Source organism: Mirounga angustirostris, unplaced genomic scaffold (genome assembly GCF_029215605.1).
Source record: "Mirounga angustirostris isolate CCGP_5_RB_7025 unplaced genomic scaffold, mMirAng1.0.hap1 SCAF_2, whole genome shotgun sequence".
Classification (NCBI taxonomy): Eukaryota; Metazoa; Chordata; class Mammalia; order Carnivora; family Phocidae; genus Mirounga; species Mirounga angustirostris.
The window spans coordinates 161,367,122-161,439,210 of NW_026991710.1; the positions used below are offsets into that span (position 1 = coordinate 161,367,122).

General features: G+C 37.4%; 1 protein-coding gene and 1 long non-coding RNA gene across 2 annotated transcripts; one reads left to right on the forward strand and one right to left on the reverse strand.

The window, feature by feature from the left end:
- Window positions 1-13,694: 13,694 nt before the first annotated feature.
- On the reverse strand, window positions 13,695-37,949 carry LPL (lipoprotein lipase). Its single transcript, XM_045879967.2, has 10 exons — window positions 37,656-37,949; window positions 30,428-30,597; window positions 25,856-26,035; window positions 24,405-24,516; window positions 23,039-23,272; window positions 21,396-21,638; window positions 19,388-19,508; window positions 18,475-18,657; window positions 17,345-17,449; window positions 13,695-15,253 (listed from the first exon to the last, which is right to left on the reverse strand). Coding segments are annotated over exons 1-10 (1,437 nt in total). The 5' UTR covers window positions 37,744-37,949; the 3' UTR covers window positions 13,695-15,252.
- LOC135363686 (uncharacterized) lies at window positions 36,753-44,015 on the forward strand. Its single transcript, XR_010409668.1, has 3 exons — window positions 36,753-37,548; window positions 39,826-39,963; window positions 41,255-44,015. It is a non-coding gene; the product is annotated as an uncharacterized LOC135363686 (long non-coding RNA).
- The last annotated feature ends 28,074 nt before the right edge of the window (window positions 44,016-72,089 follow it).

Here is a 72,089-nt window from a genome sequence, read left to right on the forward strand (position 1 = left end):
CTCAGGTCATGATCTCAGGGTCCTGGGATAGAACCCTGGGTTGGCCTCCATGCTCTGTGGGAGTCTGCTTCAGGATTCTCTCTCTGTCTGTCCCTCCCCCCTTCCACTCACTCTTTCTTTCTAAAATAAATAAATAAATCTTTAAAAAAATCAAATGTAAACAAAGTGACTTGCACAGTGTCTAGCACATAGTTGATGCAGAGAAAATGGTATCTGTTATTCTTATTAAAGCAATATCATGACGTGATGAGCACTGGGTGTTATACACAACTAATGAATCATTGAACACTACATCAAAAACTAATGATGTACTACTATATGTTGGCTAAGTGAACTTAATAATAAAAAAGTAGTATCTGAATACATGCTACACTCATGCTGATAGATCCTAGTGGTCATGTAGCAATGGAAGAAAGGAGATTGAGGGAAGGAGTTCAGAACACTGAATACAGTCATTAAAGATATAGAGAAGATACAGTTGTTATTCTTGGCAGAGAGGGCCATAGGAGCCAAAATGTATAAGTCAGAGTAAGAAATCTTGTTTGGGGAAAGAGTAAGAGGGATGCTGTCTGGGGCAGAGCTTCCATATTAGATTAATGAAGAATTGATTGAATTAGAAAAGTATAGGGAATACAATGATTTATTGTCTCTCTATTTATCCACTTCCCTTGACCTGCATTTGGGCCATTATGTCACCATTAAGGCTTAGAGTACCTCTAATTTTGATTTAGCTCAGCCTAATTCAGGAGATGATCTTGGGATTATATCTCCTGGCAGCCATATGCTGGTAGTGTGAGTTTGGACTTTGCACATAACATTTCCTCAGCTATAATGGGGCAATGATGCTAACCTCATGGATTATTACAAGGATTAGAAAAGAAGATGCATGTGAGGACCTAGAACCATAGCCTCTGGATCTCAGGTGCAGATCATGTGCCAATCTTCAGCATCTCATCCATGACATGATTTCTGCTACCATACTAGCCCCTTATAGGAACACTAAGACTGGAAGGAAAATTTCACCATCCTTGGCTTATGCTCTCAATTTTGTTAATTATTGATCTTATCCCCGTAAGCAATTTCTTCTATTGTGTCCTAAGAATGAGTTTCATTTGGATTGTGAAATCTTTGTGTTTTACCTTTCGCTAAAGAAAAATTGTCTTAACTTGGAAATTAAGAGATATCTACATCCAAAAAAGACTCTAGAGATATTGGAACCATGTCAAAGGAATGGGAGAGGTCAGAGAAATAACTCAGGTCTAGACCTGAGGTACTTCCCTTCATCTCACATCTTAGGCAGATTTCCATTTTAGGTCCAGAAGCCTGGGATGAGAAGGTAAACAAACAAGCAAAAAACTTAAACCATGATAAAATAGGAAAATCCCCACACTAGAACTTTTGTGCCGGCTTTCTGAGTTAAACCTGTTCAGAGCCCAAATATGCCAAAAAAAATCAATCATTATGAGTAAATGATCTGTGAGGATCAGAGAACAGAGTTGCCGATGTGATTCAATGGAGAAAGGCCAGTCTTTTCAACAAATACTGCTGAAACAATTTGACTATATTAGATAAAAAAGCAAACGATTACTGCCATTTCCACCATAACAATAAAAACCCCTCTATCTTGCACCATATATAAAATTTAACTAGAAGTGGGCTAAATGTAAAATAAAGTTAACAGTGCACACACATATATACACTCACACATACACATGCATGCACATACCTGCACACACATTTGCTCATGTATGCAAATAATAATTTACAGTTTTGTTGTTAGCAGAGAAATTAAGTTTGGAGTAGAGGAATGGGATTGTTATGTGGCATTCTAGAAAGTTCATGTGTCTGTTATATTATTACAAGACTAATGGGTAGCCAAGGCAATTGCAGAGAGATTAAAGGAAGACTGTTGTAATAATCCAGGTAAGATTTGATAGTGATAGCATTAACAAGGTAAAAGTGGTCAGATTCAGGATATATTTTGAAGCAGAGTTGATAGGATTTCTTGACTGATTGACTATCCTTGTGGAAAGAAAACAAAAGGATTTAAGTATAAATTCTAAAGTTTTCTTCCTGAGCAACAGGTAGGCAGAAGGAACTTGCCATTAACTGGGTGGGAAAAAATGGGGAATTAGAAGGTTTATAATCAATAGTTATGTTTTTTACATGTTAGATTTGAGATATATATCAGAAAGCCAAGTGGGGATATTTATTTATTAACTTTATTGAGGAATCATTGAGAAATACAATTGTATATATTTAAAATCTACAATGTAATAACTTGATATACATATGCATTATAGAATAATTACAAAGATCAAAATAATTAACATAGCATCACCTCAAATAGTTAACACAGTTAACTCCTGTGTATGTGTGTGTGTATGATGAGAATGCTTAAGATTTGCTCTCAGCAACTTTCAAGTACACAATACCATATTCTTTTTTTTTTTAAGAGGGAGCAAGGGAGGGGCAGAGAGAGGGAAGAGGAAGAAGGAGAATCTTAAGCAGTTTCCATGCCCAGCACGGAGCCCCACTGAGATCATGACCTGAGCTGAAATTAAGAGATGGACGCTTAACTGACTGAGCCACCTAGGTGCCCCCACAATACTATATTCTTTTTTTTTTTTTTGGCGCGAAATGGGACCACAGGGACAGGACCTGTGGGCAGAAAGAGCTGCTACCCTGTGAGGTTGTGAGGGGTGGCTGCTTATAAACTTGAGGGAGGTAAGGAAAAGGGAGGTTTTCCAAAGAACTTTCATATGCTAAAGAGGACCTACAAGATACCAGAGGCCTTGCCACTGTCAAGTTAAAGTTGTTTTTCCCTCTAGCAAAGCATTAACATTAAGACAGTTGGGAGCTTCTGGAAGAATATCACACATATCCCACCCCCCAGGGGTTTAGCATCATGGTAATCTTAACAAGAGTAAGTTTGGTAGAATAAAAGTGACAGCTTGATTAGACTTTGAAAATGGAGAAGGGGAGTAGAAAAAGTGAGTGGAGAAAAATCAGGCAGTTTTGCCTTAAAAGGAAAACATAGTAATAGAATGGTAGTTGGAGTTGGATTGGGATCAAAGAAATGTTTTGTTTTTAAGTAGAAACTGTTATAGCTCACTTAAATGTTGACAGAATGATTTAGTAGGGAAGCAAAAACTGAGGGGCAGAAAAGAACAGGGACAACTTTAGAGCAATGTCTGAGTAGGAGAGAAGAAATTCCTTCTCCTGCACAATTGATATATAAAGGAATTGGCCTTAGATAGGAATAGGGAACATGTCATATCAAGAAGGAAAGCAGAGTATATGGACATAGTAGCAGGGAGATTGGTAGATTGAGGAGCAGAAGACATAGAAGTTCTCCTTATGACTGCATCTGTATCTTCAGTAAAATAAGAAGCTAAGTCATCAGCTGTGAGTGAAGAGAGGTAAGAAATTATTGCAGGTTTGAGATGAAATAATCACCTGGGAGAGTAAAAGAATATTTGGAAATGTAGTAGAATTACTGAGCAGCTATAAGGGACAATTTGAATGAGGTGGTGACAAAGTTAAAGTGAGATAGTCACCAAAGTTGTGTGTGTGTGCATGTGCTTATGTGTGTATGCACACATGCACTTATGTGCATGAATTTGTGTGTTTCCAGTCACATTCTGCAGTTCAGATGCAGTCATTGAGAAAGTGATGATTTGGATTTATTCAGGGTTTGCACTTTGCCCTGGGAAGTTCAATTCAGGGAGAGAGGGGCAAGAACTTTGAGAGTCTGGGCAGTAGAATAATAATGACCTTAGGCCTTAAAATCTAAGCTGAGTAAGGATCAAAGTGAGGATATGTAAGGAAGCAAGAAATAGATAAATCAATGAATTGGAGGTTCCAAGGCATTTGAAGAATTTTTGCAGTGGGAACATTAGATTGATTAAATAGAAAGACAGAAATTAGTGGCCAAACTTGAAATGGAATTTATGAGTGATGTAATAATGGAATAATGGTATGCTGTGGTATACGACTCAGGAAGTCTATGTAAAAGTAGATTGGAAGACAAGACCATGGAAGGAGAGGAGATAAAGTAATTGTGAGGCCACAATATTGGAAGCATCATCTGTATACATTCCAGCTATCTATTGTTGCATAGTGAATCTCCCCAAAACGTAGTTAAAGGAAGAATTAATTATTATCTCTCATAGTACTGTAGGTTGACTAGGCTTAGCTGGATAGTTCTTTATGGGGATCTCTCATGTGGTTGCATCCAAGTGCCAGCTGGAATTATAGTTTCCTGAACACTCAATGGCTGGAAATCCAAAATGCCTCACTCACATGGCTGACAGTTAATGTTAGCTGCTGGCTGGACGCGCAGCTAGTTGCTTTTTGTTCTTTGTTTTTTGTTCTGTTCTGTTTTGTTTGTTTTTACCAGAGTGCCAACATATGGTCTCTCCATGTAGCTTGGACTTCTAATATAACAAGTCCTGGGTCCCAAAGAGAAGTGTCCCAAGAGTGAGCACTCCAAAAGGTAGAAATCAGAAGCCAGAAAGCCAGTAAAGGGTTATACCCAAACTGGTGCCATGTCATATCTACCATATTCCATTAGTAGAAGCAATCTCAGTGCCCACACAGATTCAAAAGGGTGGGGAGAACAGATAGCAACTCTTTTTTTTTTTTTTAAGATTTTATTTATTTATTTGACAGAGAAAGACATAGCGAGAGAGGGAACACAAACGGGGAGTGGGAGAGGGAGAAGCAGACTCCCTGCCGAGCAGGGAGCCCGATGCGGGACTCAATCCAGGGACTCCAGGATCATGACCTGAGCTGAAGGCAGTCGCTTAACCAACTGAGCCACCCAGGCGCCCCCAGATAGCAACTCTTGATGGGAATATAAAATATTGTAGAAGAACATGTGGAATGGGAAATATTGTTGTGGCCATTTTTGGAAAATAAAATCTGCTACAATGTGGGTATCCAATCAATAAGAATAATGACAAGATTAGTATTAGAGAGTGTAAGCCAGGTGCTAAAATAATGGTTAGAAAAAATAACTCAGAGGTCTATATATAGTTATCTGCAAGGAGAGATAGAAGATAATGAGTTTGTTGACATGAGCTTTAGCAAACTTGGAGTTTGAGGGAAGAGAAAGGGGCAATGGTCTAAAAGTGGAAAGGACAAGCAGGGATATCTACACCCTCAGACCAAGTGACAAAAGAGGAAAGAAAATATCTACCATTACAGAAGGCTGCAGGCAAGAGGTATTCTCAAGGGACAACCAAGTCTCAGAGAAAGAAGGTAAAGATTATGTTCAGAAGAGAAGTTGAGCATACAATGGATTTTTTTTATTACGTTCAATTAGCCAACATATTAGTTTTTGATGTAGTGTTCAGTGATTCATTAGTTGCATATAACACCCAGTGCTCATCACAACATGATGAGGACTCCTCCTTAATACCAATCATCCAGTTACCCCATCCCCCCACCCCCTCCCTTCTGTAACCCTCAGTTTGTTTCCCAGAGTCCAGAGTCTCTCATGGTTTCTCTCTCTCTGATTTCTTCCCATTCAGTTTTCCCTCCCTTCCCCTATGATCCTCTGTGCTATTCCTTATATTCCACATATGAGTGAAACCATATGATAATTGTCTTTCTCTGATTGACTTATTTCACTTAGCATAATACCCTCCAGTTCATCCAAGTCAATGTAAATGGTAGGGATTCATCCTTTCTGATGGCTGAGTAATATTCCATAGTATATATGAACCACATCTTTGTTATCCATTCATCTATTGAAGGACATCTTGGCTCCTTCCACAGTTTGGCTATTGTGGACATTGCTGCTATGAATATTGGGGTGCATGTGCCCCTTCTTTTCACTACGTCTGTATCTTTGGGGTAAATACCTAGTAGCATACAATGGCTTTTACTGATGACAAATCAAGAATCCCAGAGGAAAATGTGGAAGGATGTGTAGGGTTGGGGGAGGTGGGAGACAGAGTCAAATTAGGGAATATACAGAGTCATAAAGGGAGGAGAGTTAGATGATGAATGACATAGGAATCTTGAGCTTCTTTGGTCAACAATAAGAACAATTTACTGAGCATGATGGAATTAAGACAGGTTGTTACATTAAAGCTGCACATATTGGGGAAGGTATTTCCAAGGTTTTGCTGGAGCAGATAGAGCTCTTCAATTATTTGGCCCCAGGAATGGTTTCTGTAAAAGAAAAATTGATTTTTAATATATCCATGGGTAAATATTATATATGTATTTCTCTATCTTGTTTTGTTTTGATCAGCTTATTGAAGTATAATTCACATACAATAAGCTACATTTCTAGTATACAATTTAATGTGTTGTGACAGTGTAACCATCACCACAGTCAAGATAATGAACATATCCACAACCCCAAATACTTACTCATGTTGCTTTACAACCCTTCTCTTCTGTGTTCCCTCCCTTCAGTCTTTAGGCAATCACTAATCAGCATTCTGTCATTATAGATTAATTTGAAATTAGTAGAATTTTAGATAAATGAAATAATACAGTCTGTACTCTTCTTTTGTCTGGCTTCTTCACACAGCCATAATTATTTTGAGATTAATTCACATTGTTGAGTGTATCAATAGTCCACAATTTGTTCACACATTCACATGTTGATAGTTATGTGGGTTGTTTCCAGTTTATAACTATTACAAATGTATCTGCTATAAACATTCCTATACAAGTCTGTGTAGGACTTTCTCTTCTCTTTGGTAAGTTTCTAAGAGTAGATAGTCTGAATTATATGGTAGATGTTTGTTTAGCTTTTTAAGAATTTGTCAAACTGTTCTCCAAAATGAATATATGTTAATACTCCCACTAGTCATGTATGAGAGTTTTAGTTTCTCATTATTATTCTCTGATGATCTCTTCAGATATATATATATATGACATATATAAAATCTCTTTTTCTTTAAGTAGGCTTAAAGAAGGGACTACTTAAGTAGCCCCAACATGGGGCTTAAACTCACAACCCTGAGATCAAGACCTGAGCTGAAATCAAGAGTCAGATGCCTAATCAACTGAGCCACTCGGGCCCCCTAAAATCCCCTTTTATTTGGGAGTGTGTATAACATTTATAATTAATGTTATTATTGATATGATTAGAATTAAGGATATTATTTTCTAATTGTTTTCTATTTCTCCATCCTGTTCTGTGTTTCTTTTTCTTTTTTTTTCTCTTTTTCTGTATTATTTTGGATTAAATAATTTTACTACATCATTGTATCTCTCTTTCCTTGGTTTTTTAACTCAAACTGTTTTGTTATTTTATTCACAGTTTAACCATTTATGATGTAAACTTTTAATTTATCACAGTCTTTATTCTAATGCTATTATATAATACAACTTCACTTACAGCATAAGAACCTTACAATAGTATACTTTCATTTATTCCTTCCCAGCCTCTGGTTCATTTTTATCTTTTTCCTTCTACATAAGTTATAAGCCCCACAATTCTTTGTCATTACTTTTGCTTTGAACAGGTGATTGTTTAAGCATATTTAAATAATAAGAAAAAATTTATATATAGATTTAATTATAATTTCCTGTGATCTTCATTATGTTTTGTGGATTCATATTTTCACCTGGAACTATTTTCTTTTCTTTTTTTTTTTTTAAAGATTTTTATTTATTTATTTGAGAGAGAGAGAATGAGGGAGCACATGAGACGGGGGAGGGTCAGAGGGAGAAGCAGGCTCCCCGCTGAGCAGGGAGCCCGACATGGGACTCGATCCCGGGACTCCAGGATCATGACCTGAGCCGAAGGCAGTCGCTTAACCAACTGAGCCACCCAGGCGCCCCACCTGGAACTATTTTCTTTCCACTTTAAGGAGCAGTTAACATTTCTTCTAACATTGTCTTCCTCAGTTTCTTTCATAAGTATTCTGTAGTTTCTAGAGCACAGATCCTTTACCTATTTGGTTAGGTTCATTCCTAATATCTTATGGTTTTTGGTGCAATTGTAAATGGGATCAATTCCTTAATTCTCTTTCTTCAGTCACATTGTTCGTGTATAGAAATACCACTGATTTATGTGCATTGATTTTGTATCCTGTCATGTTGCTGAATTGCAATATGAGTTCTAGCAATTTTGCAGTCTAGTCTTTTGGGTCTTCCACATTAAGTATCATGTCATCTGCAAAAAGTGAGAGTTTGACTACGTCTTTGCCAATTTGAATGCCTTTTATTTCTTTTTGTTGTCTGATTGCTGAGGCTAGGACTTCTAGTACTATGTTGAACAATAATGGTAAGATTAGGCATCCCTGTCATGTTCCTGACCTTAAGGGAAAAGCTCTAGTTTCTCCCCATTGAGAATGATATTTGCCGTTGGCTTTTCATGGATGGCTTTTATGGTATGGAGGTATGTTCCCTCTATCCCTATATTTGAAGAGTTTTAATCAAGAGAGAATGCTGTATTTTGTCAAATGCTTTTTCTGCATCTATTGAGAGGATCATATGGTTCTTGTCTTTTCTTTTATTAATGTGATCTCTCATGTTGATTGATTTGCAAATGTTGAACCACCCTTGCATCCCAGGAATAAATCCCACTTGGTGTTGGTGAATAATGCTTTTAATGTACTGTTGGATCCTATTGGCTAGAATCTTGGTGAGTATTTTGGCATTCTTATTCATCAGGGATATTGGTCTGTAATTTCCCATTTAGATGGGAGTTTTTGTCTGGTTTGGGGGTAATGCTGGCCTCATAGAATGAGATTGGGAGTTTTCCTTCCATTTCTATTTTTTGAAACAGCTTCAGTAGAATAGGTAATATTTCTTCTTTAAATGTTTGATAGAATTCTCATGGGAAGCCATCTCGCCCTGGACTCTTGTTTTTGGGGAGGATTTTGATTATGGCTTCAATTCCCTGCTGGTTATGGTTCTGTTCAGGTTGTCTATTTCTTCCTGTCTCAGTTTTGGTAGTTTATAAGTTTCCACGAATGCATCCATTTCTTCCAGTTCGCCTAATTTGTTGGCATATAGTTGCTCATAATATGTTCTTGGAATTGTTTGTATTTCCCTGGTGTTGTTCGTGATCTCTCCCCTTTCATTCATCATTTTATTAATTTGGGTCCTTTCTCTTTTCTTTTGGATAAGTCTAGCTAGAGGTTTATCGATCTTATTAATTCTTTCAAAGAACCGGTTTCTAGTTTCATTGATCTGTTCTACTGTTCTTCTGGTTTCTATTTCATTGATTTCTACTCTACTCTTTATTGTTTCTCTTCTGCTTGGTTTAGGCTTTATTTGCTGTTCTTTCTCCAGCTCCTTTAGGTGTAAGGTTAGTTTTTATATTTCAGATTTTTCTAATTTTTTGAGAGAGGCTTGTATTGCAATGTACTTCCCTCTAAGGACTGCCTTTGCTATATATCCCAATGGTTTTGAACTGATGTGTTTTCATTCTCATTAGTTTCCATGAATTTGGAAATTCCAGGCTACATGTAAACATGGAACACAGAAGACATTCATTCAACAAGCATGGTCAGCAACTCTGAGGCAAATGCTGACTGAGTTTTTTGTCCCTCAGTTGATTAACTTGGCATGTCTCATCAGGAAGCTCCCAGCCCCTGAATTGAAGAGTATAGTGACACAACTGTCTATAAACCCATAATAATAAAAGGGAGACAAGCTACTAACTTGTAATAGTGCTAGTCGGTAAAGACTGATGTGGCCAGGGTAAGATAGCTAACTCAAGTATAAAGAATTTCTAAATGACAGAAATCTTATGGGATATTTCTGTGTGAAATTAGTTTTCTGGATGGCAGTGCTATGGGAAGGAAGGAATTTAGTTTGAAAGTTATCTGACTGCAAATTTCACTAGATATAAGTATGACTCTATAGATAATCTTTTTATATGGAAGAAGTATATTATTTTATAAAAACAAAAATGAAACACTAAGAATAGAAACCAAATAGCTGATTATCTATTATCCTTTGCCTTACTAAAGTTAAGAAGGGGAGAAAGAAGGTTCCTTCAAAATGTAACCTTCCCTGGTTCTTTTGAAATATGGTTTTATAAATGTTTAATTTATAAATAAAACAAAACTATTAAAGTCTTGTCTGTAGGTAAAGTATATTTCTTAGTTATCTATTACTGCATAACAAATTATCTCAAAATTTAGCGGCTTAGATCAATAAGCATTATTTCACAGTTTCTGTGGGTCAAGGATTTGGAATATATTGCTGAATCTCTCATGAAATTACATTCACAATATTGGCCAGGGCTGCTGTCTCAGAGGCTTGACTGAGTTTGATGGATCCACTTCCAAACTCGTCCTTGTGGCTGTTGAGAGATGTTAGTCCTTCACTACCTAGGCCTCTCCATATGGACATTCACAACATGGTTTCCTCCAGAGTTAATAACCCAAGAGGAGAGACAGATGAGAGAACAACCAAAATAGAAGCTGGTACTTTTAAAATCTAATTTTGGAAATGATGTACCATCACCTTTTCCATATCTACTAGTCACAAAAGCCAATGTGGGAGGTGGTTATTCAAGGATGTGAATAACAAGAGGTGAGAATCTTTGGGGCCAACTTAATGGCTGATTGCTACACTATTCCAGTTGTTCTACATATATGTTTGAGCTGCAGATACATAGTTCTCTGTGTACAATACTATGATAACAAAATGAAGAATTGAGATGTAATGAACCAGTCAGGAGCCATGGAAGGGAGTGTACTTAGTGGGAAACTTCATCACTACATGCATGCTGTGTCAATAGTCACAAAGAGTGTGATGGGATTAATGCAAATCCCTTTTCCACTATTAGAAGTCCCAGCATGTATCTTCTAATGGTAAATGCATTGTGCTGTTTGTATATGAAATTAATTTATACTTAAGCACATATTTTTAATATATTTGGGAGGCAGAATGATGTAAATGTGGGAGGATATACTGTTATTAATCAGTAAGAATCAGTCCTAGTTTCATGTGTTACTAACTAGTAGTATATTAGGCAAGTTATTTAACCTCTCTGAGCTTATTATATCAACTAAAAAAATGACAGTGCTGTATTAAGTGATTTCTAAAAATCTGCTACTTCTAAAAATGGTTGATATTTTAAATATTTAAAATCCCCAATAAGACTCATTTAGAGGATAATTATCTTTATAATAACATTTTTTTGTCTTCTATTTTTTTTATTATTATGTTATGTTAATCACCATACATTACATCATTAGTTTTTGATGTAGTGTTCCATGATTCATTGTTTGCATATTAGCACCCAGTGCTCCATGCAGAACGGGCCCTCTTTAATACCCATCACCAGGCTAACCCATCCTCCCACTGCCCCCCCTCTAGAACGATCAGTTTGTTTTTCAGAGTCCATCGTCTCTCATGGTTCATCTCTATAATAACATTTCTACAGTATGATAAGTGCATCAAAAATGGGCCTGCAGTCTAACTGAATCAGGCTAAAATAAGACATTCTTTAAATTTTTTATTAGTTTCAGAGGTAGAATTTAGTGATTTATCAGTTGCATATATAAAATAAAACATTTTTAATAGAACAAGGTTGTGGCTGTATTCACTTATGACAAACTGCCATGTGTTGGGCCCTGGGATAGACAAGGCTGGTGTTAGAGGATAGTAGATAAACACTGCAGATTTCTCCTATGGGGCAAGATGGGAGTGTCTCCAAATTATAGTTTTCATAGGTTATAAATGTAACGTGATTGTGTCTATCCCCACAGGTCTATGCATATACATTTTTAAGACCTTTATTGAGTCATGCCATAAAAGTCACCCATATTATTAAGTGTACAATATAATTTAAGTAAAGTACAGAGTTGTACAATCAACACCACAATCCCCCAAAATATCCCTTATATTCATTTGTAGTTAATTTTTCTTCTAACTCTCATCCCCAGGCAACAACTAAATCTACTTTTTTTCTCTATAAATTTGCCTTTTCTGAAAATTTCATACAAATGGAATTATACAATATGTAGTTTTTTGCATCTGGTCCTTTCATATAACAAGAGTTTGAGGTACATTCATGTTGTAGCAGATACCAGCAGTTCATTCTTTTAATTTTCAATAATATTCCTTTGTATGAACATACCACATTTTCTTTTTTTGTGTGTGTGTGTGTATGTTGAACATTTATTACAACTAATTGGTGATGTTATAAACACAGCACTAACACGGCCTGAATATGTATTGGTCACAATCACAACAAAGCTTAATCCAGCCCAGCAGATACAAATGAAAGTGTAAACCATGAAGACATGTTTACATATATAGAACTATGTATAAAAGTGACACTGAAACAACTGTATAGCTTTAAAATTGGGGTTGCTTCCACTTTGGTGCTCTTAGGAATAATGCTGTTATGAACATTTTGTCAAATCTTTGTGGACATATGTTTCAGGCTTCTTGGGTATATACCTAGTAGTGGAATCACGGGGTCAAATGGGTTAAACTCTGTAACTAATTTTTAAAATGGAACACTTCATCTAAAACTAATGATGTAATGTATGGGGATTAACATAAGAATAAAAAAAAAAAAAAAAAACACTGCCAAACTGTTTTCCAGAGTGGCCACACCATTTTACATTCCCATTAGCAATATATACAGGTTCACATTTCTCTACAGCTTTGCCAACTCCTGTTATTATTTGTCTTTTTGATTATATCAACAGGCAATAATGGACAGTGAGCAAAGTTTAAATTGGGGAGTCTTTTCCTGTCAAGGGGACCCCAGTCCAGAAGACCCTATACCTAACTAACAATGAAGTTTTGGATCAGTGGCCACTGAAACAATTGTTTTCTGTATGAAATTCTTTCTGACTGTACTAAGAAGCAATCTTTACTTAGTTGCATATATGGCTATGTTGTTCTTTTCGCAAAGAAAAGTTCTAAAAAATGCACCTTCCCACACCAAATAGTTAATTTTATTGCACAAACTCACTTCATAGGTAACAATTAGACCTCAGAAATAAAGATAATGTATTCTAGAAAGTGGTCAGAATTTTTTATATTAATTTAACATTTTACTAGTGAAAAAGTAGGTGCAGGCAAGGAAAATTCTGTGCATTTTATTTAGGAAAAAAAATCTGTATTATTTTCCTTTATAGTTTAAAGGATTTCTAAGGCTTTGTACAAATGTAAATATAAAAATAAAATATAATGAGTATTATAATTTTTAGAAGCTAAATTTTTTACCAAGTATACTAATTTTACTCAGTAAAAATATGCTGAATGAATCTGCCCTAAGAATAAATATCTTTTTAGGGAACTAAAACAATACAAAATAATGACTTAGTGTCATAATAAAATCTTGTCAATTTTATTAAAAGCAGATTCCATTTCTTAACATAGTTAATTAAGTTTCCTTTTTAAAAAAGTCTACTTTATGGTATTATTTCATCAGAGTAAGTTGGCTCAGTGAGACCGTCACTGACAAAGACATGTACAAAGTTAGCACCACATGTCTATAAATGCAGTTAGCCACAACCCTTTCTGATATACAATTTCCCTTTACTCATATACACATATATTTACAGTTAATAAATAACATTTAAAGCCAAAGCATTGTTTATATATATATAGTGAAGTCTGTAGAAGCCAGAGTTCCTAGGGCCATACACTGATTGGATCCATATTTTCTCAAGTTTACGCACCCTTTTTCAAAACCCAAATCCAGAAAATTAACAAATTAGTAATGAAGGGGGATGACAACAACAAATCTCACAATATTTTATTTTTAGAGAAAATTCATTCCAAGTTGGCTGATATCAATCACAGCATTCATCCTACTTTGTATAGGTATAACCATATTTCTCAAATGAAGGGCTTAAGTTCTGGCACCTCTGGAATAATTTCTACTTCAATACATCCTAATACTATATCTCTTGATTGTTTACTTTCCAAGCTATGCTGAATAATAAATGTACATGAGGGGCTTCGTATGTGAGTCATATGTTCAGATACCCACACATGTTCATAGTTTGGATTCCCAGCAATAGTCTTTGAGACATTTTACTTCTTTATCAATTTATATTAACATATAGAAGATCATTCTGAAAATATGATATCTAGTTTATAAATTACTGTTCACTCACTCTTGACTCGTTGTTAAAAATAACACCTCTCATGGCATTTCATGTGGCTATGGCAATTGAGGATTCTTTTAATTGCCCACAGTGGTGTTAAGCACTGTTCACGGATATATAATTTTTCACCTCCTAACTTAGTAACAATGGCCCTTGTCTAAAATTTATAGAAGTTTGCGTGATGTAAAATTTGACCTTGAGTACATATTTTCTTACTAAAACCAGAAAAGAGACATGCTCAAAGTATGATTGAAGCATGACTGAGATAAACCTAAAATTGAACAGTGCCTATCAGATATTAAATGACCTCAAATTGATGAATATAACTTCAGATATCTGATTAACGAAATTGTGGTATCATTTTCTTTCCCCATAGTTAAAATTATGTGTCAGTTGACAATAACAGGCTCATTTAAAACACCAACCTAGAAAGCACTGTTAAAATATAATCTTGAGACAAACGGCAGGTAGAGATTAAACAATAAACTGTAAGCCTATTAAGACTGAATTGGTCTAAATTTTATATCTCTTTTAATTTGTAACTTAGCAATGATGCAACCAGCTGCAGGGAGAGTTTAAAGTTTCAGTGATTTATCAATTTCATTTTCTATTCCTCTCTCCGAGTCACTAGTCCCTGGTTAATTCCTGGGCAACACAGAACCCAATGGCAAGAGAAAAACCATTCCAAAAAAGTCAGGTGTTTTGACTAGTAAGTAAATGGGTCCAACTCATGTCACCAAAAAAAAAAATCATTTTCTATATTCAGACTTGGAGAAAACACTGAGAAGGTATCAGTTCAGAAAATGCAGACTTCTGATTAAAAAATGAGATTCTACTTAATTTTAGGCTATGGTTTAACTCACTAGATAAAGAAGGTGTATTATGTTACCATGAGCCAAAATGGTTCTTACTTCTTTCTCGAAGGACAAAACAGTGATTTTCAAATCTGCGATCTTTTAATGTTGGAAGATGTGCTATTTGGCCACTATATTCCTCAAACTGAATTAGCCACTTTTTTGGGTATTTAAGACTGTATCCTAAAATAACTAATTAATTATTAATTAGGGATTAATACTCAGGAAATTTCTCTTTGAAACACCCAAAGCACTGGGCATCTTTTGTAAAAGTTATTTCATTCTTCATAGAATTCATGTGCTGCTCTTCCTTCTGTAGATTTGCCCAAGGTTCTGAGAAAAAGCAGAGGAAGGACAATTTATTATTTGCTTAGTGTTTTACAACCCACCCCCTCCCACCTTCATGATGAAAAGGTTATCCAACTGGAAGTTCAGAACAAAGGTTGTGAGTATATACCCAGGGCACATGAGGATAATGGATCAGATGTAGATAACGGCAGGCTTGTGGGAAAGAAAGACACTCTAAGATCTACTTAGCCATGTCCCAATAAGGACTATCATTTTCAGAGGACTGAATCAAATGATTTCAAAGATGATATGATTTAAGAAGATTTCTTAATTCTAAAACTTGTCAAATGAAATGCCTGGTTCTTTCTTTTCTTGTGATAGGAGTCTTCTAAAGAGTTATATCAGAAGATAAGAGACAGAGAATTTTGATTAATTTAGTGACAGAAGAGAGAAACTGCAGAAGTAGTTATTAGTCTGAATCATAATTCCTAGATAAAGTTCAGATGTATAAAGAAAAACCACCTAAATATCTGTGGTCTCAGTAATCCTGTAATCAGACAAGGAATATATCAATAGACTTTCTCAGATAAATGATTGTGACTTATATAAGTAATATGACCAGAAATACTTTTAAAACAGCTGGAGGTATTTCCTAATTTTTCAGGTTTTGTTTCTACATTCACATATAGTCAAAGTTATGGATGATTTGGGGAGAATGTATATGCACAAGTGTTTGTGTGTGTTTGTATGTGACATAAATGCATGTATAAAACTTCACAGAGGAGTTGCTTCTAAAAGTTAAAGCAAATGTGAAATTGTCTCAGATTTGTGATGAGGGAAAACAAAGCAATGAACCTCTAAGTAGAACAGTCCACTTAGATAAAAATTCAGTTATTCTGCCCGGCTCAGTACCATCAACTATTTTCCATTTTAAGTTTATCTTGAGTACTCTTACATTAATGTTTTTAATCAAGTGGCTTCATCTTATTGTTCAAAGTGTATGTCATAATTCAATTTTTGTAAAAAATGAAAAAATATAAAAATTATATATGCATTGAAAAGGTCTGAAAGAATATAAATTTAAATGTTAATTGGGAGTTATTCCAGGGGGATAGAGTCACAGTGATTTTGTTTTGCCTATTTTTCCTGATTTATCCATAATCCATAATTATCCATGGATAAATTATAACATAAAATAGAAATTTAAAGTAATAATAGAAATTCCACATAGGGTCTTTAATATGCTTTTCTGATTAGGCAATTCTTATTCTGTACTTTTGTCTATCAATGTAACTGAGAGAAGACAAACCAGAAGTAATTGTTTTTTCTATTTCTGGATGATGTTGTGACCAACCTTTCCCATTGTTTCTTGTTTCCCTGGCTTGTATGACGTGATCTAAGCTTTTCCCTCTTATACTTGTAACCCATTAGTACTTGGTATCCGGCAGGGAAATGAGTAGACAAATGAAAGTGAGATAATGTGAGAATCCAGGAGGGCATGGAGAAGGTCACATGCTTAATCTCCACTTAGTATTGACACTCTGGAAAGATTTAGCTGACAGCTGCCATATGGATTAGTCTTAAAGGTCAGTAGGAAAGAGCCAGGGGATTGTTTTCAGATGGAAAAGAAAACCACCTCCTAAATTCTAACTCCATTAGCTCCCCATCGTTGGGGATTTTGAGATGGATGCTTGGTGGCTGCCCCTTTTTGGCTCTCTGTCCTGGAGTCTGCTGCCACTTGGAGCACCAAGAAGTCCTATGTGCTGCAGCTGATGTTTTGCTTCCCTGGAGGGGCTAGGCCCACAGTCACAATGATGACTATTGTGTTGTATGCTCTGCACACAGGCTCTGTAAAGGTAGCAGGGATGCAGTACAGAAAAAAGCAGCCAGTAACGATTCTGTGGTAGTGCAAAAGGAAAATAAAAGAACAGAAAGAGAAAGAAAAAAGAGGAAGTACTGCCAAAAACAAATGGGCCAGGCCAATGCGTACATGGAAGGGCTAAGAAAGACCACCTGAAGATTCTAGCCACAAGAACCAGTGCAAGTCTTTAGTTATGGGACGAAGAGCAATGTATGAAGCAGTGTCCCTGAGTGCAAGCTCAGGATACCCGAGGATCTTTAGCCCATGATGCTCACCAGCCAGACTTTTTATTCAGAGACTTGTCATGGCATTTCACAAATACCACAGATGCCTTTCCTTTCTGCAGATGAGACACTTTCTCCCTGGAACAGAAGATTACCCTGTAGAAGAAAATGGATGTGAACATGTCATATGGGAAAAGAGAAACAACCGAAAATATATGGTTTGGTCAGGGCTGTTTAAATCCTACCTGATCATTATGATTAATTATTTTGATATTTCCAATAACTGTTTAAAGTCAGGCCATTCTGGTCAGCAACACATCTGAACCAGACAGTTATTTGAGGGCCTAACCCACTGTTCAACAATAGAGTTAATCAGTCTAGGCAGGATATAGACAGCTTGGAGCAGCCTCAAAATCACAAAGCTTTCACCACGAGGTGATACAAGATCAACTTTACCACTTCCTTGTATCTGCATTAGGGAATTCACAAACCATTCTTCAACTGCCCTGTTAGAGAAACAAATACTCTGCATAGCCTCTCCATCCACAACCTGTTTTTTGTTTGTTTTTTGTTGTTGTTGTTGTTTCTTTTGTTTGTTATCAAAGAAAATGACCAGAGAGAAAAAATTTATCAGTCCTAATTTAAAGAGTCATTTTTATTAACAATAATGGCACACTATAGTTTGCAAAATACCTATACATTTAGTAAAAAAGTTTTAAATCCTATGGGGCTCTCTATGCAATTAATTTATAGATATACGTGAGGTGGGGGTGGGGAGACAGGATGAGATTACCTTGGAATCTTTCTTCTTGAAGAGGTTGATTTTAATCTTTGAGTGTCAAAATAACATCTCTGAGATTCTTTCCATAACTGTTTCGTGCTTGCAAGAAACAGTGCTAAATGAGAAGCTGAGATCCTCAACTTAAAATCTCAGCTCTCACTCAATAATTGTGATCAATTCAGGGCTTATATTTTCTTTCCATGAAATTCAGAAATACTATTACTTCCCTGGTACGATAATAAAAGAATACTCCTCCCCAAAATTATAGGTGTAATTATCTAGTTGATATAGTTTTAAAGAAAAAGCTTACTAAAGTTCCACCTGAATGTTGAAGGCTCCACGATCCCTAGGTAAGGACACAGTGAGTCTAACGTAAATGGAGAAAAATACATTTAATTACTTTTTTTGGGTCTCTCCTGCTTTTACTCTGATCTTCTCAAGAGCGAAGCCAGAGCTGCTCCACCAGTCTGACCAGCTGAAGTATGAATCACTCTTCCATTTGAGTTTCAACATTAGCAGTTCCCCAATATCCACCTCCGTGTAAATCAGAAAGGAGTAGGTCTTATTTGCAGAAACTTCAGGCCTGAAGAAAAAAATCAGCGTATTTGGTTAGTTGTGGAAACAAGTTTTTTGTTTTTTGGTCTTTTTTTTTTCATTCTTCTTCCTCCCGAGACATAAATAGCTTTATTGTTTGGGAGATATTTTTAAAAACGCAAAAAATGTCCAGCAAGATACTCAAGATGAAGATCAATGTCATTTAGGGTATTTTAAAAGATATTTACACCCTTTTAATCTATTTTAACTTTTACACAAACAGTATGAACTATTTAATACAATTCTTAAGAAAAAAATCCATAAATCAATCATTCAGAGGCATTTATATTCATCTTCATATATCCCCTTTCAATCTATATTGCTATGTGAACATGTTTACTTTGTTAAAGTCATAGGATACCTAAAATTCTCTATTCTTTCTTTGTTTACTTCATATTTTACTTTCCATTTTTTGCCATGTTTTACCTGGTTTTCTATAATTATAGTTTTTAGAAACTAGATTGATTTTATTGACTTTAAACCACAATTCATTTAACCATTGCCTCAATGTTGGGTACTTATTTTGTTTCTAATCCATGCTATTATATGTACTAATGTAATGAGTATCTTTTGCCATAAAGCTTTTTTTTAAAAAATATGATGACTATTTCTTTTCCAAGTGTCCTACTCTTCTTCTGCTCTAAGGACCAATGGTTAGAGCAGGTAGCAGTGCCGGTGATAAGCCCACGTGCTGGAGGAAATGTCATGTGGCTACTCACAGAGTAAAAGGGATGTTCTCACTCTCGGCCACAGTGCCATACAGAGAGATCTCGAAGGCCTGGTTGGTCTGTGTATCACTCTCAGTCCCAGAAAAATGTATCTTTACTTGGTAATGGAAGACTGTAGAGAGAAAATTGGAACAAATGCTGATCAGTTTTTATGGAAACACCACCGCCCCCAAATAAACAGGTAATTCAGAACCACAGAATTCTGAACCATTAAATAGGAAGTGTTCACACATGACTATCAGTGTGAAGGATTTCTTCATATCTGCACAGTGTTTGTTACTAGAAAATTCAGACCTTGAATTCCACTCCCTTTCAGGAAAGTGTGGTTGTAGTGGATAGGAGGAATCCAGGTGTGTATGAATTGTTAAGCAGTCCTGGAAAGTAGTCATCTTTGATGGGGCACAAGGGAGATCAAATCAAGAAGCCAAAATACCCATGATTCTTTCTCCAAGAACTCTACCCTTTCTTGGCCATCTTGTCCCCGAATATCTATATGGAACATATTTGGCATTTGTTAATGGGACACTGTATGTAACTGTTTCTTCACGTTTTATGGGTACATCTGACTCCCTACCTATGTGTAAATTCCCTCATGTCAGAAGATCACGTTTATCCTCTTTATCCCCCCACCATCTAGCACAGAGCAGGTATTGTAGCAAGCTCACAATCAAACTTATTCATTGAATCATCGTCAGTGAGGCCATAAAGACTGCTAGTTCCTAATGTGTTCTGTATTAGGGAGAACCTCTGGAAGCAGATACTTGAAATTCTACATTTCCTCCCTGCTCTCCCCATCACCCTGAGTAGGTGGGATGGGGGAGATTAAGGAGATAGGAAAGGCAGCAGGCTTAACACACAGCTACTAGAGGTGAAGAGAAACAGAGTTTGGGGTTGAATGGAGCCCTTGCAGGCATCACCACAGACCAGAGCAGGGGAAGTTGAGACTGCCGAGGTACCCCCAAGAATAGTGATGGAACACTGCATAGCACTGAGCAGGACGCCTGGGGATGAGTCTTCAGAAGATTCCAGTCTCCTCTATACCTCGCACCCACTTTCTCATTCTGAAGAGTCAGGGAAACTAACTCATTGCTTAAAAGGTTTCCTTGAATCATTGTTGCTCCAAACCTTTGGGCCACCAAACACACCACTATAGAGGTTCTAACAAACCACCTGACAGATAGTTGCCTCCATCAGATACATTTTACCTTGGAAAACTATACTTCAATATCATCCCTTCCCTCGGACTTCCATGTGGACTCCACATAAGTTAGCTTTTCTGGTCTTAGTTCCTCTTGCCAGATTTCCTTGGTATCTCCTCTCTTGTTTCCCTTCAGTCCTTGTAAATTTTGCTCTAAACAAGTTTGAAATTCAACTAGGTACAAATTCATGACAAAATGGAAATATCTTGAGGTTTGGTATATTCTTCCCTCCCAGGAATAGCTGAATGTTAAAATACAGGTAATTTTTGCCTTCACTTAAAGCAAACTTTAGGAGTTGGCCAACTTTTTTGTATGAAGGGCGAGATAGCAAATAATTTAGGCTTCGTGGGCCATACAGTCTCTGTCCCAACTACTTAACTCTGCTGCAGTAGTGCAAAGGCACTCGTAGTCAACAAAAAAATGAACGTGTGTGGCTGTATTCTAATAACACTTTCTTTACAGAAGCAGGTGGTGGGCCAAATTTGGCCCAGGAGCCATAGTTTGCTTGCTGACCCTGGATAGATGGATGGATTCAAATTAGCTGGTGCTAATGAGCCTGGTACTAATGGGCTGGCGCATGCTAGGGGTCACAGCTACAGAGGAGGGTGGCAAACAAGGCTGCTGCATAGGGTAGTGCAGGCTGTGCACTGGGCCTTACTGGCAGTGGGAAGTGAGGGTTCAGGGTCTAGTAACATCATTCCGCTACCTCTGTTGGTGAAGGACAGACTCAGTACCTGTGATGCAATGAGCATGATAAAAATCAAATTGATTTTCCTTATTCACAACATTCTCCAGCCTACCTTTGTACGGCATCTGAGAGCGCGTCTTCAGGTACATTTTGCTGCTTCTTTTGGCTCTGACCTTATTGATCTCATAGCCCAAGTTGTTGCAACGGTTCTTTCTGCAACTCAGGCAGAGCCCTTTTTCAAAGGCTTCCTTTGAGTTGCACCGGTAGGCCTTACTTGGATTTTCTTCATTCAGCAGAGAGTCAATAAAGAGATGAATGGAACGCTCATGGGAACACTTTACTAGCTGGTCCACATCTGGGGAAAAAGAGGCACAAAGAAAATTCAACTCCATGAGTGTCCACAATGAGTGTTTCATCGTGTATGGCTAAACCAGTTTAGGTGTGGTGTCAGAACAAAATTACCTAAGGATCTAGTCCTATGACTGACTGAGTGTAAGCCCTATTTAAGGAAGTATTTTTGGTGGCAGTTTTTCATCTCTTCCTGAGTGTCAAAACTGCAAATTTTCAGAGAACTTTTGCCTTTTCTGCTGTCATATATTTGTATGTTTATGAAAATACAGTAAGAGACATTCAAGGTAGAAGTTGATTTCCCCCAGTTTATCATATCCTTCTCTTATATTGAAAACATAAAATATTTCTACATGTTACTAGAAACAACATCATAAAAGGCAGAATTGTTAAGTGAATAGTATTTCATCATAGATACTATGTATAATTGGAGGTTGTCTCACTACTAATAATTTTTACTTCAAATTAATCGCAGAAATAATTAGCAATGTAATAAAAGTGTATCTCTTACCATAAGATTTTATAACTATTGAAAATAGTAACATTAAGCTATAATTTCTATAACATGTGTACAAAAGACCTGAGCATATTGACTACAGGTAGGTTCCATTGCTCACAAAGGATGAAAAGATCGCTTAAAACAAATTATAAATTTAACACAAACAAGATTACTGAAGTAAACATTAAGATAATATTAAATTATATTTTCTTCTTTAAATTTTGGAATATTCATTATTAGAGAATGGTGATTTATTTTTTCTTTTAAGATTTATTTATTTATTTTAGAGAGAGAAGAAGAGAGAGAATGCATGTGCATAAGTGAGGGGAGGGGCAGAGTGAAAGAATCTTCTGGCAGACTCCCCACTGAGGGCAGAGTACCACTCAGGGCTGGATTTCATGACCCATGAGATCACGACCTGAGCCGAAACCAAGAGTCAGACGCTTAACAGACTGAGCTCCCCAGGTGCCCCTGATTTGTTTCTAATTTGTACATCTCTTTAAAAGGCTGACAAAAGAAATTTGGACTAATTAACAATAACTCTTATGGTTTCACAACCATATTCAAAGTATAACAACATGTGGCCCGATATCACTTTACGCTGTTATTATCAAATGCAGTGGAGTTTTCTTGTGTAGGTCTCACCTTTCTCTTCTTTTATTTCTGGAAGCTCAGTACTCAGTGTAGTCTACAATATAATACATAAAAGAAAAAATGTCTGTCTGTCTGACCAAAGGAAGTACTAAGGCTGTAATGGTGATTGTGCTGAATATGATAGCTTCTTCAGAAACATTTCTTGGCTAAATGTGTATATTAAAACTACATACTTGTGGGGAATGGGTAGGAGACAGGATCAATAAAAATTAAGTGTGAAAATTACATTTAATTAACTTCTAAATCATATTTACCTCCAAGGCCTCTCTCTGCAATCACACGGATAGCTTCCCCAATGTTACATCCTGGTTGAAAAGTGCCTCCATTAGGATAAATGTCAACATGTCCTACTGGTTTCTGGATTCCAATACTTCGGCCAGGCGACCCTCTGGTGAATGTGTGTAAGACGTCTACAAAATCTGCATCATCGGGAGAAAGGCGACTTGGAGCTTCTGCATATTCAAAGTTAGGTCCAGCTGGATCTAGGCCTTAATGCAAAAAAAATAAAGGCCTCACAGATTTTTAAATTCCCATTCATTCTGGCCTCCATTAGTGTCACCTTAGCATTCAATTGTTCATCATTTGAATGTAACTGGCAGCCACATAGGTTCTTATTAGCTCCTTATTCTGTAGTGATTGGATTCTTTTTTTTTTTTTTTTAATTAACATCTAATGTATTATTTGTTTCAGAGGTACAGGTCTGTGATTCAACAGTCTTACACAATTCACAGCGCTCACCATAGCACATATCCTCCCCAGTGTCCATCACCCAGCCACCCCTTCCCTCCCACCCTCCTCCACTCCAGCAAACTCCAGTTTGTTTCCTGAGATTAAGAGTCTCTTATGTTTTGTCTCCCTATCTGGTTTCGTCTTGTTTCATTTTTCCCTCCCTTCCCCTATGATCCTCTGCCTTGTTTCTCAAATTCCACGTATCAGTGAGATCATATGATAATTGTCTTTCTCCAATGGACTTATTTTGCTTAGCATAATACCCTCTAGTTCCAGTAGTGATTGAATTCTGAAATTACTGAGAGTATTAAAAGTAGGCCTAGCTCCTCTGAAAGGTATCTGAGTTTCTTGAACTAGCCATTAAATACCAATTTTCATTCAGGACAAGTAGATCTCCTTTTGTAAATTATTTTTGAACCTGGTGAGAAGGCCTTTAAACAATGGTGGGTTCTTTCTTTTTCTCTAGGCATGCCAAATCATCCATTGCCTTTGCCCTGGTTGACTGTCTTCCTTTTTACAACTAGCCTCTGGTGTTGGTCCTTTTTCATTTTTCCCAGCACTGATGTGAGAGGCGACATACATGCAATATACCACCAAAGCACAGAGCACAGGGAGGAGGGGAATGAGCTTCCCAGAGACTCCATTTGGCTCTCTGTGCTTAACGCTGCTCTATTTCTCTTCTGACAGTAGGTGGTAAGCCCTGGAGAGCAAGGGCCTGTATTCTATCCTACTCCAGGGAAAAAAAAGCCCTCCCATGACATAATCAAATGGCTGGGCGAACACAGAGGAACACCACACACATATGGGTATTTGACAAACATTCTGATTCTCTTTCAGAATGACAGGCATCTCAACTCTTCTGTGATAAGATTCCTGGCACTGCTTTCTTACCAGTAATTCTATTGACCTTCTTATTGGTCAGACTTCCTGCAATGCCAGCAGCATGGGCTCCAAGACTGTATCCCAAGAGATGGACATTGTCCAGAGGATAGTGAAATTCCTCCTTTGGAAGAGAAAAAGAAAAAGGGCTTCTTAGAGTTCTGTACAAAAGATCAAAGCTAAAAGGAAAAAAAGTGAATATAAGTATTGTTTTTGAAATGCAGGCATTGCTGAAAATTAACTCTACTTATTTTAATTTTGTGCTCTAGATCAAACACTCTAGTGTTGAGATTTTTCTCTTTCTTTAAAAACATATTTAATTAGAAAGTTTTCCCATCTATCTGAAACTGAAGTGTATGGAAATCTGAATTTCCATATATCTGAAAACATATGTATGCATGTACATGCACATGTGTAGCTATATATTTATATGTAGATATATGTATATATGTGTGCATCTATATGTGGATAAACTATATGTAAATACACACACATATATTAAATATATATTTAACCTTAACCCATTATTCCCTACTCTAAATACCCTACATCACTTTATTCTTTAAGGTTAGCCAGAAAAATGACTTAAAACCAGAAAGTATTACAGGGAGAATGAACCACATACACATATGATCCAGTCTTTTTATTCAACAGATGAGAAGCCTGAGGCCCAGGCAGGCGATCTGATTTGCCCAGGTTCACTTTGCTGATGAGCAAAAGAGTCAAGAAAAGAACTTTTATCTTTTAATGATCAGTCCAATAAACAGATTATTTTTCTACCTCTAAGTATCTGGCTTAAATAATTTGGCCCTGTCAGAGTATTAACTTTCTTTCAGCCAACCCCAAGATATTTTCAAAGGTAATTTTCAGAGGATGACATCAGAGAATAAAGTAGATAAAAGTGGAAGCTAAATCAGAACTCCTGACCCATAGCCACCTCACAGTCTACAGACCTTGCCTGCCATTTTCTTCCTAGCTCAAATCTATCAGTCCCCTAACCCTCAATAAAAATCTGGATCTTTAATCTACACTAAGGAATGGGTATTATTAATCTTTTCATGAAAAAGATTGGTATTCTAATGGGTCAAAGACAGGATAACATTTCCATGTGCCAGCCAAGTGGTAGAGAAGGATTTGGCTGAACATGACATCTTCCCTCTGCCCTGAAATAACAAGCTTTTGTCTGCTCGCCCTACTTAGTTCTTGGTCTCACCAGATCTATTCACTATGAGAATATCAAAGGATAGGGCAGGGCAGGATTATGCCTTTGACTTTACAGTTTTATCATTCTTATCATAATGCTGCTTTCTGGCTAAAAAAAAAATGCCTGTGCTTATTCTGAAGATTTGAATTGCCCCAGAAAATATTTATATTTATGTGAAAAGGAACAAAGACCAGCCTTTTGTTCAGCACTAGCGAAGGGATCAGTTTTGGACATATAAGCCTTCTTCCCCCAGTCTTACCGCCATCCAGTTGATGAACTTGGCCACATCTTTTCCCACCAGCTTGGTGTACCCGGCAGACACTGGATAATGCTGCTGGGCCCGTGACAGCCAGTCCACCACAATGACATTGGAGTCCGGTTCCCTCTTGTACAGGGCAGCCACAAGTTTTGGCACCCAACTCTCATACATTCCTGTCACCTGAAGAGGATGATACAAGCTTTCCTAAAATACCCACCTGCAACTTGTTATAGATATGTCAGCCTAATACACCTACATTAAATGGAAAGAAAACAAACAAACCTGAAAGGAAGCCCATTGGCTCAGAAAAAATCAAACCATGCAAAAGAATATTCAGAGACTTGTGCCTGCTTCTCCTGAGGAAAATTTGAGTATGCCAAAGAAGGAATGTGTTGAGCTGAGGAATGGCAGATTAGGTTTACACCACCAATTTTTAAAAACTTGTTTTATAAATTTTGTAAAACCAATAATTTATATAAAAGATCAATCTGAATAAGTTAAAATTCTGCAGCAGAATTATATACTATTTCAAAATAAATTTAATTACTTCCAATTAGGCTAATAAATTTTTCCCAACCGTATTATCTATTTATTTATTTTAAAGATTTTATTTATTTATTTGAGAGAGAGAGAGAGAGAGAAAGCACATGAGAGTGGGGAGGGTCAGAGGGAGAAGCAGACTCCCTGCCGAGCAGGGAGCCGGATGCGGGACTCGATCCCGGGACTCCGGGATCATGACCTGAGCCGAAGGCAGTCGCTTAACCAACTGAGCCACCCAGGTGCCCCAACCGTATTATTTTGGAGGATGTGAATGCACTTTTTTCTTCTTATAGAGAGTCATTTATATAAAACATTTGAAGTGCTAATGAAAAAGTAGTTTCAAACATACTAATCCTAACAGAAGGTAAATTCATTTAGCAATCTCTTTGTTAATACATAAGCAAATGATCAGCTTCAGCTTAGATTTTTTTATAATTCTCTCAAATTCTTAATTATCAGAGTGGAAATTAATGAGGCTTACCAGCCACAATTACCAATTATTAGATTGGCCCTGTTTGGAGATAAGGAGACTTCCAAATCTAAGTCTTTGCTTCTTATTTTAAAAAGGCTCCCAAATTCAAAGTCAAAAGAACTGTAAGAGTTCTCGGGTTAACTCTATTTATGTAAAATTTTAATTTAAGTTTTCAGAGAGGACATTGGACACCTTTGCAAAGATGCAGACTTTAAAATAATGGAAACACACTTAAAAACTGCAGACTATAAAACTGTGCACCATCTTGCCATGAACTTGAACAGAGCAGTAACCTGATTCAAATTCCCAAATCTCCCCACCCCTATCATGACCTGAGAGAAAATCATGTTGTAGCCACAGTAAAGGTTACTTAAATATGTACTCAACGAAGAAGGTTCTGAAATACATGTTTAAAGTAGCTTTTCAGGGGAGACCTATAAAACCTATATTCTTCTTAGATTAATTCCGGTAACAAAAATAGGAGTCATGAATTCTTAAACCAAGGGACTTCATTTGGAACTTTGATCTTATATAGTGGATTCTTTCAGATTTATGCTTCCATTTTATTTAGTTTATTTTCTAGACTAAAACTATCAAAACATGAGATCTCACTTCACTCCTGACACTAACAACTGTACAATTTTTCACCTCATTGCTGTACTCTGTGGTAGGAAAAAGCAAGCCTGAAACTCGGGAGATTTTGGTTTCAGTCCCAGCTCTTCCAATAATTACTTCTATGAATGTAGGCACTGTTTTAACCTTTTAAGCCACCTATAAAACAAAGGGGTTGGGTTCAGATGATCTTGAAGTTACCTGCCACCTCATAAATGTCTTCTTGTAACCATTCTGACTCCCAATCTACTTGCAGTAATTTAATCTCAGCTCTAAAGCTATTGCCATTTCAAGTATGAAGAGAAAAAAAGAAAAGGTATAAAGGTGATGTTAGTCCATCAGAAACTCATTTAAATCTTCTTTGAACCTGTGTCAGCAAGAGGCTGCTTTAAAAAGTCTAAGTGCAGCCTGGGTCATTGAGGGAACAAGTCAGAACACCTACCTAGCCCAAAACCCCGATGAATTGGTCCTGTCTCCCCTTCTCCTCTCATAGATGTTGGGGTTTGCCACACTTTGCAACTGCCTTTCAAGAGAGGATGATGTCAATTCTTCAGAATGCAATGTTACCCACTCCTTTTAGCCAGGCATGAGGACCTCCTACTACAATGAGAACTCTGTACTTAACACTTTGGTCTATGAAACCTAACCAGGTGGCAAAGCTCCAGGACAGCTGTGTCTCAACTGCCTTCTGGAATGTGCTCTATGCATACTACACGCTAAGCATTCTTTTGAATTTTCCATGGCAAAGCTGCAGAACTTCTACATTTCTCTTTGTCCTATGACCTTGAGTTGTTAAAGAGTTTACCTCAGATAAGGCAAAAAATCTTGTTTGCTCTAAACCCCTATTACAAGTTTTTCTGCACTATCAATGTTTCCAAGTTAGGCAATCTGTCAAAGAGTAAGTAACCCAACTTACTCCTACAGTGACTGATACTTTTATTAACTGCCTAAAAACTATTCCAATCCTTTCTTTTTTAATTCAACTTAAAATACTGCTATAAGTAGCCCTAAAAAATAAAGGAGTGGAAAATCCAAGTACTCACCTTCTTTAACTCTAAAAAGGTATTATTTACTAGGGTTTTTTTCTGAGGTTCCTAAAATCAGCACAAATTTTTAAAATCTTTGATTCCCAGACACACAGCTGAACTGAAGCCCTTCTGGCCACTCATTCCAGGTGGTCCAACTGAACCAGCCAGGCATTCCACTGAGATAAGCTGAGATCAGTTACCCAGTATGGCTGGATTGGTTACTGCATAGACCAACCAGCTCTTTATGTTGAAATTCAGTTCCACAGCCAGTGGCCTAGCCTCTGAGCTCGGGCTCTCAAAATGTCAGGACACACAATGTGAAGAATATGGTGGGCTTAGTGGGCAGGAGGACCAATGATAGAAATTGGCACTATCTGCTGATACTGGGTTTGTCATGTCATCTTTGCATGAGAAGGAACTATGCTTTTGCAAAATTCTTAAAGTATCAAGTTCTCTTAGGGATAAGATTGAGATGTCTGAGATATTCAACTTATTCTATCATAAAAAATGTTTATTAAGCTTACTATACTTTTTTGAAAAGTATTTGAAGTTCTATATACAACCAAAATGTCTCTAAAACTACCAATGATTGCTTCTTCTTATTTAAATCTCTTAAAATGTAAAAACATCTGTTAAGAATTTGAATATGTATTTTTATCATAAGATATGTAATTTATTATGTTAATTCTAGTAAATAGATTTTTTAAAAATAAACATCCACGTAAATTCTGTTAGTAGTTGCCTTCACCTCTGTAAAAGTTATAGCAATTGTCCAGGACTGTTAATAAGAAAGGCACTTAAGTTACACAGAAAAAGAAATCGAGACGAGAAGTCTATCAATCATTCTCTAATTCATCTTGTTAGAATTTATTTAGTATCTATTACTTTATTCACAAGCTCTGACATAATGGCAGGACTATTTCTCTCTAACCTCCCACTTTATAGAAGTCCTTTTTACATAACAAAATGAAATCTGCTCACTAGGGTTTGAAAATATTAACAACCAACTGAATTAGCTAAGAACTGCACCATGGAAAGTGACTGGCATATTTAGAAGCAACTACTTTAATCATATTCTTTATTTTTGTATTTTTTTTCTTTTTTAAACGTTTTTATTTAACTTTCGGTTAGTTAACACACAGTTTCACATGTAAAATTTAGTGATTCAACACTTCCATACAACATCTGGTGCTTATCACAACAAGTGCACTCTTTAATCCTCATCACCTATTCGTATTCTTTAAAAGTAAAAGTAAATGTAACCACAGTTTTCACCTTTTCTAATCATTTTGCATGACACTTCCCTGGCTACCCCTCTTTCATCTCTAGGAAAGTTCCCTAAAGTTTACAACTGGAGAATTTGGGAAGTAGAGTCTAACCTCTTTGTCTTACACATCAGTCAACTGAGGCCTGGAGATGAGAAGTAGCATCAATCACATCACAGAGCTGGAGAATGGCAAAGCCAGAACCAGAATCAATATCTCCTCACTCCACTCCAACCCTCTCCTCTCTCTGACAGCTTCTCCCTTAGGAAAGGACATTGTGCTGCATGAATCAGGATCATGCCAGGTTTCCACTGGTTTCCTAAAATGATAACCTACATTCTGCTCTGTAGTTGAGCAAAGCCTTATTTTCTCACCTCACAAGAATGGCTGGTTTGAGGGTATCAACTAGGCACCATGGTAAAATGGAAGATGGCACTACCTGGGGGAAGTACTCATGAACACGTGATTTTAGATTCCACAATCCCCACCCCAAGCCAGAATTGCCTGTACTCAAGTTCAAAGTAAAGCCATTGGAAAACAAGCAGATGTACAGGATAGGGAGACTCATCACAGGCTTCCCAACAATGGGAGCAAGCCAGTCAGGCAGGATGCCTGGTCGACCCCAATTTGTTCCTTCCCAAAGAGACTATCTTACCGTCCAGCCATGGATCACCACAAAGGTTTTGCTGCTGTGGTTGAAGTGGCAGTTAGCCACAGATTCTGTTACTCCAGGAATGAGGTGGCAAGTATCCTCAGCTGTGTCTTCAGGGGTCCTTAGAGCAAATTTACTTTCAATATCTATAAAATCTCTTCCTCCCGTAATTCCTGAAAAGGAAAAATTGGATAGGTGGCTAATTGGAGGGTTGTTTTATTTGCTGGAATGGTATGTTTTAGGTTTATAAGCAGCTACCAACAGTGCTATTTTTGTTTCTATTTTTTTAAATATTTGTAGATTGCAAGAGAATGACTAATCCTCCATTGGTGATCAAAGTTGACAGAGACCAGAATCCAGGTCTCTCGGTTATAATTCAAAACTCAGTCTCCCAAAGAACACTGGCTCATGGCTCTTGCATTGTAAAGTTCCACTTATTTCATATATTATTTCACCCTCTTTCAATCCCTGATTACATCAAAGGAATGTTTTCCCACAATATTATATAATAGGCTTGAGGAAAGGTTGTTTCCTTTTCACTAGCATAATTTTTTAAAATGTTAGCAATAAGAAAGTTGGAAGTCTAAGTAAATTTTTGTATAAAATTGTTCCCACCCCCATAGCAAGGTACATCAGTTAAAAATGTTTTTAAAAATCATTCAGAAATGCCTGTGCTATGGGCACCTGGGTGGCTCAGTTGGTTGAGCGACTGCCTTTGGCTCAGGTCATGATCCTGGAGTCCCTGGATCGAGTCCCGCATCGGGCTCCCTGCTCTGCAGGGAGTCTGCTTCTCCCTCCGACCCTCCCCCCTCTCATGTGCTCTCTCTCATTCTCTCTCTCAAATAAATAAATAAAATCTTTAAAAAGAAAAGAAATGCCTGTGCTATGTGTGAACTGGTTCTTTTTTTTTTCAAGATTTTTATTTATTTATTTGACAGAGAGAGTGAGAGAGCATAAGCAGGGGGAGCAGCAGAGAGAGAGGGAGAAGCAGGCTCCCCGCTGAGCAGGGAGCCAGACATGGGGCTTGATCCCAGAACCCTGGGATCATGACCTGAGCCAAAGGCAGAAGCTTAATCAACTGAGCCATCCAGGTGCCCTTGAACTGGTTAGTTCTTTCCCCAAATATTTCTTTTCCAATATTACTTGTCTTTGCAGTCTTTCACACAAAGTCAAAGCTTAAAAAACTATAGCAAAGCAGATTTGGGAAAAAATCCACTTTGACTTCATAGTCAATCCCAAAGTGAATAAGGAGAGAAATAAAACTTCAGCCAACCTTTTGACTCTCTTGATAATAAATCTAAATTTTTATAAGTCTTCATTTAATACTACAGTGAATGCTTGAAGTAAATTGTATTTCAAATAAAGTCAAATTCTTAAAGTGAGCAAGTCAAAGGGAAGTTATATTAGGGGAAATTAATTTCTTTTTTTTTAAAGATTTTATTTATTTATTTGAGACAGAGAGAATGAGAGAGAGAGAGCACATGAGAGGGGGGAGGGTCAGAGGCAGAAGCAGGCTCCCTGCCGAGCAGGGAGCCCGATGCGGGACTCGATCCAGGGACTCCAGGATCATGACCTGAGCCGAAGGTAGTCGCTTAACCAACTGAGCCACCCAGGTGCCCCAGGGGAAATTAATTTCTTAACCCAAGTAAAAAAATTAAAAACTATTTAGTATAAGGTAATAATTTGTAGCTTTTAGGTTTCTCTATTTAAAACTCAGAAGATAAATAACTGGTCCTTCTAATTTCTTAATTTAAACTAACTCTTTTCACAATTCAAATGCTAAAAATCTGTAATTTCAAGTAACATTGCAAAAGCCAGGCCAAAAAGTGAAAATAAGAATGATACAGTATAGTGAATGTACAGGGATTCAAATCAGGCTTATCATGTAATTAGCTGAGTACTGGTCAACATTTTCCTTTTTAATTATTTTCTAAAACTCCTTAAGTAATATTGTGGTTACTTGCTAAGTAATTCATTATAGGTGAAAAGTTGATCACACACACACACACACACAATTTCTAGCACCTGAACATTCTAAAATAATTTACTCAAATGATAGCCTGTGATAAACTATTGATATTTAAGTTTTTTTTTTATTTTTATATAGTAAAAGTGCACTTGAAAGCCATTGACTTATTAAAAATACACTCTGCCTTCCATCTTATTTAGGATGTAGGTCTTCCTTTTCCTTTCTAACCAGGAAGTACTCTGGTGGCCTTATTATTTACCTGATAGTAGAAAAAAATATTGTAAATTTTTAATCTGATTCTGCTCTCAATGCCCAAGAAGTTTTTTTATTGTTACAAAGTACTTTAGAAAATTTAAAACTAAATTAGCTTCACCTATCCCATATCTCTCCACATCAAATAATTCATCCCTCAATATTCATATTTTACCATGTTTGATTACCAATTTTTTTGAAGTAGAAATCATCCAAATGACCTGGCAGACAGATCTCACCCACCACCTATTTGTTAAACTGATATTTAAGACTATTGCCTTGCATGACTCCAGAGGATGCCACTCACTTTGGTCTTTTTTTCCCTAGAATTATGCAATACGGTAGCCCTGGTGTTGCTGGTGGTTCTGAAGTGACTAAGAATATTCTCTGACATTATTAAGGCTAGCTTTGTATATTTCCATAAAAAAAAAGTCTATTAAGTTCATAGATTCTGGGGTGCCTGGATAGCTCAATCAGTTGAGCATCCAACTCTTGATTTCGGCTCAGGTAATGATCTCAGGGTGGTGAGATCGAGCTCCGAGATGGCTCCGCACTGGGGGTGGAACCTGCTTAAGATTCTCTCCCTCTCTCTACCCCTCCCCTCTCAGGCCTTGCAGGCTCCCTCTCTAAAAAAAAAAAAAAAAAAAAAAAAAAAAATCATAGCTCCTGTACAGATTATCTGCATAGCCCAGTGAGAGGTCCAATTTTCCACAACTAACATTTCCTATTGTGTATAGCTTCTAAATAAAAAAAATAGAAAATTCATACATTCTCAAACAAATTTGTATTTGGAGATTTTTATTTCACTTCTCAGGGAGATTCTTTTTCATTTTAAGTTACAGAAAGCATGATGAAGCATTTGACAGGAAGACAGCACCACTCTGTATGCTACTAGATGTTTTCAATTCTATGTCAATTCTATATATGAAATAATAAATGTTATTAGTGATTACAGTCAGCCTTTCCTTCTCTTTGGTATTCTGATAGAAATTTTCACACTACTGGTATAAGAGTGTCTCAGCATCCTAAAGATGAATGTACTTCCCAAGCCTCACTTTCTCACACAACTGATGTGTGTCAGTCAATATGTTTAGCTGTCCCCGTATACACTGGGATTGCTCTTGGCTGGCAGATGAACTGATTTGATTCCATTGTTACTAAGAGAATTATTGTTTTCCATACATGAAAATGGTATTAAAGACTCTGTGCTTATCTTTTTTAAGGGGATAAGGATCTTTTTTATCAGGTCCCCTTAGAAATTAAAGCTACTTTAAATTAGTGGAAGGGAGGCTGCCTAAGGTGTATTCCTTCATAAGAGCTTCCATCCTGAATTCAACTTATCATATCAGCATCACCACACCAACTGGTTCCCATCAGATATGTCCTTATTCAGCACTAATGTAACATTTGGGGTAAGATACAAGTTAATGCATTTCTTGCCTATGTAATCTTTATTTCTAAGTTATTAAATAGCTAAAAATCTAAGCATATAAAAAAAGACAAGGAATTTACTTAATGTGGATAATAACTCACAGAGATGAAATTAGGTTGAGAGATCAAAGCACTTCAAAGGTAAATTTATAGGGGATACATTATTGTTCCTAGAAAAGAAGGAACATTGAGCATCCCAGGAAAGATATTCTAAAGTCAGCTCACAATTATCAGATGAATAGGATTAGTGTGCATATGAAGACATGAGGTACAAGAGCTCAATTATAATGCAATTCTCGTAGAAGTTTCTACCCCACCACACACATACTTAAAGGACTTCATCAATAATTTCCCTTCTCTCTGAAACTGATGGTCATCCTTACTGATTCAGGCAGCTTCTACAGAATACCAAAAACCAAACTGACTGGGTGAGAACAAAAAAAGTTTGATCAGGGGAAAAAAAATCAATATCCTATATGACTAAAGTGATTGGTATTTTCAGATATTCCGTAGTAGACAATGCTCTTGACTTATTTAACAGATTTGCTTTTCATTTTTATAGAAAAAAAATGTTCATAAAATAGAAGCAGTAAAGTATATAGCTCAATTTCTCCTCCTGAACAAAGCAAAGAAGAAAGGTTAAGCTAAAAATACACTACACTACCTGAAAGAAAGTGAAAATTTTCCATTGTAACTCTACCCCTGTGTCTGACATGCAATTTTCAATATTACTATTAATCAATCACTCCAGTGCTGAGCTCTGCTCCATTTGCAAGTGGTATCAGCTATTTTGCTGTTATCACCCATCACATTTAACTTAGATGTTAGCCTGGAAATTCACTATGGCAGGTCAAATAGAATTGCAGCTCCTGAGTACTGATCCATATGCTCCTTGTCTAGCTCTTCAAGTTTCCTAATGAGGCCCTGCAGGGACTGAGGGGGCTTCAACAAAGAGCCTGGGGGCAGTGAGTGCCTCATATCCTCACATTCTTCTTAGAAAAAAAAAAATTCCAGAATAAGTCAGAGCCCAGAGAGGTGCTGTTTACCATTCTCTCACACTCATATCTTTTGCCTCTGAAATTGTTACATTCCTAGAAGAATTCATCTGGAGGAGAAAAGGGGTGAAAATTTGCCGTGATGGGAGAAGCATAATAGAAAGGGAGGGAGTGGTAGAATGAGAGTAGGAGGGAAGGATAGTAGGGATTAATTTCATGTCTACTTAAAAATGATTCCTCCCTGGGCGCCTGGGTGGCTCAGTTGGTTAAGCGACTGCCTTCGGCTCAGGTCATGATCCTGGAGTCCCGGGATCGAGTCCCGCATCAGGCTCCTTGCTCAGCGAGGAGTCTGCTTCTCCCTCTGACCCTCCCCACCTCATGCTTTCTCTCTCTCTCAAATAAATAAATAAAATCTTTAAAAAAAAAAATAAATAAAAATGATTCCTCCCTTGGGGCACCTGGGTGGCTAAGTCCCTTATGCATCTGACTTTTGATTTCAGCTCAGGTCAAGGTCTCAGGCTTTGGAGATGGAGCCCAGCATCTACTAGGCGCTGGGTATGGAGCGGGCTTAGGATTCTCTCTCCGCCCCGCCCCCATCCCGCCCCTCCCCCCTCGTGCTCAGGCGCGCTCTCTCTCTCTTAAAAAACAAAAACAAAAATTTCAAAATTATTAAAAAAAAAAGATTCCTCCATTGATAGATTTACAGCTAGCTAAAGCACACGTTGCTTAAAATCCAATTTAATTCATCAATCACAAAGCGTCCATTTAAATCAAAGAGTATGAATTAGAGGAGACTAAGATAATTTTGAGTGTGGCCTGAACTCCTCATTTTTCAGTTGAGGAATCTAAACCCAGAGAGGTGACACAAACTAGACCAGGAATTTAGGGTCGTGAACTTCTAAGAAGCCAGCAAAAACAGGGGCTCCTGAGTGGCTCCATCGGTTAAGCCTCTGCCTTCACTCAGGTCATGATCCCAGGGTCCTGGGATCCAGTCCCATGTAGGGCTTCCCCGCTCAGCGGGGAGTCTGCTTCTCCCTCTCCCTCTGCCTCTCCCCCCTCCCCACCTTGTGCGCTCTCGCGCTCTCCCCGTCTCTCAAAATAAATAAAAAGCCAGCAAAAACAAACTGTGGAAAACAAATATTTGTGTGTTTTTTATGGTAAAAGTAACTTCACACCATGGTGTATTGTCTGCAATAATATGGAATTTGTTCCTACCATCTTCTTGGACGGGGTTAAACACTATGGTGGAGAACATGCCACTATATAAGATACTTAAGACTTTTTAATTGCACCTCCAGATACTGTTTTTCTTTTTTAATCCAATCAGATCTGATGAAATCTACATTTTTAAAATAAATCTACCAAAAATGTTCTTTTACAACCCACTGCTGAAATAAACTTTCAGCTGCAATCAAAGTCATGGACAAACTCGACTATAACTTGAACCATGCTGCCTGTAAGCACATCCAAGCCACACTGCCCTAACTGCAATTCCACCACGAAGGGAGAAGAAAATGTTGCCTGCGCTTACGACTTGCTTCAGTTGCCTTTTGGTTGCTCTTGTATGTTCGGTGAACCAAGCAGGGTTCGAGGTACTAGGACTGCCTCTATAGTGGGCAGGTCTCAGGCTGGTCTTTTGCCCTCCCCGCAATAAAGAAATTCGCATCTCTCCTGTAATGCCTTAACCCTGAGGAGCCGGTGGCGCCAGGGCGGTGGCTGGGGTTCACACTGCGGCTCCCGGAAGCCCCACGTGCTTGTGGATGCTTCTCGAAGCTGGGCGTCAGAGCGGGACTCGGCTCCGAGGACTTTAAGGGTAGCCAAATGCAAACCTCGTAACACCCAAGCCGGCGGCCACAGACTGCAGGTCGCTGCGCCATGTTTTCAGGAGGGCAGCCCTTCGCTAGGTTTTCTGGGTGCTAAGAAAAGCGGCGCGTGCAAGAATGGAAGCCGAAGAGCTTCCCGGGCTCCCGAACGCGTGCAGGACGCTGCGTCCGCGGGACTCGGCGCCACGCGTCCAGTCCCCCACCACCGTGTCGACGCCGAGAGCGAGTGTCCAGTGCTTCTGAGATACGGACAACGCCTCCTCCCCCCGTCCCCACCCCCTCGGGTCGACTTCTCTAAGAGAAGGGGCCACTCTCTCCCGGCGCTCCCGTAGGCGGGGGCCGAGCCGCGGTGGCGGCCGCGCCAGGGTCACCTTGACCTGCGTGCCTTTCATTCCAGGGTCCTCGTGCGAGGCAGTTACTGCCGATCACCGCCATTCAAGCCCTTCCTCCGACCTCTCTCGTCCCGCCCCTCGAGCTACCCCCTACTCTTCCTCCCTGAGTCTACGGACCCGGAAACACTGCCTCCGCCAGATTGGAAGGGACAACGCGGGAACGACTCCAGGAAAATCTGAGGGAGAATTCCCTCCCTACCCCTCCCGGATCCCAGCCTGTTGACTCTTCTCGGGACCGGCGCTCAGTCTAGGAGGGTCTCCGGTACGCATCTGCAACCCCTTTCGACTCCCTCTTTCCCATCCTCATAACGTGTGGAAGTGGCCAAAGTGGAGTCTGCAGGTGGAGGGGAGTCTACGGGCAAAACTTACTATCGGCGGCGGCCACCCCTCCGCGGGTGGCGGTCAGACTCTGGAGCCACATGCCAAGGGCCACCAGGAACAGTGCTTTGCTCTCCATCTCGGGGCGCGTCTCTCTGTAGGAGCTACAGGGCACTGGCAGAAGCGCGGACAGGGTGATGGACCAGCCGAGCCCGAGGTGGGAGCAGGCTGGAGCTGAGGTCCGGCGTGGGGCAAGTTGCCCTTTAAAAGGGAGGGCAGGGCAGCTACAAGTGGCAGGTTCCCTCTGAGGAGGAGGAGGAAGAATCGAGTCTGACACTGTTTCCACTCCACAGCTGCTTATGTGACTGGAAATATGCAAATAAACCTCATCACCTATTGGCTATAAAATCATAAGTTGGGGGGAGGGCCCTAAATTCACTTCCAAGTATTTGCGCAAACTGTAAAGAGGATAAACCTTGCCCGCGAGAAGAGGGGAAAAGGGCAGAAGGGAAAATTTGCTTTCTCTGTAAGGTTCCTCTGCTTTTCTTAAGGACTCTGTCTTGCAAGGGCCCCCTGTACAAGCGCCAAACACAAATTTATATGCATTTATGTTAAATACTCTCAATCACCAGTTTTCCAAGGAGGGGAAGTTAAGCTGTTAAACTACATTTGATCAATACTTAAACTATACTTCTCTTTTGATGGCTTCTGTTTGTAACTTGCAATGTTTGTGGTTGTTGTTTATCTTTTTGTTTTTCCCAAAATTCTGTACAATGTCAATTTAGGGATCCATGGACACACATTGTTCTGCATCTTATGCTTGCACAATCTGGTATATTAACATTGGCAAAATGGATTAGCCTATGTGGTGGAGAAAAGCCCTCCTGCCCTAACTAGTTTCTAAGTTTTCTCTCACGAAAATTATACCCACTCCTCAAACTCATAAAGGAATCCAGGGATAACATTTTATCATCAGAGACAGATTATTGAGGTCAAATAATATAAAACTAGATTTGTTATGCTAAGTGAAAGAAGCCTGTCACAAAAAATACATATTGTATGATTCTATTTATATAAAAATCCACAAATAGGCACATTTTGAGACAGAAAGTAGATTAGTGGTTGCCTGGAGCTGGGGAATAGGGGCTGGGGAACAATGGAGAAGTTTTGGGGGAATGGTGATAAAAAATGTTTTAAAATTACATTGTGGTAAAACATTGACTTGTACACTTTAAATGGGTGAAATTTATGGTATGTAAATTATATCTTAATAAACCTATTAAAAATGTTGTCTTGAGGTATGCAACTAAAATAATAATGAAGTCTCATTGGATGTTGTATTTTTTGCCAAAATGTTCAGAATACTTTCAAATATCTTTCTAAATGTAAATAATTTGCATTAGCCAAGAAAAACAATTATCTTTATACTCCACACTTTACATGAGAAACAGACTCATAAATCAAAACCTTCAGTTCACTGTCTATATTGAATTATTTCTCTGAATATCCTGAATGCTTCCTTCCATTCATTCTACCCCCATCCACATTTGTGTGTGAGAAAGATGAAAGGCCACAGAATTTAAACTGGGCTCACATGTTAAGTTTTTCTTATAAATGAAATACATCTAATAATACCCCAGTAATTCTAAATTTGTTATTCTGTAAAATAGAATTCTATTGTTAATTTGATGCATTAAATGCCACAACACAATATATTGTCTTGGCAATTATTCAACAATATATTGTGCACATTCATTCTATATGACAAAGCATGTAGAGGAATTCTGAAACCTGCAAAGAATTAAACCCCTCACAGGAACTTCAGAATAGACTGTGCAGAAGATGAATAACTATGATGTGGTAGCCCTCCAAAAACTATATAGTAAATTCTAATTAAAAAAAAAAATGACACAAAATGAATACAGTTGCATGGTATGTGCTCAAGATATAAATGACATACAAACAAAAGTGCAAAAATGCCTACTATCTTATATAGAATACTCATGGGGTCTATTTTCCCACATAAATATTGTTTGCTAAGATAAACAACCCAATCTGCACTTCTGTGTCTTTCAGAGAACTACAAGATTTTATGTAACTGCTAAAGGGAAGTCTGAGTCTTATAATGTATGTTTAAAATGATTTCCCAGGTTAACAGATAACAAAACCAAAGAAATAAAGGGTTAGAATAATTTTTTTTTTTTTTTTAACACGAACCCAGCTTTGGAATGGCCTGTGCTGTTATGCTGCATGTCCATCGGAGTGGCAGAGATTTCCAGGAAGAATTAACTCCTAGCAACTCAGCCTGGCAAAAAAAGGAGACAATTTGGCTCCGATCGCCAGAACAAGCAGTGAACAGGTGGGTGTGGCGGCAATGCGCTCTCCTGATTGGCTGTTCTCGGAGATGCCTGCGTTGTACTGCGGAGGCTGTTGATCTCCAGGTCTGGACTGCCTGTGCGTTAGCGAAGTGCCTCGGTGAAGTGCCTCGTCCAAACTTCAGCAAAGTTATTTGATTACCGATGACATGATGCTTGACTTTTTTCATAATTGGCATTTCCTTTGTAACAGGCTTAAAAATCTTCAGATTAGAAGCTAAATTGTTTTATAAAAGTTTAACAACCCAGCACTCTTACAGCAGGACACTTGCTCCTGATATAAGTTTAAAATGATGTAAATAAAAAGTTAAATGGGTTTACCTACAGAAAGGACCAGAAACTCCAGAACTGTAGTGAAGTTCTATCTACCTATCATCTATTATTTAGATTGAGGGACTGCTATTTGCATACACTGAGCACTTCTCATCCGTTTCTGCATTTAAACATTACAAAAACAAAAACAAAAAACGCCCTGGACTTAATAATATTCCCATTGTACAGTTGAGGGAAGATGAAACTCAAGAATAAATAACAGTAACCACAAATCACAAAGTTTCTTCCTTTGGCGATCCCAAGGGGGAAAAATATTTGATGGTTATATTTTAATCTTGCTGTAATTACAAATTGGAAAAGGCTGAGAAGCAGATGTTTGTTGCACATGCATAATTTAGGGCATTTTTTTTTGTGGCTTTTTTTTTTCTAAATTAAAATATGATGGAATGTCTAAGTGGGCTCTAAAAGAACATCAGTACTGAAGTAGATCTGGTCTTTACCACAAAAATTATATTTAATGTAGAAAAAAGCATGGCTAATGAAAATAAAATTTACAAATATAAACTCTTAAATATAATAAGTACTTTAAAATCTATTGACTTTTAATAAGAAAAAGCAAAATCAAAATGCTAACCAAAAATTGCTGTGAAAAACTTTTCCAGTGTCACTTACCATATGCACATATGCACAAGCTGCATCTGTCAGAGATGGTGATGTGACAGTGAGGGTGAGGATGAGGTTGAGATCATAGCTCTGGGATCTGGTGCCTGAGGCTAGAGCTGTCCTACTGGACAGTTGATAAGTGGAGATGCTGACCTTGCAGACTTCTTTTATTCATTACCTAGCAAAGCTATGTTGAAGAAATTCCAAGTGGCAGTTCAAAAGAAGGTTAAATTCAGAGTATAATTCTCCATTGGTAAAGTTGGATGTTATATTTTGAAAAAGATAAAGTATAAATATATATTATACTTAGCCAATTTGCTACTCTCCTTCCTCCACCAGGTTTGAATAAAGGAACCAGTGATACTTTCTTTGCTCTGGGGGTGAAGGAACTGTGGAGTATGGAAAGAATTGCTTCAATAATAAAAGTATGGTGTTAAATAATCCAGACACATTTTAAGGATTTTAGTTTTTTGCATTGGGGATATCCATCCCCTCCCCTCTTCCAAGAATAAAAGAAAGGAAACAACAAAAGAAAGAAGAAAGAAAGAAAGAAAGAAAGAAAGAAAGAAGAAAGAAAGAAAGAAAGAAAGAAAGAAAAAAGAGAGAAAGAAAGAGAAATAAATCATATTTTAATATCAGCATTAAAAGATTTGCCTAAATAAAGTTTAGAAGAGAAATAAGAGATAATTTTTAAAGAGAGAGTGAATAATAATTTAAAAAGCCAATGCATTGCAATGGCATGTCCTGGAACAAGGCCTTATGGTGAGGGAGACACATCAGAACATACCAGAGAGACAAATACTGTGACTGCTGAGGGGGAGAAAGGTGTAGGCCTTTTCTAGAAGACAGCTCATAAAAACCAAAATGAATGTCCCACAGATAGCCTACTGGATTTATAATCCATGTTAATTTTTAAGTAGTTTTATTAAAAAAAAAAAAACTAAAAAAACTTAAAAACTGAAATCCATGTAGGAAATAAAAGGAGAGTTTCTCTGAGACCTGACTTGACTTGAATATGTAAGACCACCAGTGTTTTTTGCTGAGGACTTCACATTCTGAGGTAACTTCAGACAAAACATCAAAGATCTAGGCTGAAAATGAGCTAACCTGAGTTCAGCACAGATATGTTTGAAGTGCCCCCTGCTGACTTCTGGTGACACTGTAACATCTCAAAAAAGTTATTTTTTAGAGGCTTCAGACAGAATTAATTTGAATAATCATTAAGCTCTTTTATTACTTGAAATTTTCTTGTTTATCTTGTTAAATTATATGTAACATGAAGGAAGGTATTGTTCTTATCACCTCTGGGTACTTCCCATAGCATCAAACTGTGCTGGGAAGTTAAGAGGTTCTTGGTCAATAGTTGTTGGGGGTATTAATAACACTGAGTAAAAGATGATCCAGTGTTAAATGGGGGGAAAAGCAAGATATATTTTATTTTTAATTTTTGCTGAATTTTGAAATTATGAAACTTGTCATAATCTAGGCCAAATCTATCTGGGTTATGGAAATGGAGGACTCTTTATCTGACTGGAGATTTCTGCTGGCCTCATATTTCTCTTCTTCCTCTTAATTACCTCTTTAGTTAAAAAATTAATATATTCTTGACCAAAATAAAACCACAAAAGGCAAAAAATTTCAAGCAGCACAAATGTGTGTGCAACCAAAGTCTTTTTCTGACCTCATACTTTTAATCCTCTAGTCTTTCTCCAGAAGCAACTAGTTCCCTTTCTTGTGTACCTTTGTAGAAAGTCTATGCATTTACAAGTATAACTGTGTTTGTAAATGTGTGCTTATGTATGTTCATATTCATCTACAAATTCACAACTTACTTTTTACAGTAATGTTAGCATACTATAAGAACTGTTCTGCAGTTTATTTTTCCACTTAATATGTGACTTAGACATGAGCTTATGAGGAAGACCTCCCTTTTTAAAATTTTAATGGCCATGTGAGTTTCCCTTATATGGATGTACCATCATTTATTCAACCAGACAACATTAATAGTTATTTAGATCTTTTGATAATATAAACTAGGCTATAATGAAAAAGACAAATTCTTTAAAATTATTGAGTCAAAAAGTATGAATATTTATCATCTTAATATGTAAAGCCCCCATGTCCTCTAATGAAACTGCACAAATTTACATTCCTACCTACAGTGTAGGAGAGTTGAATGATTGTGGATATTCTGGCCATCACTGTATATTATTGAACTATTTAATCTTTACCAACCTGGAGAGTGAAAAATGATTTCTTGTTTTAATTTTTATTTTAAATAATAACAGCTAGCTCTCATACAGCACTTGCTATATGTGCCAGGAGTCTTTCTAAGAGCTTTACATATATGATACAAAATACCTTTATGAAGATAAAAGTAGGGCGCCTGGGTGGCTCAGTTGGTTAAGCGACTGCCTTCGGCTCAGGTCATGATCCTGGAGTCCCGGGATCGAGTCCCGCATCGGACTCCCTGCTCGGCAGGGAGTCTGCTTCTCCCTCTGACCCTCCTCCCTCTCATGCTCTCTGTCTCTCATTCTTTCTGTCTCAAATAAATAAATAAAATCTTAAAAAAAAAAGATAAAAGTAATATATCATATAATATATAATATTATATATATAATATATAATATATAATATAATATTAATATTAATATATAATATTAAGATATAAGTAATATATCATACAATACATCCATTTAAGATGATTAAATTGTTTTTAATATGTTCACAGAGCTGTGTGAACATGACCAATTTTAGAAAATTTGATCATGCCCAAAGTAGGTCTGGACCCATTAGCTGTCACATCCCCTCCCCACCCCAAGCCCCAACCCTAGGCTATTTTGGTCTCCATAGTTTTATCTATTCTAGATATTTTATAAATATTTTATAAAAATGAAATCATATAATATGTGGTTTTCATGACTGGCTTTTTTCATTTAGTATAGTATTTTCAAGGTTCATTCATCTTGAAACATGAGTGAGTACTTCATTCCTTTTCATTGCCAAATAATATTTCATTGTATGCATATAACATATTTTATTTATCCATTTATCAGTTAATGAATATGCGTGTTCCCACTTTTTGGCCACCATGAATAATGCTGCTAATAAATATTCATGTACAAGTTTTTGTGTGAACAGTATGTTTTTAATTCTCTTGGGTATATATGAAGGAGTAGAATTGCTGGGTCATATGACAAGTAACTCTATTTCTAAGTCTTTGAAGGACTGCCATATTAAGTACCTCTTCATAGAGTTTCCCAGATTTCCTTCCAAGAGTTTGTTATGACCTCCTGAGTCATAGCTTCTGTTTCCCTAGCACCAAACATAGATTTGGGCACCACTATAGGTACTCAAACATTTATATGAACAAATGATTGAATAGGGGAAGAAAGGAAGGAAAAGTTTAAAAGGTGAAAATCAGTATATAATACAAGGTATTTACATTTATCTTAAAATTTATTTCTAGCTTCCTTGGCAAAATAGTTAAGTAAAAAGCCAGAATTAAAAGAATAAATTGAAACCTTTGAAGTCTTAAAGAAGCTTACATATGCCTGAAAATGGCAATGTAATGCTGTTCACAAATGAAGAAAAGTAAATGCAAATCAGAACCAAATCAAAAGGATCCAGATCTGAGCTTGCATTGCTATAAACATTTGTGATTATATGGTGATGCTTTTTAATTTTATTGCATGATTAAGAAATGTTATTGCAACCAGTATAATTTTATAAGTGATATTTTTCTCCTACTTATATTGCTATTTTAGTATAAAACTAACCTTGCCATTTCATTGATTTTTTGTCATCATTAATAGAGTTAGAGTACTATTTTATCAAAAAATATGTATATGTTGTCCAGTACCCATTCCAATACCTTTCATTCAAAACATGTAATTTTATTATCTAATAATAGTACATTGTGCCACATGTGAACAATCTTCACCATTATAAAGGCTAAGGCATCATACTCAGAATTGAGAATTTGTCTGGACTTGGACAATCACCTGGGAGAATCTGCACACAAATTGATCTTTAGAATTATTTCTAAAAAGTTTATTCTCTGACTTCATACATCAATTACCATATGTCTTCTCACTACACAGAGATTTGATTGACCCGTGTTCAAAATTCTACACAGCCATCCCAAGCCTACTACACATATCCTACCCTAGATGCACTCTTTGGACTATTTCAAGCTACAGGTCAACCCAGTTGACTTATTACCTAAGAGAAATGAAAGAAGGGCATAAATCTGCCAGGACCTTGAGCCCACATTATTAAGGGCTTTCTCTAGAGGCCTTGAACCCAATTTGTCTATTTGACTGGCCATGAGAAAATAGGAAGTCCTGTCGCCTCAGTACTGCCTGAATGCCAAAGACTTTTCCATCTTGGACTTCGGCTGCAGCAGCTTCACTGAAAAGTTCCAAGGAAAGCAAATCATTAGATCGTGATAGTGAACATTGAAAATAGGTGTCAAACCTCACTGATATGAGAAGTTCTTAATCTCAGGAAACAAACTGAGGGTTGCTGGAGTGGGGGGTGGGGTGGGAGGGATGGGGTGGCTGGGTGATAGACATTGGGGAGGGTATGTGCTATGGTGAGCGCTGTGAATTGTGCAAGACTGTTGAATCACAGTTCTGTACCTCTGAAACAAATAATGCAATATATGTTAAGAAAAAAAAGAAGAAGAAGAAGATAGCAGGAGGGGAAGAGTGAAGGAGGGGAAATCGGAGGGGGAGACGAACCATGAGAGACGATGGACTCTGAAAAACAAACTGAGGGTTCTAGAGGGGAGGGGGGTGGGAGGATGGGTTAGCCTGATGATGGGTATTAAAGAGGGCACGTTCTGCATGGAGCACTGGGTGTTATGCACAAACAATGAATCATGGAACACTACATCAAAAACTAATGATGTAATGTATGGGGATTAACATAACAATAGAAAATTTAAAAAAAAAAAAGAAAATAGGTGTCAAAGCCCACAGTGAAAGGAGAGGAGACCACAAAAGTTGGAGCTCTGGACCTATTTCTGGTTGCTAGCACCCTGGTCCAGGAATCACTTTAACATCAAGTCTCAGCTGGAATGCTCTATTCACTCAAACACTGTTAATCCTTATCTGTAATTTGCTGAAGCAGGCTTTAAAAAGCTTGCTAAAGATGACTGCTAAATTTAGGAATTATGCAAGCAGGTTGATGGCATTTGAGCTAGAAACAAGTCATTAAGGGAGTATGGAAATTAGCAAATAGTACAAACTGAGTCGTGTGTGTGTGTGTGTGTGTGTGTTTTCCACAAGAGAGTGACTAGGCTAAATATTTACCAGTATAGCACTTATTCCTACCGAATAAAGTGTACATATAAAACATGGGTTCTCAACCAGGGGTGATTTGGGCCCACAGGTGACATTTGGCAATGTATGGAGACATTTTTGGTTGTCATGAAAGGTAAGCGTGGGGAGGTGTTACTACCATCTAGTGGGTAGAAGCCAGAAATCCTGCTAAACTTTTTTTGTTTTGTTTTTAATTCTAGTGGAGGGGCGTCTGGGTGGCTCAGTCAGTTAAGCATCTGCCTTTAGCTCAGGTCATGATCCCGGGGTCTTGGGATTGAGCCCAGTGTCCTGATCCCTGCTCAGCAGGGAGTCAGCTTCCCCTCTCCCTCTGCCCTTCCCCGCCCCCCCCCCACTCATGTGTGTGCTCTTTGTCTCTCAAATAAATAAATTAAAAAGAAATATTGGTTTCAGGAGTAGAATTCAGTCATTCATCACTTAGATACAACATCTAGTGCTCATCACAAGTGCCCTCATAAATACCCATCACGCATCTAGCCCGTCCCTCATCCACCTCCTTCAATCAACCCTCAGTTTGTTTTCTATCCTTAAGAGTCTCTTACGGTTTGTTTTTCTCTCTCTCTTTTTCATCTGTTTTGTTTCTTGAATTCCACATATGAGTGAAATCATATGTATTTGTCTTACACTGACTTATTTCACTTAGCATAATACACTCAAGCTCCATCCACATTGTTGAAAATGGCAAGAATTCATTATTTTTGATGGCTGAGTAATATTCCATTATATATATATATATATACCACATCTTCTTTATTCAATCATCAGTTGATGGACAATGGGGCTCTTTCCATAGTTTGGCTATTGTTGATAATGCTGCTATAAACATCAGGATGCATGTACTCTTTCAAATCTGTATTTTTGTATCTTTTGGATAAATTTCTAGTACTGCAATTGCTTACATCATAGGGTAGTTCTATTTTTAACTTTTTGAGGAACCTCCAAAGTGTTCTTCAGAGTAGCAGCAACAGTTTGCATTCCACCAACAGTGTAAGAGGGTTGGTTCACCTTTCTCCACATCCTCACCAATGCCTGTTGTTTCTTGTTTTGTTAATTTTGGCCATTGTGACAGGTGTGATGTGGTATCTCATCGTGGGTTTGATTTGTATTTCCTTGATGATGAGTGATGTTCAGTGTTTTTTCATGTGTCTATTAGCCACCTGGATGTCTTCTTTGTAAAAGTGTATATTCATGTCTTCTGTCCATTTCTGGACTGGATTATTTGTTTTTTGGGTGTTGAGTTTGTTAAGTTCTTTGTAGATTTTAGATACTAACACTTTATTCAATATGTTGTTTACAAATATCTTATCCCATTCTGTAGGCTGCCTTTTAATTTTGTGGATTGTGTCCATCACTGTGCAGAAGTTTTTATCTTGATGAAGTCCCAATAGTTCATTTTTGCTTATGTTTCCCTTGTCACCAGTGACGTGTCTAGTAAGAAGTTTCTATTGCCAAGGTGAAAAAGGTTGCTGCCTGTGTGCTACTCTAAGATTTTGAAGTATTCCTGTCTCATACTTAGATTTTTCATCCATTTTTAATGTTTTGTGTATGGTATAAAAGGGTGGGGTCCAGTTTCATTCTTCTGCATGTTGCTGTCCAGTTTCCCCAACACCATTTGTTGAAGAGACTTGTCTTTTTTCCACTGGATATTCTTTCCTACTTTGTCAAAGATTAGTTGACTATATAGTTGTGGTACCATTTCTGGGTTTTCTTTCCTTTAAAAAATACATATTTTTTATTAAATGTTAAATATATAAATATTTATTTATTTGAGAGAGAGGAGAGAAGGGGCAGGGGGAGAGAAACTCAAGCAGACTCCCACTGAGCACAGACCCCAACGTGGGGCTCCATCCCACAACCCATGAGATCATAACCTGAGCCAAAATCACGAGTTGGACACTTAACTGACTGAGCCACCCAGGAGTCACCTTTTCTGGGTTTTGTATTCTGTTCCACTGATCTGTGTGTCTGTTTTTGTGCCAGTACCATACTGCCTTGATGACTATAGCTTTGTAATATAGTTTGAAGTCCAGAATTGTAATGCCTTCACCTTTGCTTTTGTTTTTCAGGATTACTTTGGCTATTTGGGGTCTTCTGTGGGGTCTACAAATTTTAGGATTATTTGTTCTAGCTCTGGGGAAAATGCTGATGGTATTTTGACAAGGATTATATTAAATGTGTAGATTGCTTTCGGTAGTATAAACATTTTAACAATGTTTGTTCTTCAAATCCATGAGAATGGAATGTTTTTCCATTTCTTTGTGTCCTCTTCAATTTCTTTCCTAAGTATTCTGTAGTTTTCAGAGTACAGATACTGTACATCTTTGATTAGGTTTATTCCTAGGTATCTTATTGTTTTTGGTACAATTGCAAATGGGATCGATTCCTTGATTTCTTTTTCTGTAACTTCATTATTGGTGTATAGAAATGCAACAGATTTCTGTAAGTTGATTTTATATCCTGCAACTTTGCTAAATTCATGTATGAATTCTAGCAATTTGGGGTGGTGTTTTGGGTTTTCTACACATAGAAAATCATGTCATCTGCAAATAGTGAAAGTTTAACTTCTTCTTTGCTGATTTGGATGCATTTTATTTCTTTTTGTTATCTGATTGCTGAAGCTAAGAATTCCAGTACTATGTTAAATAGTAATGGTGAGAGTGGACATCCCTGTCTTATTCCTGACCATAGGTGAAAAACCTCGGTTTTTTACCATCGAGAATGATATTAGCTGTGGGTCTTTATGGCTCTTTATGATGTTGAGGTATGTTCCATCTATCCCTACTTTGTTGAGGGTTTTTATCAATAATGGATGCTGTATTTTGTCAAGTGCTTTTTCTACATATTTTGGGAAGATCATATGGTTCTTATCATTTCTTTTATTAATGTGGTGTATCACATTCATTGATTTGCAAATATTGAACTACCTCTGCAGACCAGGAATAAATCCCACTTGATCATGGTGAACAATTATTTTAATGTACTGTTGAATTCAATTTGCTAGTATTTTATTGAGAATTTTTGCATCCATGTTCATCAGGTTTTGGAATCAAGGTAATGCTGGTCTTATAGAAAGAGTTTGGAAGTTTTCCTTCCATTGTATTTTTTGGAACAGTTTGAGAAAAATAGGTACTAACTCTTCTTTAAATGTCTGGTAGACATTGGGTGGCTCAGTCAGTTAGGCATCTGCCTTCAGCTCAGGTCATGATCCCAGGGTCCTAGGATCAAGCCCCACATCAGACTCCCCACTCAGTGGAAAGCCTGCTTCTCCCTCTCCCTCTGCCTGCCGCTCCCCCTACTGTGGACTCTCTCTCTCTCTCTCTGTGTGTGTCAAATGAATAAATAAAATCTTTAAATAAATAAATAAATAAAAATAAGTAAATAAACAAAAAGTCTGGTAGAATTCCTCAGGGAAGCCATCTGGCTCTGAACTTTTTTTGTTGGGAGATTTTTTTATTACTGATTCAATTTCTTTACTGATTATGGGTCTGTTCAAATTTTCTATTTCTTCCTAGTTCAGTTTTGGTAGTATGTACATTTCTAGGAATTTGTCATTGCTTCCAGATTGCCCAGTTTGTTGTCATATTATTCTTCATAATATTCTCTTATAATTGTTTGTATTTCTGTAGTATTGTTTGTGATCTCTCCTCTTTCATTCATGATTTTACTTATTTGGGTCCTTTCTCTTTTGTTTTTTGATAAGTCTGGTAAGGGGTTTTTCAATTATATGAATTCTTTCAAAGAACCAACTCTTTCTTAGTTTTATTAATCTATTCTATCATTTTTGTTTGTTTGTTTCTATATCATTTATTTCTGCTCTAATCTTTATTATTTCCTCCTTATGCTGGATATAGGCTTAATTTTCTCTTCCTTTTCTAGCTCCTTTAGGTGTAAGGTTAAGTTGTGTATTTGAGACTTTTTTTGCTTCTTGAGGTAGGCCTGTATTACAATATACGTCCTTCTTAGAACTGCTTTTGCTGCATCCCAGAGCTTTTGGACTGTCATGTTTTCATTTTCATTTGCTTCCATGTACTTTTTAAAATTTTCCTCTTTAATTTCCTGGTTAACCCATTAATTCTTTTGTAGGATGTTCTTTAACCTCCCTGGATTTGAGATCTTTCCAAATTTTTTCTTGTGATTGATTTCAAGTTTCATAGCATTGTGACTTTTAAATATATATGGTTTGATCTCAATCCCCTTTTGTACTTGAAGAGAGGCCTGATTTGTGACACAGTGTGTGATCTATTCTGAAGGATGTTCCATGTGCACTCAAAAAGAATGTGTATTCTGCTGCTTTAGGATGAAGTGTTCTGAATATATCTGTTAAGTCCATCGGGTCTGGTCTGTCATTCAAAGCCATTGTTTCCTTAGATGATTTGTTCATTGCTGTTAGTGGGTTATTAATGTCCCCTGCTATTACTGTATTATTATCAATGGGTTTCTTTATGTTTGTTATTAATTGATTTATATATTTGGCTCTCCCAAGTCAGGGGTATAAATATTTGTAATTGTTAGATCTTCTTGATGGATAGACCCCTTAATTATGGTATAATGCCCTTCTTCATCTCTTGTTGCAGTCTTTGGTTTAAAATCTAGGCTGTATGACATAAGTATGGCTATTCCAGCTTTCTTTTCATGTTCATTAGCAAGATAGACAGTTCTCCAACCCCTCACTTTCTGTCTGCCAGTATCTTTAGGTTTAAAATTACTCTCTTGTAGACAGCATATAGATAGGTCTTGTTTTTTTATACATTCTGATACCCTATGTCTTTTGATTGGAGTATTTAATCCATTTACATTCAGAGTGATTATTGAAAGATATGAACTTAGTGTCATTGTGTGTCCTATAAAGTTGGTGTTTCTGGTGATGTTCTCTATTCCTTTCTTGTCTTTGTTGCTTTTGGTCTCTCCCTCACCCCCATGGAAAGAGCCCCTTTAATATCTCTTGCAGGGCTTGTTTAGTGGTCATGAACTCCTTTAGTTTTTGCTTGTCCTGGAAACTCTATCTCTCCTTCTATGCTGAATGACAGCTTTACTGGATAAAGTATTCTTGGCTGCATAATTTTCCCATTCAGCATGTTGAATATATCATGCCACTCTCTTCTAGCCTGCCTAATTTCTGTGGACAGATCTGCTGTGACCTGATCTGTCTCCTCTCATAGGTTAAGGACTTTTTTTTCCCCTTGCTGCTTTCAGGATTTTTTCCTTGTGCATTTGTGAATTTGACTACCATATGTCCTGTTGATGGCTGGCTTTTGTTTAATTTAGTGGGAGTTCTCTGGGCTTCTTGGATTTTGATGTCTGTGTTCTTCCCCAGATTAGGGAAGTTTTCAGGTATAATTTGTGCAAATAAATGTTCTGCCCCATTTCTCTTTCTTTGTCTTCTGGGACTCCTATAGTACGAATGTTACTGCACTTTAAGGAATCACTGAGCTTCCTAACTCTACATTCATGATCCATACCATTCTTTCCCTCTTCTTTCAGCTTCATTATTTCCCATAATTTTATCTTCTATATCACTGATTCATTCCTGTACTTCATCCATTTTCATTGTCATGGCATCAATTTGGGTTTGCATATCAGTTATAGCATTTTTATTTTGGCCTGACTAGATTTTAGTTCTTTTATCTCTGCAGTAAGGGATTCTCTAGTGTCTTTTATGCTTTTTTCAAGCCCAGCTAGTATCCTTATAATTGTTTTTTTTTTTAATTCTAGTTCAGACATCTTTCTTATGTCTGTATTGATTAAATTCCTGGCTGTAACTTCTTCCTGTTCTTTCTTTTGGGGTAAATTCCTCCCTCTTGACATTTTGGAGGTCTAAAAAAATACAAATAAAAGATTCTAGGTGTGTCTTGGTCTGCTTGTTAAGAGAAGCTTGATCCAAAAAATAAAATAAAATAAAATAAAATAAAATAAATAAAGAATAAAAAATAAAATAATAATAAATAATATTTTTTTAAATGCTTTCTGTAACCAAAAAGAAAACAAAACCAAAAAAAAAAAAAAAAAAAAAAAGAAAGAAAAAAGGAAGCTAGCTCTGTTTCCCCAGTGCTGAAGCTTTGCAATACTGTTAGGAGACTTGGTGCATGCAGGAAGTTTGTGCTGGTCGATGGGTTGGGAGTGAAAATGGCTTCACCCTGCTCTCTCATCTCTAAAGCAGGAAGCTTCATGCACCACTGTTTAGGAAGCCCTCAAAGATGAGCAAACAATCACCCCTCCTGTGTCCCTGGCTTCTGTCTGATCCCTGCCTTCACCTCGTCTGTGTCTGAGCTGTCTGCCTGCAAGGCTGCACAGCACTCTGGTGTTTTATCTCAGGCATGGTTGGACTTCAAATCTCCAAACTTCAGAGACCCCTGGGGCATGGACCCATGCTGATCCTTTGGGAAAGTGTCTTCCTGCACTGTGACTGGTGTTAGCTTGTCTCAGAAAATGGTGGCATGACTGTGCAGCAGTTCAACGTTTATGGAGAGCACAGCACAAAGCCAGAGCCAAGGTTTGCTGTCCTCAGGCAGCATCTTAGTTCCTATGGTGGTGAACAAGGCAGCTCAATGGTGCCTGCAGGGTCTTTTGCCCCTGAGAGACTGTATCACCTCTACCAAATGCACTCCAAACAGGAGAATTGTTTCTCTGCATATGATCAAGGGAATCCTCAGACCACACTGCCCGCTCCTGGATCTCCACCTCCTACCCCACTGGAGCACCACCAAGAATTCCAGGTGCAACACTGGTGATGCTGCAGACCTCTGAAACTCCAGACTCTGTGCTCCACTGTTTATTTAAAAACTTGGAATATTTAAACCCTCTCCTTTTTCCAGTCAGTGGTTAGGGGGAAGAGTTTGTCTTGTGCAATTCCCTGCATGTGTTTTCACTCTTTTTCTCTAGCTTCTCTCTCTACAGTCGGAGCTCCCTCCCCTCCACAGTGCTCAAAGCTCTTTTCTCCCCCAAATCAACTCTCTGCAGCAACTACCTTCCATGAGGTGGTCATTTTTTCTGCTTATAGATGTGCAGCTTTGTTCTCTCAGCCCTCAGATTGATTTCTTCAGTGCTCAGAATGATTTAATATTTACCTAGCTGTGCGTTTGAGGGAGAAGGCAAGCTTAAGGTCACCCTACTCTTCTGCCATCTAAACCCTCCTCTCACTGCTAAACATCTTAATACAACTCCACATAATAAAGAATTATCCAGCCCCAAATGTCAATAATGTTGACATTGAGAAACCTTGGTGTAAAAGAAGAAATATAGAAAAATAGAGCTTCCTAATATGTCGTGTTCATTAAGACCCACATAGATTCCCAGTGGTAGAACTGACTAGGATATCGATATCCCTATAATTATTCTCTCCTTCCTCATTTAAAGGCTCATGGAGCCACCTTACAATCATGGCTAGTGCCTGTGTATTAAAACTTAAGCTTACAGGTGCTTCAAACCTGAAATTTTGTTGCCTCTTCTGTATTATTCATATCTACTTGTGTTGCAGCCCTGCCCACCTCCCAGTTACTTGTATCTCATTGCTTTTTTATACCTATCCCAGTGACATTTTGCTACCTATAACTACCCCTACCACTGTTAAAAAGAGAGAGATAGCTTTATCAAGATAAAATTCACATACCACAAAATTTATCTATTTAAAGTATACAATTAAATGTCTTTTAGTATATTCACAGAGTTCCACAACCATTACCACAATCAATTTTAGAACATTTTCATCACCTCAAAAACAAACCTCAAACCTATAACCAGTCAATCCCAATTTTCCTCAAGCTCCCCAGCCCTAGGCAACCACTATTATACTTTCTATAGATTTGACTATTCTCAATATTTCATATGAATGGAATTATAAAACATGTGGTTTTGTCAGCATGTTGAATCATGTGTCAGTACTTCATTTCTTTACATGACAGATAATATTCCATTGTATGGATATACCACATTTTATTTATCCATTTATCAGTTAATGGGCCTTTGAATTATTCCAACTTTTTGGCTATTTTGAATAATGCTGCTATAAACATTCATAGATACAAGTTTTTATGTGGACATGTGTTTTCACCAAGGAGCAGTATTGCCAAGTCAAATGGTAACCCTGTGTTTAATCATTGAGGAGTTGCCATATTGCTTTCCAAAGTCACTGCACCATTTTGCACTCCTACCAGCAGTGTATAAGGGTTCTAATTTCTCTAAATCCTCATGAACACTTGTTATTATCTGTCTTCTTGATTATAGACATCTTAGTTAGTGTGAAGGGTTATCTCATTGTGGTTTTGATTTACATTTACCTAATAGATAATGATATTGAGGATCTTTTTGTGTGTGTACTAGCCATCTGTATATCTTCTCTGAAGAAATGTGAATTCAGACCTATTGCCCATTTTTTCAGTTGGATTATATGTCTTTTATTATTGAGGTGTAGAGTTTTCCATGTATTCTATATACAAATCGCTTATCAGATATATAATTTGTGATTTTTTTTTCAGTTCTGTGGATTGTCTCCTCACATTCTTGATGGTGCCCTTGAAGCACATATGCTTTGCTGTTGTTGTTGTTGTTGTTTTTAATTTTGATGAAGTCCAATTTATGTATTTTTTTCTTCTATAGTGTGTTTTAGTTATCATATCTAAGAAACCATTGCCTACTCCAAGGTCACAGAGATTTATCCCTGTTTTCTTCGAAAAGCTTTATGGTTTTAGCTGTTATATTTAGATCTTTAATCCATTTTGAGTTAATTTTTATGAATGCTGTGATATGGGGATCCGAGTTTATTCTTCTGACCACGGATATCCAGTTCTCCAGCAACATTTTTGAAAAGACTATTCTTTCCCCAAACTTATCAAAAAAAATCATTGACCACAAAGGTGAAGATTGATTTATTTCTGGACTCTCGATTCTATTTCTTTGATTATATCTCTATCTTTTAGTCTGTATCATACTATCTTGATTGTTATGATTTTGTAGTAAGTTTGAAAACAGGAAATGTGAAACCTCTAACTTTATTCTGTCTTTTAACATTGGTTTGGTTATTCTGATTTTTTTTTTATTTCTATGTGTTATTGATTTCTAATTTCATTCCATTGTGGTCATAGAACACTCTTTGTATAATTTAAGTTCTTTAAATTTACTGAGGCTTGTTTTATGACATAGCATATGTTCTATTCTGTAGAATATTCCATGTGCACTTAAGGACAATGAATATTCTACTACTGTTGGGTGAAATGTTCAGTTGATGTTTGTGTCATATGTGTTTTTAATTTTCTGTATATTATGATGTTTGGACATCTTAAGTTCTGGCTGGGGAGAGACTGCCTCTCACTGGGATGGTCAAGTCTAAAAACTAGTGAAAGACCTAGCTGGGCACATGTCTTTGATAAAGCAAACTAACCAATCTAGAGCTGTATTTCCTCTAGCTTGTCATCTCAGGAGGCAATATTCCTCTGTATTAATCATTCCCAGGCCACTTACTAGACAAGAGAGACCACCCTTATAGCTCAAAGCCCACCAAGATTACTCAATGAGGTTTTTTTTTTAATTGTGGTGAAATACATATAACATGAAATTTATAGTTGTAAGCATTTTAAAGAGTACAATCCAAGTGGTGTTAAGTACATTCACATTGTTGTGCAATTCTTACCACTGTAAATCCCCAGAGCTTTTTCATCAGCCCAAATCAGAACTCTATATTCATTAAACTATAACTCTCCATTTATTCTCCTTCCCCTGGTAACCACTACTATAATTTATTTCTCTATGATTTTAACTATTCTAGGTCCTTCGTATAGGTGAAATCATATAATATTTATCCTTTTTATGGCTTATTTCATTTAGCACAATGTCTTCAAGATTCATCCATTCTATAGAATGTGTCAGAATTTCTGTCCTTTTTAAGACTGGATAATATTCCATTGTGTGCATATACTACATTTTGTTCATGCATATTTTCATCAATGAACGTTTGGGTTATTTCCACATGTTGGCTATTGTGAGTAATAATATTGGTATATAAATATCTATTTGAGTCCCTGCTTTCAATTCTTTTGAATAGTAACTCTTAAATAGAATTGCTAAATACAGTTGTTCTATATTTTTTGAAGAACTGTGTCATGCTGTTTTCCACAGAAGCTGGATCATTTTACGGTTCCAATAGCAATGCACAGGGTACCAATTGCTCCACATTTTCACCAAATCTTGTTATTTTCTGTTTTGGGATTAGTTTAGTTTATCATAGCCATTGTAATATATGTCAAGCCTTACTCCAGATTCTCTTCCTGGATGTTCTATTGTTATGTATTCACCCATAATCTCTTCCCCCAGGTGTCTGTTGTCTCCTTAAAACATTCCTAAGCACCATCTGATCCTTGTCTCTACCTGAGATCTGAATTAGGAGAAACTGAAACCAGACCTTCATGAAACACTCAGATAGGTTAGAATATAACAAATAAGATCTTTTCTGCTTCATTTGGTTCAAAAGAGAGATTGGGAACTGGGCTGCTGCATTCAATGGTCTACCATATATCTTCACCTGTAATTTCTTGCCCTAGGCATCTGTGGGTTTTAGTCTCCCTCTAGCTTTTTGAGCCCTCTTCCTGGATAGGAATGAAGAAAAAGAGACCATTTCTTCAGGCTGCCCCCAAATAGTTTAGAATCTTGCAAATAAGGTCTGCTTTACTCCTTTTGGTTCAAGGGAGGAAATTGGGAATTGGGCTGCTTCCTCCTCTAGACCAAGCCTGTCCACATGGGACATGTGGAAGAGGGAATAGGGGATAGGCAAGTAAAAACATCACAAAATTTCCTACTGATTTAAATATGTTTTTTTCTTGATTGGATGTTCACTTAATTGCTATAGACTTGATACTATTTTTCAGAGCTTCCTATTAGTTTGTTTTAGCAAGGTTTTGATTATATCTTGATGTCTCCACGGAAGAACAGGGACTCAAAGCTCCCTAATGTGCCATTTTGCTGATGTCACTCCTCTCCAATAAGTTTTGAACACCATAATCAAGATATAAAATATTTTCATCATGCCAGAAAGTTCTCATTCTACTTGTTGTAGAAATTTTATATAAAGGGGAACAAACAGTATACACTCTATCATGTCTGTCTCTTTCAGCCAACCTAATATTTTTGAGATTCATGCATATTGTTTTGTATATCAGTAGTTTGTTCCTTGATATTGCTGGGTAATATTTCACTGTATAAACATGAATCCATGTTTATCTAATCACCTGTTGGTAGACATTTGAATTATTTCCTTTTTTTTTTTTTTTTGCTATTACACATAAAGCTTTTATGAATATTCATATATTCAGTCATATATAGATAATTTCTTTGGGGTATATACCTAGTAAAATAGCTAGATCATAGGGAAGTTTTATGTTTATAAGAAACTGTCAAACTATTTTCTAATATAGTTGTACCATTTTGCACTCCCAACATCTAGTTATGACAATTCCAATTCTTCCATATCCTTATCTACACTTTATATATTCAGTCTTTTAAGTTTTAGACATTCAAGTGTACATAGTGCTATCACATAGTTGTATTTTACATTCTCTGGCAATTACTGATTTTGAACATGTTTTTCTTGCGCTTATTGACAATTGGTGATGTTTTGTTCATGTATTTTGCCTAATTTAAAATTGTGTTGTGAAAGGGGAGGAGTTAAGATGATGGAATAGTAAGGGGACCCCGAACTTGCCTTGTCCTTCAAATACAGCTAGATCAACATTCAACTATTTTTAACAATTAAGAAGATGATCTGAGGATTAAAGAAACAATCTGCACAGTTGGAGCAAGACAACATGGCAGATGTGAGGTTTGGAGCCATGAATTGGGGAAGAGAAAAGCTGTATGGCTGCAAAGGGGAGGGAAACCTTTTCCAGAGCAAAGTCAGGAAGAGGGAGAAAGTGGGAAAGAGCTCGGTGGTTAGGGACCACACAATAAGCCAAGATGAGGAGATTCCCTGGGTAGCACAGGGAGAGATCACCCCCCTTCCCAGAGGGCATTTGGAAGAGTGCATTTTGCCTCTCCAAGGACAAAAGGATAGCCAGAGAGCTATTGAGCAGTGCTCAATAGCAGGGTCAGAGATTCATGCAGAGAGCAGAAAACCACTTGACAACTTTTCACTGTGGGAGTGCCTAATGGCTCAGTTGGTTAAGCATCTGCCTATGGCTTAGGTCATGATCCCAGGGTCCTGGGATCAAGCCCCACATCAGGCTCCCTGCTCAATGGAGAGCCTGCTTCTCCCTCTCCCTGCTTGTTCTTTATCAGATAAATAAAATCTTAGGGGGAAAAAAAAACAACTTTTCACTGTGAGCCACAATAGGCTTAAATCTCTGTGCATGCTAAGTGGCTGCATTTCAGCAGCTGAACTGAGCAGAGAGCAGAGAGACTGGAGCAGATTGCAGGTAACCTGGCCACCACTTTTCAATGTCTGCCACAATAAATTCGAGCCTCTGTGTGACTGCTTTTCTGGGACAGAAGGGAGTAGGGGACTGAGTAGAGTGCAAATGGCTGATAACATGATTCCAGCTTTTCACAGAACATTGCAATAAACTCTAGTCTCTGGGCACACACTGTGTGATGGCTTTTCTGGGGAGGATGGTGCTGAGCATGCCCTGAGCCTCTCCTCCAGGGGATAGGAGTGGGCCCACACCTTACCAGGGCCTTTAAAACTTGGAGTTTTGAATCCCAGCCACTGGGCAGAGATAAAATACAGGAGATCTGTGGCTCTGGGCATTCCAGCAGCCCGGGTGCAGATAGGTTAAGGGCAGAGAGCTGATGAAAACCTGGGACACAGGAGATTGCTTTTGTAAGAGGGCCTCCTGAACAGTGGTGGCTGGGAGTTCCACTTCCCAGGGACAAGAGGGCAGGGTGACACCATATTCTACATCTTCCACCACCCCTCCCTCTTCCCACTCACCAGCATAGTCCTACTTCAGAGAGAAACACAGCACCTCCACTGGAAGTTGGAGTCCCCTCCACTAAATTCTGTCTGGCAGATGCATCTTTACAAGGGCAAGTCAGCTTGTGAGTCAGCCCAGCAGGCCTCTCCCACAGAAGACCAACACAGGCCTCCATATCTACCAAGTCTACTGATTAAAAAAAGCTCCAAAACATCAGCGTACAGTGGAAATAGGACCAGGCTTGCTTCTTTATTTTTTTTTTCTTATTTTTCTTTTCTTTCTTAATTAAAAATAAATAAATAAATAAAATATTTTATTTTTCTATTTCTTATTTTTTATTCTTTAGCCTTTATTTTATATATTTTTTTCTTTTTGTTTCTTTAATCTTTCTCTCACACACTTTTTTTTTTTTATCAGACTCATAATCTTTTATTCATTTGTTGGTTCGTTTGTTTCCTTCTCCTATTTTTTTGGATCAGCTTCATCTTCTTTTTTTTTTTTTCACTTTTCTTCTTTCCCTACTTTGTTTTTCCTTCTTCTTTCTTATTTTTTTTTAGAATAAGGCTTATAGGGCGCCTGGGTGGCTCAGTTGGTTGGGCGACTGCCTTCGGCTCGGGTCATGATCCTGGAGTCCTGGGATCGAGTCCCGTGTCGGGCTCCTTGCTCGGCGGGGGGTCTGCTTCTCCCTCTGACCCTCCCCCCTCTCATGTGCTCTCTCTCTCTCATTCTCTCTCTCAAATAAAAAAAAAAGAATAAGGCTTATAGTTTGTCTTTTCCATCTTTGTTCCATTTCCTCTTCTCTTATCTTGGATGAGGCTTTTGTTTTCGATTATTGTTTTTCATTTTATTTTGTCTTCTTTTCTTTTTTCCTTTAAAGGCTTATCTTGACAAACAAATCAAAGGACACCTACTTAAAGGTCCAAACACTCCTCAATACAAGCAAGGAGAAACTCTGTAGAAGAAGGACCAGTGGGAAAGAGGAGCCAAAACACAGCAAAAGAGTGTACACACCATGCACTAGAAACATTTCCTGAAGCTTTTGTTGTTGTTGCTACTATTGTTGTTTTTGATGTTTTTCTTTCTTGTATTTTTCTTTCCTCCTTTCTTTTCTGAACACAATGACTAGATGGAAAAGAATCACCCCAAAGAAAGCATAGAAGGTAATACTCACCACCAAGTATTTAATCAATAAGGATATAAGTAAAATGTCTGAACTAGATTTTTATAAAACAATTATAAAGATACTAGGTCTGAAGCATGGAAGACACCAGAGAATCCCTTACTGTAGAAATAAAAGAAATAAAATCTAATCAAGCTGAAATTAAAAATGCTATTACTGATAATGCAGTCACAAATGGAGGCTTTAACAGCAAGGATAAATGAGACAGAAGAGTGAGTCAGTGTGATATAGAAGACAAAATGATGGAGAACAAGGAAACTGAAAAGAAAAGAGGAAGACAACTACTGGATCACAAAGGGAGACTTTGAGAAATCAGTGACTACATAAAGCAAAATAATATCCAGATAGTAGGAGTCCCAGAAAATGAAGAGATAGAGGGGGGCAGATTATTTATCTGAACAAATTATAGCTGAGAACTTTCCTAATCTGGGAAAGAAAACAGTTATTCAAGTTCAGGAGACACAGAAAGCCCCTCTCAAAATCAATAAAAATAGGTCAACATCTAAACATATAATAGGGAAAATTGCAAATTTTAAAGATAAAGAGAAAATACTGAAAGCAGCTCAGGACAAGAAGTCTTTAACCTACAAGTGTAGAAACATTGGACTGGCAGGAGCCTGTACACAGAGACATGGCAGACCACAAAGGACTGGCATGATATATTCAACATGCTAAATGGGAAAGATATACAGCCAAGAATATTTTATCCAGCAAGGCTGTCAGAAGGTGAGATAGAGTTTCCAGAAACAAAAACTAAAGGAAGCCCTGCAAGAAATATTAAAGGAAATCCTTTGAGCAAAGAGAGAGCCCCAAGGTAACAAAGACCAGAAAGGACAATCAAAGGAATAATGACTTTACAGGTAATACAATGGCACCAACTTCATATCTTTCAATAATTACTCTGAATGTAAATGCACTCCAATCAAAGACATAGACTATCAGAATGAAAAAAAAAAAAAAAGACCCATGAATATGCTGTGTAGAGGAGACCCATTTTAGACACAAAGACACCACCAGATTAAAAGTGAGGGCGTGGAGAACCATTTATAATGCCAATGGACATCAAAAGAAAGATAAAGTGACTGTCTTTATATCAGAAAAACTAGATTTTAAGCCAAAGACTCTAATTGGAGATGAAGATCTACACTATATCATAATAAAAGGGTCTATCCAATAAGGATATATAGAACAATTGTAAATATTTATGCCCCCAACATGGGAGCAGCTAAATATATAAGCCAATTAATAACAAAATTAAAGACACGCATTGATGATAATACAGTAATAGTAGGGGATGTTAACACTCCATTCACAGCAATAGAGAGATGATGTAAGCAGAAGATCAACAAAAAAGCAAGGTCTTTGAATGACACACTGGACCAGATGGACTTAATGGATATATTAACAACATTTCATCCTAAAGCAATAGAATACACATTCTTCTCAAGTACACATGGAACATTCTGCAGAATAGATCACATACTGGATCACAAAACAGGTCACAACTGGTACAAAAATATTGAGATTGATACATGCATGTTTTCAGACCACAAGGCTTTAAAACTTGAGAGTCAAACAAACAAACAAACAAAAAGGAAGAACCATGAATACCCAGAGGCTAAAGAACATACTACTAAGGAATGGATAGATCAATAAGGAAATTAAAGAAGAATTTAAAAAATACATTGAAGCAAATGAAAATGAACACAACAGTTCAGTTCTTTTGAGATGCAGTGAAGGTGGTCCTAAGAGGGTAGTATATGGCAATAAGGACTTTCAGTCTCAAATACACAACCTTACCTTACACCTAAAGAAACTGAAAAAGAACAGCAAATAAAACATAAATACAGCAGGAGAAAAGAAATAATAAACATTAGAGCAGAAATCAATGATATAGAAATAAAAAATAAAAAACAGTAAAATAGAACAATGAAACAAGAAACTGGTTCTTTGAATTATTAAGATCAATAAACCCCTAGTCAGAATTACCAAAAAGACAAGAGAAAGGACCCAAATAAATAAAATCATGAATGAAAGAAGAGATCACGACCAACACCAAGGAAATACAGACAATTTTAAGAACATATTATGAGCATCTATATGCTGACAAATTAGGCAATCTGGAAGAAATGGATGCTTTCCTAGAAACATATAAACTACTAAAACTGAAACAGGAAGAAATAGAAAACTGGAACAGACCCACAACCAGGAAGGAAATTGAAGCAGTAATCGAAAATCTCCCAACAAACAAGAGTCCATGGCCAGATGGCTTCCCAGGGGAATTCTTCCAAAGAAGAAATAATACCTATTCTACTGAAGCTGTTTCAAAAAATAGAAATGGAAGGAAAACTTCCAAATTCGTGCTATGAGGCCAGTATTATCTTGATCCCAAAACCAAAAAAACCACCAAAAGGAGAATTACAGACCAATTTCCCTGAGGAACATTAATGCCAAAATTCTCACCAAGATACTAGTCAATAGGATCCAACAGGACGTTAAAAGGATTATTCACCACAACCAAGTGGGATTTATTCCTGGGCTAGAAGGGTGACTCAACAGGCTCAATTAATCAATGTGATAGATCACATTAATAAAAGAAAGGACAAGAACCATATGATCCTCTCAATTGATGCAGAAAAAGGATTTGACAAAATACAGAATCCTTTCTTGATTAAAACTCTTCAAAATGTAGGGATACAAAGAACACGTCTCAATATCATAAAAGTCATCTATGAAAAGCACACAGCAAATAACATTCATAATGGGGAAAAACAGAGCTTTTCCCCTAAGGTCAGGAACACAACAGGGAAGCCCAAGCTCACCACTGTTGTTCAACATAGTACTAGAAGTCCTAGCCTCAGGAATAAGACATCAAAAAGAAATAAAATTATTTCAAAGTGGCAAAGAAGTCAAACTCTCTCTCTTTGCAGATGACATGATACTTAATGTGGAAAACCCAAAAAACTCCACCACAAAATTAGTAGAACTTATACAGCAATTCAGCAATGTGGCAGGATATAGAGTCAATGCAGAGAAATCAGTTGCATTTCTACACGTGAACAATGTGATTGAAGAAAGAGAAATTAAGTAATCAGTCCAAATTATAATTGCACCTAAAACAATGAGATACCTAGGAATAAACCTAACAAAAGGTAAAGGACTGGGTGTTATGCAACTAATGAGTCATTGAACACTACATCAAAAACTAATGACACACTACATGATTGCTAATTGAACTTAAAAAAAAAAAGAGTTAAAAGATATGTACTCTAAAAACCACAGAACATTTATGAAAGAAGTTGAGGAAGACATAAAGAGATGCAGAAACATTCCATGCTCATGGATTGGAAAAACAAATATTATTTAAAGGTCTATGTTACTCCGAGCAATCTACACATTCAAAGCAATCCCTACCAAAATACCATGGACATTTATTCAGAGTGCTGAAACAAACAATACTAAAATTTGTATGGAACCAGAAAAAACCCTAAATAGAGGAATATTGAAGAACAAATTCAAAGTTGGCATCACAATGGTGAACTACAAGCTATACTACAAAGCTGTAATCTATAAGACAGTATGGTATTGGCACAAAAACAGACAGACTGATCAATGAAACAGAATGGAGAACCCAGAAATGGACCCTCATCTCTATGGCCAACTAATCTCCAACAAAGGAGGAAAGATTGTCCAATGGAAAAAAGACAGTCTCTTCAATAAGTGGTGTTGGAAAAACTGGACAGCCACATGTAGAAGAATGAAACTAGACCATTTTTTTACACCATACACAAAGGTAAACTCAAAACTGATGAAGACCTAAACGTGAGACAGGAATCCATCAAAATCCTAGAGAAGAACACAGGCAACAACCTCTGACCTCAGCCACAGCAAATTCTTGCTAGACAAATCAAAGGTGAACAAAATAAAAGCAAAAATGAACTATTGGGACTTTATCAAGATAAAATACTTTTGCACAGCAAAGGAAACAGTCAGCAGACCCAAAGGACAACCTAGGGAATGGGAGAAGATATTTCCAAATGTCTTACCAGATAAAGACCTAGTATCCAAGATCAAACTCAGTACCCAAAAAACAAAAAATCCAGTCAAGAAATGGGCAGAAGTCATGAACAGATATTTCTCCAACGAAAACATACAAATGGCCAACAGACACATGAAAAAATGCTCAAAATCATTCATCATCAGGGAAATACAAGTCAAAACCATGATGAGAAACCACCTAACACTGGTCAGAATGGCTAAAAGTAACAACTCAGGAAACAACAGATGTTGCTGAGGATGATCAAAAATGGGAACACTCTTACACTGTTGGTGGGAATGCAAACTGGTGCAGTCACTCTGGAAGACAGTATGGAGGTTCCTCAAAGCTACTCTATGACCCAGCAATTGCACTACTAGATATTTATCCAAAGGATAGAAACAGTGATTCAAAGTGTCACATGCACCCCAATTTTATAGCAGCAATATCCACAATAGCCAAACTATGTACAGAGCCTAGATGTCCTTCAGAGATGAATACATAAAGAAAAAGAGGTATATATGTAGAATGGAATATTACTAAGCCATCAAAAAGAATGATATCTTGCCAATTGCAACCATGCAGATGGACATAGAGGGTATTATGTTAAGTGAAATAAGTCAGTCATAAAAAGACAAATATATTATTTCAATCATATGTGGAGTTTAAAAAACAAAACAGGTGAACATAGGGGAAGGGAAGGAAAAATAAAATAAGAGGAAAACAGAGGAGGCAAACCATAAAAGACTTTTAACTATATGGAACAAACTGAGGGTTGCTGGAGGGGAGGTGGGTGTGGGGGTGAGGTAACTGGGTGATGGGCATTAAGGAGGGTACTTGAAGTAATGAGCACTGGGTGTTGTATGCAACTGAATTCTACCTCTGAAACGAAGAATACAGTGTATGCTAATTAAATTGAATTTAAATAAAAATTTTTTTAAAATTGTGTTGTTGATCATTTTTTATTACTGAATTAAATCCATATATCCTGAATGTGTTTTTGTCACATATACTTACTATAAATATTTTCTCTCAGTATGTGGTGTGACTTTTTATATTTATAACAGTCTTTTTGAAGAAAAGAAGGTTTTAACTTTAATGGAGTGCAATTTATCTTTTTTTCACTTATTTAATTTCCTTTCCTGAGGAACTCTTTGCCAACTGGAAGTTTAGAAAGATATTGTACTATGTAGTCTTCTAGAAGTATTATAGTTTTCACTTTTTTATTAATGTCTATGATCCTTAATTTTTATGAAGGATTCAATTTTATTATTCATATGCATATTAATTTATATAATCATTTATTAAATTGCTGCATCATTTATTTAAAGACTATTCTGTCTCCTTTTGACACCTTTTTTGAAAATCAACTGATCTGATATGTATGGTTTCTACATACACTTTTGTGTTTTTTTTTAACTTCATTTGTCTACATTTTGCTAGGACTATACTGTCTTTTTCTTTTTTAACTTTTTATTTAAATTCAATTAGCCAACATATAATACATCATTAGTTTCAGAGGTAGTGTTCAATAATTTATCAGTTGCATATAACACCTAATGTTCACCACATCATATGCCTTACTCAATGCTTATCACCTAATTACCCCATCCACCCAATTATCCCATCCCCCCACCAACCTCCCCTCCAGCAACCCTCAGCTTGTTTCCTATAGTTGAGTCTCTCATGGTTTTTCTCCCTCTCTGGTGATCTCCCCTTCAGCTTTTCCTCCCTTTCCCTATGATCCTTGAGCTGTTTCTTATATTCCACACATGAGTGAAACCATATGATAATTGTCTTTCATTCTTTGATTTATTACATTCACCTTAATACCGTCCAGTTCCATCCATGTTGATGTAAATAGTAAGTATTCATCCTTTCTGATGGCTGACTAATATTCCACTGTATATATGAACAGCAATTTCTTTATCCATTCATCTGTCAATGGACATCTCAGCTCTTTCCACAATTTGGCTATTGTGGACATCACTGCTATGATCATTGGGGTACAGGTGCCCCTTCAGATCACTACATTTATATCTTTGGAGTAAATACCTAGTAGTAGAATTGCTGGCTCATAGGATATCTCTATTTTTAACTTCTTGAGGAACCTCCAAACTATTTTTCAGAGTGGCTGTACCAATTTGCATTCCCACCAGCAGTGTAAGAGGATTCCCCTTTCTCAACATCTTTGCCAACATTTGTTGTTTCCTGTATTGTTAATTTTAACCATTGTGACTAGTGTAAGATGGTATCTCATTGTGGTTTTGATTTGTATTTCCCTGATGACAAGTGATATGGAGCATTTTTTCATGTGCCTGCTGGCCATTTGTATGTCTTCTTTGGAGAAGTGTCTGTTCATGTCTTCTGCCCATTTCTTGACTGGATTATTTGGGTTTTTTGGGGTGTTGAGTTTGATAAATTCTTTATAGATCATGGATACTAGCCCTTTATCTGATATGTCATTTGCAAATATCCTCTCCCATTCCCTAGGTTGGCTTTTAGTTTTGTTGTTTCATTTGCTGTGCAGAAGCTTATTATCTTAATGAACTCCCAATAGTTCATTTTTACATTTGTTTCCCTTGCCTTTGGAGATGTGTCCAACAAGAAGTTGCTGTGGCACAGGTCAAAGAGATAGCTGCCTGTGTTTTTCTCTAGGATTTTGATGGATTCCTGCCTCACATTTAAGTCTTTCATCCATTCTGAGTTTATCTTTGTGTATGATGAAGGAGAATGGTACAGTTTCATTCTTCAGCATGACTATCCAATTTTCCCAGCACCATTTATTGAAGAGACTGTCTTTTTTCCATTGGAAAATCTTTCCTGCTTTGTCAACAATTAGTTGACTATAGAGTTGAGGGTCCATTTCTGGGTTCTCTATTCTGTTCCACTGATCTATGTATCTGTTTTTGTGCCAGTACCATACCGCCTTGATGATTACAGCTTTATAATAGAGCTTGAAGTCTGGCATTGTCATGCCACCAGTTTTGGTTTTCTTTTTCAATATTCCCCTGACAATTAGGGGTCTTTTCTGGTTCCATACAAATTTTAGGATTGTTTGTTCCAGCTCTGTGAAAAATATCCCTGATATTTTTATAGGGATTGCATTGAATGTGTAGATTGTTTTGGGTAGCATAGACATATTAACAATATTTATGGAATGTTTTTCCATCTCTTTGTGTCTTCCTCAATTTCTTTCATAATTGTTCCATGGATTTTAGAGTACAGATCATTCACCTCTTTGGTTAAATTTATTCTGAATATCTTATGGTTTTTGGTGCAATTATAATTGGGACTGATTCCTTAATTTCTCTTTCTCCAGTCATGTTGTTTGCATATAGAAATACAACTGATTTCTCTGCATTGCTTTTGTAGCCTGCCACTTTGGCAAATTGCTATATGAGTTCTAGAAATTTTGTGGTGGAGTCTTTTGGGTTTTCCACATAAAGTATCATGTTATCTGCAAAGAGTGAGAGTTTGACTATTTCTTTGGAAATTTGAATGCCTTTTATTTATTTTTGTTGTCTGCTGAGGCTAGGACTTCTAGTACTATGTGGAACAATGCCTCAGGCATTCTTCAAACTGCTGCTTATATGCTGTATCTCTGAGGGCTGTGTTGTATGCTGTCTTTTTAAAAGCAGGGACTCAGCTTCCTATCACCCTTTGGTCTTTCCCAGAGTCAAGCCCACTGATTTTTAAAGTTCCAGTCCATTGGTTGTAAGAAATCTTGGTCGAAGCTTAAAAAAAAAAAAAAGAAATCTTGAAATTTGGCCCCTCCAATTTTCAAAGCTGAATACCATGGGGATTTGTCTTCCCTGTGCAGGCTCCCTCGTGTAATAGTCTGTTTCTTACTCCTCTCTACACCAGTGGCTCCCCTCCTTCTGGGGCCAGACCCATGAAATTTAGCTCCTCATTGTGTCTCCACCCTTCCTATCTTATTCAACGTGGCCTCTTCGCTACATGTAGTTGTAGAGTTTGTTCTGCCAGTCTGGTCATTTTCTGGGTTGTTTACACTGTTGTGAGTGTTATTTAGTTGTATCCATGGGATGAAGTGAGTTTAGGGTCCTCTTATTCTGCCATCTTCTGCAGAAGTCTGTCCAATTTTATTCTTTTTAAAAATATTTTTATACTGTACTTTTCACAATTTTATTTTTATTTTTATGTGTTTAAGCATTAGGAATCCTTTTTAATTTAAATAAATAGGTATAAATGCAGAAAAATTTGTAAAACCAATGTCATTCTGTTTTTATAATTCTTTTGTAGTTACAAAGAAAAACCACATACTGATCTACCACTAAACATGATTTTTAAGAAAGATTTATTTACAAATAGACTAGATTCTCCCAGTTTTTGTTTATTTTGTTTTGTTTTTAGAAAACAGAAATAGAAAAATATTGTTCCCAGAGCAGTCACTTATTTTTTCAAAACCAGATACCAATGTTTTGAATTGTTCGCTACTTACTGTCTCCAAGGATTTCATGCCCCAAGGCAAAGTACTCAATAACTGGTAGCTATTGATAGCATTATCTGTGAGTCCCAGATACCCCTCAAGGCACTGACTAAGCCTCTAGTGTGACAATTTCCTTTTGTTATATTCAAAGTACCAAACATCAATTCACAGTTTCAAATGGACTATCGATTTACCTAGATAAATGTTACCTTCTTCATGAAAACTTCCTTCACACTTCCAGCCCTCATCAGAGCTCTTCAATCACTATAAACTATTTTATATGATGTTAAGGTTAGCTACATAGTGTTTTATGTTGTTTCATTTGTTTATTAATTATGTGACCTAAATCAGGTCATATTCTTTCTGAGGACAATTCTGATTTACAATCCTATATATTGTGATGTGGGAAACAAAGGCAGAAGAGAAATTATTAGATTTCCTTGCCTATTGACAAGTCCTTGAAACAGGCAGAGTGACATTCCTCTAGGGACTCAACTGTCTCGATGTTGACACTGTGCTAAGGGCAAAAGGCAATCCCAGCCCAACCTCACCCCACTCTGATCCTGTAAGTCTACTTTAACATATAAAAATTCTGGGGCGCCTGGGTGGCTCAGTTGGTTAAGCGACTGCCTTCAGCTCAGGTCATGATCCCAGGGTCCTGGGATCGAGTCCTGCATCGGGCTCCCTGCTCTGCGGGGAGCCTGCTTCTCCCTCTCCCACTCCCCCTGCTTGTGTTCCCTCTCTCGCTGTGTCTCTCTCTGTCAAATAAATAAATAAAATCTTTAAAAATATATATATATATATAAAAATTCCTTTAGAAATTTCCTTTGTCTCTATACCCCCAAGATATGTGTTGGCAGTCATCCCCCAAGCATATGGCCCACCAATATATATCTGAAGGGTCTTATAACTCAGACTTTCTTATACAGTAATAAATGGCCTTCTCCCAACAATAGCTAGCCCCCTGAAGGTTCTGGAAACCTTGTTTCCAAAATTCCTTAGAGACTTCTGCTATCCCAAATCCCTTCCCAACTTGAAAGTATATAATGGGCTACTCCACATGACCCCAGTGCATCTTTTTCTGCCCACAGGTCCTGTTCCCATGCTTTAATAAAACCATCTTTTTGCACATCGGTTTCAAACTGTTTTTCCTATATCATACAGCACCCAAACGTGGGGCTTGGAGTCCAGAGTCTCAGCTGCACTCTGAGCTGTGGTGCAAACTTGGTGAGTACTTCCCTTCCCCTTCCTTTACTCTCACTCCAGGGGCTCTTCAAGGAGTATAGTCATGTTGGAACACTTATGTCAATTGCCCAAGCCGCAATCCTCTCTCCTGTTGCTACTCTATGGGGAGAAAAAAGCCTGCCTTTTGGGCAGAAGTTAGTACCCTGGCTGTAATGGTAGTAAGACCCAGAAACTTGATGCCCTCTCTTTATTACTGCCCTTTACAAAGTTGTCTGTCTTGGGCACAGGACAGTCACTTAAGTTACAAGGACAGCTACCATTTTTAAGACTCCCATGTGAGGTTTCCTCCTGATTGATCTAATGTGATCCCCTTCACATCCTTGGTCTAGCCACTTCTGGTCATGAGAACTCCACTGGGAGCCAGCCAAAACCAGTACCTGATTGAATTTAAACCCAACCAGGGACCTTTTCCTAGAGAAGTTGGCTGCAAAGACTATATGTATTGGAATGTCGCTTAGACCATAATGCATTTCTATCTTTACAGTTTTCCATCAATGTCCTCTACTCACTACTTAAATTATAAAATTGGGTAAATTCCCCTTGTTTTTTTTAATTTTTGAATGTTTTTTATTTTTTTATTTAAATTCAATTAGCCAACAGAGAGTACATCATTAGTTTCAGATGTAGTGTTCAATAATTCATCAGTTGCATATAACACCCAGTGCGCATCACATCACATGCCCTCCTTAATGCCCATCACCCAATTACCCTATCTCCCCACCCACCTCCCCTTCCCATCTTCCTGTCTTTTGCAGGGTCCCCATGCAGAGCAGTAACCCAATTGGGCCCTGGCTTGCATTTATGGTGAAACAAGCTGAGACCTTCCTCTTGGGCTCATTGACCTTAACATGTTTCCCCACTCCAATGCTTGGGAACTCTACCAGCTCAGGCACCCCCATTCTTTCTGTGACTCCTGGGATCCTGAGACCACACTGACCCACCTAGAATTCTGCCCTATTTTATATGATGCACCTTTCAGGCAGGGGGGTCTCTCACTGGAGCAGATTTTTAAGGGTTCTGATTTTGCCCTCTGGGGATATATCACTTTCCAGCAAATGGCTTACTGAGGCTCCCTTCCCCCATTGTTTATCCTCTGATATATCTCCTCAGAATCACTTCTCTGCATGTACTACCTTGCAAAAAGTGGTCATTTTTCTACTTGTAGAGTTCGATATTCTTTCCTTATATCTCAGGTTGAATTCATGGGAGTTTAGAATTATTTGATAGTTATCTAGCTAAATTCAAGGGACCAAATGAAACGAGGTCCCCTACTCTTCTGCCATCTTGCCTCTAGATCCTGGTGACTCACACATTTTAAATAAATATGTAGTAAATGAAGAAATGACTAAAATAAAAAGGAATCTGAGTAATAATGGAACATATATTTATTTCTTTAGTAAGTCTTGTCAGAACTGACACTACTTTAAATATCCAAAATTAAATTATTATAGCAATGTTGGTATGGAGGGCTCACTGGTCATTTCTCCTAAGCTTCCATATTTTTACATTAACTCCTCTCACTTTTCAATGCAGATTTAACAACCTTTTAGAATCTCCAAAAGTAAGAAAGAGAATTTTATTCAAGCACAAGTTAGGACAACTCCCCAAGAAATGCACTCTTCACAGGGAAGAAAGTGCTTGGAGAATGAACATTTTCCACAGAGCTATATACTTTTTTACATCTGGTAAATGCTCAGAAATTATAGACTTGCATATAAGCAGGAATCACAGTTTTGGGGGTTTTTGTTTTGTTTTGCTTTTTGATAGGGAGCATATGAGTGGAAGAAGAGGAGCAAAAGGAGAGGGAGAGAGAGAATCTTAAGCAAGCTCCACACCCAGCATGGCACCCAATGTAGGGCTCCATCTCACAACAGTGAGATCATGACCTGAGCCAAAATCAAGAGTCAGACACTTAACTGACTAAGCCCCTCAGGCACCCCAAGAATTCGGGATTTTATCATGAAGGAATGCAGGGACCAGGAGCATTGATTGATGTCTCAAGGATGACATGGTTTTCCTTTAGGC

Bases quoted from the DNA above. Each gene is read 5' to 3' on its own strand.
- LPL (XM_045879967.2), bottom strand. From the start codon at position 37,743: ATGGAGAGCAAAGCACTGTTCCTGGTGGCCCTTGGCATGTGGCTCCAG. The intron at 26,036-30,427 runs GTAAGATAGTCT...CATCCTCTTCAG, and splicing joins TGGTGATCCATGGCTGGACG to GTGACAGGAATGTATGAGAG. The intron at 17,450-18,474 runs GTAATTAAATGT...TTTCTTCTACAG, and splicing joins GCAGGAGAGACCCAAAAAAA to GGTAATCTTCTGTTCCAGGG.